The sequence below is a fragment of the Epinephelus fuscoguttatus genome, linkage group LG6, assembly GCF_011397635.1.
Source record: "Epinephelus fuscoguttatus linkage group LG6, E.fuscoguttatus.final_Chr_v1".
In the NCBI taxonomy this organism is placed as follows: Eukaryota; Metazoa; Chordata; class Actinopteri; order Perciformes; family Serranidae; genus Epinephelus; species Epinephelus fuscoguttatus.
Genome location: NC_064757.1, coordinates 34,950,886 through 35,011,833, shown reverse-complemented (window position 1 = coordinate 35,011,833; position 60,948 = coordinate 34,950,886). Strand labels below are relative to the sequence as shown.

General features: G+C 39.6%; 2 protein-coding genes across 2 annotated transcripts; both read right to left on the bottom strand.

Annotated features, from left to right (window-relative positions):
* Positions 1-5,126: 5,126 nt before the first annotated feature.
* zgc:114041 (uncharacterized protein LOC574425 homolog) lies at positions 5,127-19,957 on the bottom strand. The gene is made up of 5 exons (XM_049578426.1): positions 18,468-19,957; positions 13,754-13,986; positions 13,528-13,671; positions 10,426-11,208; positions 5,127-7,706 (listed from the first exon to the last, which is right to left on the bottom strand). Exons 2-5 carry the CDS (start codon positions 13,947-13,949, stop codon positions 7,546-7,548), a joined length of 1,284 nt encoding a protein of 427 aa, XP_049434383.1. The 5' UTR covers positions 13,950-13,986; positions 18,468-19,957; the 3' UTR covers positions 5,127-7,545.
* Positions 19,958-20,090: 133 nt separating this feature from the next.
* jak2b (Janus kinase 2b) lies at positions 20,091-43,914 on the bottom strand. Its single transcript, XM_049578415.1, has 24 exons — positions 43,356-43,914; positions 40,972-41,208; positions 40,195-40,318; positions 39,984-40,101; positions 37,248-37,393; positions 36,274-36,565; positions 35,861-35,980; positions 35,445-35,602; positions 34,911-35,022; positions 33,798-33,984; positions 32,572-32,696; positions 32,256-32,387; positions 30,495-30,582; positions 28,577-28,704; positions 28,275-28,413; positions 27,772-27,923; positions 26,808-26,958; positions 26,281-26,417; positions 25,288-25,477; positions 24,497-24,621; positions 24,241-24,413; positions 23,815-23,932; positions 21,635-21,748; positions 20,091-20,945 (listed from the first exon to the last, which is right to left on the bottom strand). The coding sequence occupies exons 2-24, from the start codon at positions 41,174-41,176 to the stop codon at positions 20,838-20,840; spliced, it is 3,342 nt and encodes a 1,113-aa protein (XP_049434372.1). The 5' UTR covers positions 41,177-41,208; positions 43,356-43,914; the 3' UTR covers positions 20,091-20,837.
* Positions 43,915-60,948: the final 17,034 nt, after the last annotated feature.

Below are 60,948 nucleotides of genomic sequence, written 5' to 3'. Positions count from 1 at the left end.
TGTTTTTCTCACTTTTTTCGACATGCTATACTATGACGTTTTTATTAGTTTTTTTCAACATGCTATACTATGACATTTTTATTAGTTTTTTTCAACATGCTATAGTGACTTTTTTAGACTTGCTATACTAGATGTTTTATATACGTCACTATACGTACTATACATAAAAAACTGATCAAAACGTCATAGTATACTGTGTCGAAAAAACTGATAAAAATGTCATAATATGGTATGTTGAAAAAAAGTCATAGTATAGCATGTTGAAAAAACTGATAAAAATGTAATAGTATAGCATGTCGAAAAAACTGATGAAAACGTCATAGTATAGAATGTCGAAAAAAGAAAGTATAGCAGGTCGAAAAAACTGATAAAAAGGTCATAGTATGGAATGTCGAAAAAGTCAAAGTATAACGTGGTAAAAACGAATAAAAACGTCATAGCATACTATGTCGAAAAAAGTCAATGTAGCATGTCGAAAAAACTGATAAAAACATCATAGATTAGCATGTCGAAAAAAATGATGAAAACGTCACAGCATAGTATGTCTAGAAAAGTCAAAGTATAGCAGGTCGAAAAAAACTGATGAAAAGGTCATAGTATAGCATGTTGAAAAAAGTTATAGTATAGCATGTCAAAAAAACTGATCAAAACGTCATAGGATAGCATGTTGAAAAAAGTTATAGTATAGCATGTCGAAAAAAACTGATAAAAACGTCACAGTATCCGAAGTTGAAAAAAGTCATAGTATAGCATATCGAAAAAACACAAAAACATCATAGTATGGCACGTCGAAAAAACTGATCAAAACATCATAGTATAGCATGTCAAAAAAAGTCATAGTATAGCATGTCGAAAAAACACAAAAACGTCATAGTATAGCATGTCGAAAAAAGTCAAAGTATAGCAGGTCGAAAAAAATTGACAAAAAGGTCATAGTATAGTGTGTCGATAAACCTGATAAAAACGTCATAGTATAGCATGTTGAAAAAACACAAAAACTTAATAGTATGGTATGTTGAAAAAACTGATAAAAACGTCACAGTATAGCATGTCGAAAAAACGGATTAAAACGTCAGAGTATAACATGTCGAAAAAACTGACAAAAACTTAATAGTAGAGCATGTCAAAAAACACAAAAACGTCATAGTATAGTATGTTGAAAAAATTGATAAAAACATCATAATGTAGTATGTCGAAAAAAGTCATAGTATAGCATGTTGAAAAAACTGACAAAAACGTCATAGTATAGCATGTCGAAAAAAAACACAAAAACTTAATAGTATGGTATGTTGAAAAAAACTGATAAAAACGTCATAGTATAGTATGTCAAAAAAACTGATAAAAACGTCACAGTATAGCATGTCGAAAAAACTGATTAAAACGTCATAGTATAACATGTCGAAAAACCTGACAAAAACGTCATAGTATAGCATGTTGAAAAAACACAAAAAGTTCATCGCATAGTATGTTGAAAAATTTGATAAAAACGTCATAATGTAGTATGTCGAAAAAACTGCTAAAAAGGTCATAATGTAGTATGTTGAAAAAAGTCATAGTATAGCATGTCGAAAAACCTGATAAAAATGTCCTAGTATAGTGTGTCGAAAAACCTGATAAAAAGGTCATATTATAGCATGTCGAAAAAACACAAAAATGTCATAGTATAGCATGTCGAAAAAACGGATAAAATCGTCATAGTATAGCATGTCGAAAAAAACTGATAAAAATGTCATAGTATAGCATGTCGAAAAACCTGATAAAAATGTCCTAGTATAGTGTGTCGAAAAACCTGATAAAAAGGTCATATTATAGCATGTCGAAAAAACACAAAAATGTCATAGTATAGCATGTCGAAAAAACTGATAAAATCGTCATAGTATAGCATGTCGAAAAAACCTGATAAAAATGTCCTAGTATAGTGTGTCGAAAAACCTGATAAAAAGGTCATATTATAGCATGTCGAAAAAACACAAAAATGTCATAGTATAGCATGTCGAAAAAACTGATAAAATCGTCATAGTATAGCATGTCGAAAAAAACTGATAAAAATGTCATAGTATAGCGTGTTAAAAAAAAACTGATAAAAATGTCATAGTACAGCATGTCGAAAAAAACTGATAAAAATGTCATAGTATAGCATGTTAAAAAAACAAAAACGTCATAGTATAGTATGTTGAAAAAACTGATAAAAACGTCATAGTGCAGCATGTCGAAAAAAACTGATAAAAATGTCAGTATAGCATGTTAAAAAAACAAAAACGTCATAGTATAGTATGTTGAAAAAACTGATAAAAACGTCACAGTATAGCATGTCAAAAAAAACACAAAAACGTCATAGTATAGTATGTTGAAAAAACTGATAAAAACGTCACAGTCTAGCATGTCGAAAAAAACTGATAAAAATGTCATAGTATAGTATGTTGAAAAAACTGACAAAAACGTCATAGTATAGCATGTCGAAAAAAACTGATAAAAATGTCATAGTATAGCATGTTAAAAAAAACAAAAACGTCATAGTATAGTATGTTGAAAAAACTGATAAAAACGTCACAGTATAGCATGTCAAAAAAACAAAAACGTCATAGTATAGCATGTTGAAAAAACTGATAAAAACGTCACAGTATAGCATGTCAAAAAAACACAAAAACGTCATAGTATAGCATGTTGAAAAAACTGATAAAAACGTCACAGTATAGCATGTCAAAAAAACACAAAAACGTCATAGTATAGTATGTTGAAAAACTGATAAAAACGTCACAGTCTAGCATGTCAAAAAACACAAAAACGTCATAGTATAGGATGTTGAAAAAACTGATAAAAACGTCACAGTATAGCATGTCAAAAAAACAAAAACGTCATAGTATAGTATGTTGAAAAAACTGATAAAAACGTCACAGTATAGCATGTCAAAAAAACACAAAAACGTCATAGTATAGCATGTTGAAAAAACTGATAAAAACGTCACAGTATAGCATGTCAAAAAAAACACAAAAACGTCATAGTATAGTATGTTGAAAAAACTGATAAAAACGTCACAGTCTAGCATGTCAAAAAACACAAAAATGTCATAGTATAGTATGTTGAAAAAACTGATAAAAACGTCACAGTATAGCATGTCAAAAAAACACAAAAACGTCATAGTATAGTATGTTGAAAAAACTGATAAAAACGTCACAGTCTAGCATGTCAAAAAACACAAAAACGTCATAGTATAGCATGTTGAAAAAACTGATAAAAACGTCATAGTATAGCATGTCGAAAAAATCTGATAAAAATGTCATAGTATAGCATGTCAAAAAAACACAAAAACGTCATAGTATAGTATGTTGAAAAAACTGATAAAAACGTCACAGTCTAGCATGTCAAAAAACACAAAAACGTCATAGTATAGGATGTTGAAAAAACTGATAAAAACGTCATAGTATAGCATGTTAAAAAAAACACAAAAATGTCATAGTATAGTATGTTGAAAAAACTGATAAAAACGTCACAGTATAGCATGTCAAAAAAACACAAAAACGTCATAGTATAGTATGTTGAAAAAACTGATAAAAACATCACAGTATAGCATGTCAAAAAAACACAAAAACGTCATAGTATAGTATGTTGAAAAAACTGATAAAAACGTCACAGTATAGCATGTCAAAAAAACACAAAAACGTCATAGTATAGTATGTTGAAAAAACTGATAAAAACGTCACAGTATAGCATGTCAAAAAAACACAAAAACGTCATAGTATAGCATGTTGAAAAAATGATTAAAACATCATAGTATAGCATGTCGAAAAAACTGACAAAAACATCATAGTCTAGCATGTCGGAAAAAAACACAAAAACTTCATCGTATAGTATGTTGAAAAAACTGATAAAAACGTCATAATGTAGTATGTCGAAAAAAGTCATAGTATAGCATGTCGAAAAAACACAAAAACGTCATAGTATAGCATGTCGAAAAAAACCACAAAAACGTCATAGTATAGCATGTCGAAAAAACCACAAAAACGTCATAGTATAGCATGTCGAGAAAAAAACTGATAAAAATTTCACCCTATAGCAAGTCTAGAAACTGAGGGAGGACCACCGCTCAACCCAGCCAAGTCTTGGTTAAGGTGCTGGAAAAACAACTAAAAAGACCACAATGAAAAAAAATTCAGTGAATTCACATGATGTTGTGTTGATGTGAATTTTAGTGCAAATTTAAGTGTGTGAGTCAAAAAAAGTCAATATAGTAATATATATATATATATATATATATATATATATATATATTTATATATATATATTTTTTTTTTTTTATCAGTTTTTTTCAACATGCTATACTATGACTTTTTTCAACATACTACATTATGATGTTTTTATTAGTTTTCTAACATACAGTTTTATAACATACTAAACTGATTTGTTTTTATCATAAAATACTATGATTTTTTTTAACACACTGTACTATGACTATGACTTTTTTTAACATACTATACTATGACTTTTTTCATCATACTCTATGATGACCCTTTTTAAATTATAAAACACAATATATCATAGTTTAGCACGAGATTTTTTTTTATCAATACTATGACTATTTTTATCATACTATATTATGATTTGTTTTATCATACTATACTATGACATTTTTTTTTAACATACTATACATGACGTTTTTTGAGAACAATAATTACAATAGTTGCAAAATTATTTTCTTTTGATCATTTAACATTAATGCTCCAACACAAAGTATTAAGCCATGTGGAACAAACTTAGTGTGAGGGCTTATACTGATTCGATAATTAGGGTGCAAAAGTGTTCTTCAACTCCTGAGGAATTTGTACAGCACATACCTCAGATTCCTAAAAGCCACTAATAATATTCTCATCCTGGTATCAGTGTCATGTTGTGTTGGGCAGCTCCTGAGAGTTTGAGCCAGCTGTAAGAGACTTGTATCTAGCTTTGGGAGTGCTCAAGGCAGATAAGATAAAAGATAGAGATGAAAATGAAGTAAAGACATGTGAGACGTGTTTAAAACCATCAGTGCATATAGCACAAATATAGCATTTTGAACTTAACAAGGACTAACAAGAGATTTCATATATTCAGACAAAACCTGAAAAGAGAAAGCAGAAAAAAGGGTGGAGCGGGCTGTACGTATGAAAACTAATATTACAGTACTAAAGGAACAACAAAAGTGATCTGGATCTCAAGTTATCTTTCAAATATCAATAAGAAAATTCACATTTGAAGTGGTTAAAAGTTACCAAACCTTATTTTATTTGAGTATTTCATCTCTTTAGTCTCTATTACATAAAAGGAACTAATTTGATTTGACAGGATTCATATTTTTAAAAAAGTAATAAAAGCTACACCAGGACTTGTGACAGCACAATATGCCCTCAAAGAGCCACTCATACTATCAACATACCAGTCACACAGAAAACCAACACTTAAGTTATCACACCAGTTATTTACAGCTGAAGAGTTACCATGGCTCCCCACTGCGGCTTGACCCACATACTGTTTACAGTGCTGATGATATGCGGGAGTCCCTGAGCTTGACAAAAAGTAACAGAACAATAACATTTCTGCTCCTTCTGAAAATGCATTACTCAGACGTCTCCTGTAGTGCTGACAACTTGTTAGAAAGTCAACAGGCTCCATTATGAGGACAAAAACAAACATTCATATGGCTGGTTCTTTCAAAACTTATCTGTTATGCATACTGTGAAAACACATACAGGATCGGTCTGGTGATATTCTGTGTCTCTTATTGCCAACAAATCACATGGAAAGACTAAAATCAACAATAATATAACAAGTATTACCTGATATATCTTATTTTTCGATGTCATAGAGCTCCATTGTTTTCTAAATAAAACTATTAAAAATAAACCAATGAGGAAAATTCTCACACTGTGTAAAATGTTCCTTCATTAAACACAGCTAATGAAGTCTATTTTGAGTTTGTCCCATAAACATCGTCCTGCTGCTGTAAAAACACAGACTGTGACGATCAGTGTTTAACATGAAAACTACTGCATGTGACATTTTAAAAGGACAGTTCACCTCAAAATAAATCAAATATATACATTTTTTCCCTCTTAACTGTGGTGCTATTTATCAGTCTAGATTGTTTTGGTGTTAGTTGCAGAGTGTTGGAGAAATCAGCTATAGAGATGTCTGCTTTCTCTCAAATATAATGGAACTAGTTGGCACTTGGCTTGTGGTGCTCAAAGTGCCAAAAAAAATTATTTGAAAAATCCATTATGACCCCAGTACTCACAATAATCCACAGACCTTGTTGTGAGCAGTTTCATGAAGGAAGAATTTTCTGTCTACCAAATTACACACGCCAACTGCATCAGAAGGAAGTGTACATCTACCTAGCAAAACTGAGCTAGCTAATGTTACAGCTCAGCCAAGGACACCATTAATGTTTCATTCTTGTGCTGTCACCAGTGCAAGCCTCTCGTCCATGAGTAGATGCACGCCTTTCTCTGAGTTTCGATAGGAAAAGACTCAGGAGGAAACAGTAACTACATGAAACGGCTAAGGTCTGTGGATTATCTTGAGTAACTGGTTCATGATTTCTGTAAAGAGACATTGCTGTTGAATGCTTTGTTTTTGTGTTGTACTTTGAGCACCACAAGCTGGGTGCAATCTAGTTCCATTATATTAGAGTGAAAGCAGACACGTCTATGGCCGATATCCCCAAACAATCTAGATTCTAGATTGATAAGTAGCACTACAGACAAGACAAAAAATATATATTGCTGATCTTGGGGTGAACTCTTCCTTTAAGGACACAGCTATAGTATGAGTCTGAGCCTGTCTGCTGCATTGTTACAGAGTTAACGCTCAGAAGTCTGGCTGTCAGCCAGTGAATTTGTTCAGATTCTGAGGTCCTTCAGGGCAAAAAGAAACGTTTGGATCCTGCAGACTGTCAACAGCTTGCAATGTAAACACTTATGGTCACAAACATTTACAGAACAAAATGTATAATTGCATGCTGTCAAAAACGTACAGGATCCCATTTCTGTTTGTCCTTGGAGTGTCTTTGTGATGCATGTGTTTAACATGTAAGACTTTATGGTTTAAAAAAAAAAAAAAAAAGAAAGAAGCAGGATTTGATTTAGTGTCTCCTTACAAAGCTTAAGTCAGAGGCATTTGAAAGATTTCCCCAGAAAAAAGGAAAATGTTTGGTGCTATATGTCACATGACAGACTTAAAACGTAATCAGCGCACACCAGAGTGTTTCGTGGTTACAACCTTTTCTTTTTTGCTATTGGCTGCAAACTTAAACACAGAGCAGTTTCAAAAATATCCAGAGGGTGTTTTGACCTGTGAAAAATACTGCCACGCAGAGATGGAAAACCTGTCTGTGCCCTTTCAGTCCCAGATCGGGTTCATGATCTAAAACCGCATCCCAACACAAACTCGGTTGAACCACTTAGCATTTTGCATGTGATCAAACACTAAACAAGTTTTTCTGGCACCTCGGGTTGATCATCTGATTAAAAAAATCCTTGTGTAACAGAGTCTCACTTGACTATTCCTGCCTCAGAGTCGTCCTGCATGATCACCTGATGAGCTTGCCTCCACTGATTTCCTCCTCTGAATGAGGCGGTCGACCACCACGACGAACACTGCAGATGAGATGAGGCAGAGGCCTGAGAGGTAGAAGGCGGCGCTGTAGTCATTTGTCTGGTCCACCAGCCAGCCTGTACAAGAGATACAGAAGAACAAGGAACACACGATCACAGTGTGCCAGAGCTGATGAATAAATGATGACACGCATCTATTTCCTCAGGAGAGTGCAGACCTGCAGTGACAAGTCTGCGCCATTTCACTGAGGAAAACATTATGGAGTGCTGCATTGGGTCAAGACACTGTGTGGGTGATCGTAAACAATCAGTCTGTCTCTACACTAAAACCACTGGATGTTGTGAGTCTATGAGCCCTAAGGTTCATAACAGGTGATCTTACAGCACCCATCACTGCCACTTTAACCGAAAGGTTGGCTGGCAAGCAGTTGGCTGTGAGGCGGGAACAGCATTAGTGTTTGTTCTTTTACAAAGCTTCGACGCAGATGCTTCCACCCTATATTTATCCCTTTTAACTCTGACCTCACATGATCATGGCACTCGTTCACAGAACAGGTTGTTACTTCACACTCCCTTAATCAGACATGAACCAGGAAGAATGACATTATCTTACAGAGCTCCTTATACATGGAATAATCTGCAAAAGACCTTAAACTTGGACACTCCGTCACCTTTATGGCTGTTTAAATGCCTTATTTCACATCTTGTTTTTATTGAGTGTAAATGCTTTTAACTATACATCTACACCTTAACACACCTTAACAAGTAACCTGAACCTGTTTATCACGCTGCGTTTCTACTTTCGTGATCATTTATGCTATTGTTGTTTTGTATAATTACTTTTGTTTTATTTAATACGCATGGTGGTTCATGTTTGCTTATTGGTTGTTTTTAATGTCTTTGTTCATGCTCAGCATCACTGAAACTGAGGGTCTCCATCAGTTGATTTCCTTAGTCTTAAATAAAGGTTTGAATGAATGAATGAATGAATAAATGAAGTTTGAGTCTGTTTAAGTAAACTAATTATTCCAGTACATGTTATTCCTTTTCCTTGTGCTGCAAGTCATTTTCTAAGGATAGGAGTCACTTTGATAAATGGTAACTTGTCTCTTTTTGGAACGAAATAAGCTTTGATCATACCATCAACGAAAAGAGATTCTGTTATTCACAAAAACAGAAAGTAATGATTATATGACATCAATGACATAAACCACACTTTTAGCACTTTCTGATGAACTGCAGAAATGGCTGTAATATTGCATTGACTCAAATATCAAAAAACAACCTGCACAAAAGAGACTAAGAGCAGGATTCTCAAAGTTTTGATGATGACTAAGCGCCACTTTGATTGCTAACTATCTATTAGCGTAATTCCTGTGATACTTCCCATGCAACCAGTGGCTTTTTCAGTTTGACAGACGCCATGTGCCTGCAGCCGCACTTTGAGAAGCTATGTTGTACAGCCACACCAGCAGCTCTGTGAGGCTGTGCTGAGGTGCAGCAGTGCTTTAAGCTTAACGGTAATGGCAGCATGCCAAAATGCTCTCAATGACAATACTCACATGCTGACGGCAGGTCGAAGTTCACTATTTCATCTTAGTTTAGTTTGTCAGTGTCACTACTTTTGCAGGAATTTGTTGACAAATTAAAGTGTTGGACAAAGTAAAATTTTGATGCAGGATAAAATATTAAAAGATCTCCTGAGTAATTAAAATTCATCCTGTGAGAGATATGAATGTGTTATCAAATTCAAAGACGGCCCATCCAATATTCCAGTCTAGGCCGACAGACCGACACTGCCCATCATAATTTCACACTGCTCGCACGGCTGAAACATGCAGGTGACAAACTAATATGTGTCAGGTCACAGTCAGTGAAGATTAATGTCTGTTTTTCTGAATTCACCTGGAGCTAAAAGATCCATTAACTATGCACACTGGCCGGTCAGTCTCGTACAACAATGATGACAATGTTCAGGGAAAGTTCAGTTGGTTCAGTTTCTTTATGTCAGCAAATCCTGCTGGAAATCTTTCCTCTCTAAACCTGAGTGTGTTACATCTGAGCACAAAGCATTAAATGTAGATGGTGTAGGAGCCAGAATCTGTATCTATCCTTCATTGTTTAATATTTGTTTAGGCTGCAAACATTCCTTACCTTAATTTGGTGTCCTTATGATTGGTAGGACTGTTTGGCTTTCTGTTAGACTGCCTTTTGAGTATCCTGTTTGATTCGCCGACCCTCTTCGCTCGCTATCAAATGCTCTCCCTCAACTGACATTTTTAAGACAAATCTTAAAATGCACGTTTTCAATGGCCTTGGGTTGTCTGAAGAGATTTTAATATTTTAGTATTTTATAATCTTTTTTTGCATATGTAACTGTTCGTACTGCTGTTATTCTGTTTTATCTTTGTGTACGTATTTTATTGCTACATATTTGTGTGTCATTCTTCAAATTTGTACAGCACTTTGGTCAACTGCAGTTGTTTTTAAATGTGCTATATGAATAAACTTAATTTGATTTGATTTAATTAGATTTGACGGAGACCTAGAGTCGTTGAGTTAGACTGCCTATGCTTAAAGAATACATATGGAGATTGTTTCACCTGAAGTCTGAGTGCCTTGGTTGTTTTTTCCATAGTTGTCTGCATTAATTTGAGACTTCTGGGATCTTCAACTTTGACCTACCTCACCAAAGAGCACCTGTTGGACCAGACATCACAGCCAAGTAGTGCTTCCTTCCTTCTATGTAGCCTATCCTGTTTCTACTTTTGCCCTGTCTGTCAAACACCTTTGTAAACTCTGTTTTTACCTGACAATCTAAACACGGACTGCTCACCTGCAGCAGGTGGACCGATGAAGCCACCGATGCTCCTGAAAAGCATAAAGAGCCCCAGTCCACTGTCGAATCCCTCCAGGGTTACAATGTCCACGATGGAGGTGACGTGAATGGCCACCACACAGCCGAACAGGAATCCGTAGAGCGAGGCAAAGACCAAGATGACCCAGAAGTTGTGGCTGACAGGCAGCAGCAGAAGAACCACCCCCAGCAGAGTTGCCACCATGGTGAGCAGCTGCAGGTTCCTCAGCAGCCTCATGTTGGCTATCCACCCACAGAGCAGCCTCCCCACCAGGTCCGCAGATGCCAGGACGGAGAGGATCAAGGCTGGCCAGTACTGATCCATCCCCAAACTGTTGGCAAAAGGCACTAGGAAGAGAGGTGGGATGAAAAACCCTGCCGCCGCAAAGATGGCAAACAGGATGTAGAAGAGTAGTTCAGGTTTTCTCATCAGGGAGAATTGGAAGATAATCTTCCTCTTTGGTGGGAGCACAGCGGCGTTGCCTTCTAGATTGTCTTTGGTTTCCTGTATCGGGCTCTGGACTGTTGGCAACGGTCTCATAAGAGCGCCACAGACACACAAGTTGAGCTGAAGGCCTCCGATGATGAGCAGAGAACCCTGCCAGCCGTATCTCTCAATCAGCCACTGGAAGAAGGGGCTGAACAAGACAGCGAAAACACACTCCCCTGAGCTGGCGATGGCGTAGGCGATGGGGCGCCACCGTACAAAGTAGTGGCTCACCATGCTGTTGGCAGGGATCCACGCGAAGCAAATGCCCGTCCCTGGAAACACAAGATGGAAACCTTTAACCATCTAATTTCTTTTAGGAAGACTGGGGTCCTTTAATAATCTATTAAAGGGACAGTTCACCTAAAAATCAAAAATACATATTTTCCCCCTCACCTCTGGTGCTATCTATCAATCTAGATTGTTTTGGTTTGAGTTGCAGAGTGTTTGAGATATCGGCCATAGAGATGTCTGCCTTGTCTGTGATATAATAGAACTAAATGGAACGTAGCTTGTGGTGCTAAAACCCCCAAAAATACATTTGATAAACTCAACATCAGTGTCTCTTTCCAGAAATCATGACCTGGTTACTCAAGATAATCCACAGACCTTGTTGTGAGCAGTTTAATGAAGGAACTATTTTCTTTCTACTGAACTACACCCGCCAACCATATTACAGGAAGCGTGCATCTACTGCTAGCTCACTTAGCACTGCTGATCTAGCTAACATTACAGCTCAGCCAAGGATGCCATTAATGTTCACCCCCTGTGCTGTTACAAGCACAAGCCTCTCATCCATTGAAGAGATGCATGCTTCCTTCTTAACAATGAAAGAAAATGATTCCTACTAGTGTTGTCAAAAATATTGTTTCATTGATGCATATTGATTCTGAACATTTGAAATGGTTTCAATACTCATTTCCCTGCTGTTGCCAGTGAAAGGTGGGTGTGCCCTTTTGTTCCTGTGAAAGTAGTAGTAGCAGATACTACTTTCCCACTCAAGAATTCCCTCCAACAGCGAGTTGACAAACACAGCCTTGTTATATTTATCTTTTAATATATATATTTTTTTATTCTAAGTCCTCAATATCAATTTATTTTCTGTGGTATTATGAATTCCCCCACCCTTTTGCACATGAGATGGGTGGAGCAGTTTCCATTTAAACTCAATGTTGTAAGAAATGGTCTTGAACACTCTTGACGAAGGTCCAGGAAGACCCAAACATTAGTGTTATTAATAAATTGTGAAGCTGAGCAAGAGCAGTTTGCAGGTTTTTTTGTTCAAAGATTTTCTTTGGTATCAAAAATGGTATTGAACATGAATATTTTTTAAGGTATTATATCGAAGTTAGAAATTCCAGCATTGTGACAGTTCCTACATGAAACTGCTCACAACAAGGTCTGTGGATTATGTTGAGAAACTGGGTCATGATTCCTGGAAAGAGACATTGCTGTTGAACCTCTCAAATATAATTTTTTTGCTGCTTGAGCACCACAAGCAAAGTGTCATCTAGTTCCATTATTTTCAAGAGACGGCAGACATCTCTATGGCAGATATCTCCAACAATCGGCAACTCACACCAAAACAATCTAGACTGATACACAGCACTACAGGTAAGAGGAAAGGTATGTTATTTTGATTTTGGTGTGAACCTTCCCTTCAACCAAACAAAGTGGTCACCTTTAAACCACCCAGCTACAAAAATATTTTGTGCCATATGGGTATAAAAATGCCACTAAAAGAATCTGATTTCTGTGGAAGAATTACTAGGTGAAAACAGGTGACATACGTATCAGAGCTGCAGCTAACTATTATTTTCATTACAGATTATCAGGTTGATTATTTTCCCAGTGAAATACTTAACTGTTTTGTCTAAGACTTGTCAGACTAAAAGTAAAAAATGCTGATTACAATTTCCCAGAGGCCAAGGTGTCATCAAAATGCTTACTGTAACCGTCCAAACCCTGAACATTTTCAGTATATTATCATTTAGTTCAAATCCTCACACAGCACTTGACCAGCTTTATGTACTATGTGCCCCATGATTTGTCCCAGTTAAAGCACAAGCTGCAGCATTCTGCACTAGTTGAAGCCGAGCTACTGAGGATTTACTGAGGCATGTAAACAGAGCTTTACAGTAGGCGAGTTGCCAGAATACAAAAGCATAAATAAGCTTTTCTAGGTCAGGAAAAGACACAGCTGATTAGATTTTGATAATATTTCTTAGGTGGAAGTAGCAGGATTTAATTAGATTATTGACATGTGGTTCAAAGTTCAACTGAGAATCAAAAGTGATGCCTAAATTTCTCGCTGTAGATTTTATATTATTTGCCAGAGGACCAATAAAAGGATTGAAATTCCGTTGCTAGGTGATCAGGGCCAAAGATGATCACTTCTGTCTTGATAATAAAGTGATATCAAATCAAATTCAAATGTCAGACAATCTAAAATTATTTTAAAAAAGCCTAAAAGTCAGAGAACAATGAATGCCATGACTAAATGGCCCAACAAGTGTCTCAGAACACCAAAATAAGTAAAAAGAAAAAATGTGGTAATGATTCCTGAGGTCCACAGTGCGTCCTGAGTGTGTTACCTTGCAGGATGCCCATGGTGAGGTAGAGGCACGGCAAACCGAGGTCCAAAGACGCCATCAACATCCCCGTGGCAGACAGCAGACCTCCGACTATGATGACCACCCTCTGAGAAAACCGTAAGGTCAGTGCACTGGCCAGTGGAGCTGAGGAGGAAATGAAAACACCACTATCAAAAAAATCTGGAGTACAAAAAAATAAAAAATAAAAATCCAACCGTGTCTTTACCTCCGAGATGAAACATGGCAATGGTAGTGGAGGTGACCCATGACGTGGTGCTGGTCAGGACTCCAAAGTGACTCTGGATGTCCAGAAAGAAGAGGCCGAAGTTCTTGAGGACGGCACCAGTGAGGCCCATGATGAAAAAGGCCGACATGACCACCACCCAGCCATAACCTCCGTCAGGGGGTCTCCTGGACCTCATCTCTGCTGCTGCTCTGCAGGCCGCTCTCCTGCCTGTGCTGAATGATTGTCGTGCAACAGTGATGGAGCTCAAAGGCTCAGTGGTAGGTGGAGCTTATGAAAATGAGCATGCTAAACACACACAGATTGCTAATACAGATCAAACCTCTGATCAGCTAAACATCATCTTCCTGTTTTCAGTTTAAAAAAAAAATAAAGTTCTGTTGGCTTTAATATATAGTCCTTTAAAAGTGCACCAAAAAGTGGACCAATAGAAAAGGGACTCAGTTCATTTTGTGTTCACATTGTCAGTTCATTTCAAAGAGGACTCGGTTCTCTTTCTGGTCAACTTCAGCTCTGATGTGGCCTCAGTCCTCTCTCTGTTCACACTATATCGATGTAGTTTTGTTTTTCCTTTGACGTGGCACTGCAGAGCGGTTATGAAGCCCCTCACTTTCAGATGAACTTAAAATTGGAGGAAAACCTCAGTGTTGCTGTGCTGTAGACTGTTGCCATTTGACGTATTCTACATTCCACATCTGACGACGTGCAGTATCTTTCATGGACCAAGACTCCACGACTGGCATCCTTGTAAGTGTCACAGGCTGACGTGGTTTTGTCTGTCTTTTCAGGTGTTCCAGTGCAATAACATGCGAACTACAGGGCTAAATACAATGGCAAATAGCAAAGTGATCCTTTGTTTTCACAGTGCACAGGTTGAGTGAACCACAGAGGGGTCTGAGCTGTCTTCAAGTGTTCACATGTGCGCAAAAAATGTCCCTGCTTTGAGTCCGTTTAGAGGGCTGAAAAGGACCCTAAAAGAGATTTAGGGTATTTTTACACTTGGTCCTTTTAGCTTCAAGTCCACAGTGTGGTTCACTTAACCTGTGCACTGTGAACACAAGGCGCTTCAGGTTCACTTTGCTCTTTGCAATTGTATTTAGCCCTCTAGATCACATGCTGTTGCCCTGGGACGCTTGAAAAAACAGGCGAAACTGTGTTGGACTGTAATGCTTGCAAGGACGCAGGATGGGGAGTAGTTTGGTCCACAGAAGGTACCACACGTCTCCCGATGTCGAATGTAGAATACATCAAACGGCAACAGTCTACAGCACAGAAACACTAAGGTTCTCCTCCAATTTTAAGTTCATCTGAAAGTGAGAGGCTTCATAACTGCACTGCAGTGCCACGTCAAAGGAAAAACAAAACTATGTAGACTCTAGCGTGAACAGAAAGAGGACTGAGGGCCCAATCAGAGCTGAGGTTGACCATAAGAGAAAGTCTTTTTCCAAATGGACTGACAATGTGAACACAAAAAGAACTGAGTCCCTTTTCTGTTGGTCCACTTTTTGGTGCACTTTAAGAGGACTGAGTTTGGTTTGTTTTAAAAGAACTCTATGTGAAAACACCATTAAAGGAATACTTCAGCCCCTAAACGACATTTGTAAATCAATTACTCAACTCATGTTACGCTGACTTTATAAGGAAAACTTTTTTTTCCCCATGCCTCCATGGTGAATGAAGAATCAAAAAAACTGAGAACATTTCCTAATGAATTGATGTCATAGGTGCTTTAAACAGCAAAATTAAATTAAATCACATGTTTACAAACTCTCACATGACTTGTACAGTATAATCCAAGTCTCATTTATCCATTTGTTTGCTCAGTTTTTCCCCCAACAAACAGCCCTTTCTGCTGGGGAACTGAGCTTAAACTTAAACTTATCTATGCCATCTTCAAAGCCAAACTTCAGTGACAAAAACCTTATCTTTCACACAGGAGCTGCTGGTCTATCATTGCCTCCATCAGTAAGTTTAAATACTAACTAACCCTTTAAAAACACCAAAGTTTTTAAGTGTTGTTAGAGTCTGTAAACAGATGTTTTGATAAAGTTTTGCTGTTGTTAAATGCGGCCATCCATGCCTTTCATCAAGACTTCCCTCTGTTTTTGGATTCTTTGTTGACCATGGAGGGGGGGCTGAGAGCAAAAAGTCTTCCTCACAGATTCAATGAAACAGGGAGTGGTTAATTGATTAACAAATGGTCCTTTGTGGGCTGAAGTATTCCTTTGATGTCTTAAGCATTTTGTAAGACTAAAAATACCACTGACAGGAAAAAGTACTCTAATTTTTGACTAAAAAGAACTAATAGTTTAATGTGGAAATACTCACTTACAAGTAAAAGTCCTGCATTTAAAATCCTACATCCTACTTATTATCACCTAAATAACTCAAGGTATTAAAACTAGAAGAGCTGGCTCTGCAGTAACATGTCTTCTGTGACTGATGATGACATCATTAGATTGTTAACAGTTATTTAAATGAAACCATCAAGGAAGTCCAGGTGCATCATTATTTGCTGATAAGTTAACACACATTTGAAAATGTTTTTTGAGGAGGGGTCTCAAGCCAAAATGGTGGGAACTTCTTATTCTCCACAATAGTGACTGCAGAAAAAGTTTACAACGAAAAGGCTCTAAAAATGTAGCGGAATGATGCATCAATGCATTTCCAGTACTTATTGACATAAAGGGTCTCAGTGAAGTATGTGCAGTGTCACACGTTTAGTGTTAATTGTCACGAGACCAGAGCTGTTTACTTCTTGGTTGCACCATGAGACGAGGATGGCTGCATCAAAGCTCCCAAACAAAAGTTTTTAGGTTCACATGTGGGAAATTATGCAAGCAGATCATGACAGAACAATACCATCAGTGATTAGAAGCTATGACCTCCCCCTCCGGCCTGTTCTTATTCAGAAGTCGACAAATCCCGCCGCTTTGTCAATGGTTTTGGCGTCAAACACATGATGCCTAAAGCCACCTGACGCGTCAGAGGAAGACCGATGTTGGTTGTCACATGGGTTGGTTGAGGGCGCTGTGACACTATGTTGATATCAAACAGTTGGCCTGACATCCTGCTCAAAGCCTGTAGGTTATTAGTAATTTAAAAATCAAGCACTTATTAAAAAGTTGAAGGTAATAGCTTTGATTTGGTCAACCTTTAGCTTAAACTGTTCGTCAAGAGGTCAGCTGGGGTCGGCTATCACGTCACGTGTGACAATTCAGAAAGACAATTGGTATGACAGACATGTTGTAAGTCCACACGTTCTCAAGTGTTTCTGATAAACACACACACAATGTTAGTTTAGTTCTTCATCTAAACAGTAACATACTTCAACTTTGGCTGTTTGACATTTTAACAGAAGTTCCTAGTCATATTGTGATGAAGATTAATCTGTTCCAGTCTAACTGTTTCATTTAATGTTATATTCATTATGAATTGTGAGGCTAGATTTTTTAAGCACTGTAAATTCCTTCATTTTACTCTTTAATTACAGAGGATATTTCAAACAAACAATCAGCTTGTTCAAATTCATGGTTCAAACACAAGGGGCACCGACGAGGACTATTGTGGAGGTGGTATTCTTTTCAAAACTTATTTGGTGTTTCTATCTTAAAAAACTAAAAAGTTATCCATTTTTTTAAATCTCTTTTTTTCTGAAACCCCATTGATATCAATAGGATACCAACCCCATCACAGGGTCAGTTGTCTTACTTCTTGTTACAATAAGATGTAAAAATGCCAAGAATGTAAGCTTTCATTTAATGTGGGAATCACTGCTGAAATTTTTTTTTGATGATGAGCAGTTCACACAAGAGTAAAAAGTGTGACAACCAACCCTGGTCTCCCCTATGTAAAGCAAATATCAGGGCAGTAAGAAACGCTGCTGTTACTGAAGTAATGTAAGAGGCAGGAAAGTCCATATAGGGTTGGTGGACGGGTTAACAAGCCTTGGACTTTCATCTCAGAGCCCAGTGTTTGTTCCCCGAATGCCAAAACAAGATGTTTTCTAAAGCTAACCATGTGCTTTTGTTGACATCCCAGTATTGGCAGCATGTCCTGGAGCATAAACAGCAGACGCACAAGGATTCCTAACATGTCAGGAACGTAAAAGGCCACTGACAAAGCGGTGATATATGTATGTATAAGGCTTTTTGATATGTAAAGTAGTCACTCTGGGCTGTGATGGAGCATTTGAGTGGAGAGTGCCAGTGACAGAGTTTTAATAACTGAGCTGGGATATAAGAATGTTAAAGAAAGCATAGGAGATTATGTTAGTTTGGTCAACAAATGGTAGATACAGCATATTATCCCACCGGTCACAATTGTAACCAACCATAAAACACACTTTCTAACATACGTTATGACAATTTGAAAAAATACTAATTGATTATTTCAAGGGGTTATCAATGATAGATGGATTGGATAGTTTTATGTACGGGAAAAAAGCATCTAGGAATAAAAGACTACAAACACAACTACAATACAACAGCATAAAGTACAGCCTCATAACTTAGGATACCAAACATTTAAGAAGTAGGAGATGAGGTAGGAGACTTAAGGCTGCATTACTGAGGTTCCTCTGCACAATCAAACGGTTTGATCAAATTAAAAACATACTTCACCAACAGATCTGTATAACAAAGACACTAACTCACCTAATGATAAACAACAAAGATAATTTAAATGTCAAGCTTACGTTTCTCCCCGCTACGATGCTTCTCCTGGCGTCCTCCGCATATGTGCTGCTACAATCATGTTTTCCTTCACGGTGAGGTCAAAAACGTCTGGCGCTAAAATGACAGCGCGCTCCTATTCACTGCATTAAAAACATCTGTCACTGTAGATGTTTGCGATCATAAAAGGCCCCATGTATCAGTCTGCTTTATCATTCCGTCTCCTCCGCATGTCCGTGCAGCAGGAGTCCAGCCAGCACACACAGCGGAGCTATATTACACAGTTGACGAAAGAGACGAGCACCGGAAAAGCGTTGCTGCTTCTGGTGAAGCTGCGGTAATGCGCAGCGTGCACACGATCCGGATTTCAAAGTAGAGTATCCACATGGATGTCATTTCTAAATAAAGCTTCCCACAAAGGAGAATGAAACTATCTGTAAAAATGAAAAGGAAATGTTCTTTGTGAAGAGATCGGGCTGTCCTTTTTTACTTTTTATTTTCTGGTCTTATACCTGGATTGTTTTTGGCTGCTTTGAGCTGCGGATGCCCATTTCACCAGGTAATGAAATAAATAAATATATAAAAGGAAAGGAAAGATAAAACACATAATTAAAGTCTTATGACTTACTATAAATAAAAAAATGTTAATGTCATAATTCTTTTTACTTGCTGTTCCTTCAATGTGACTAAAAATTTAACGTTTTGATTCATTATCTCACAGTTTTGATTTAAAAACACATCTTACACCTCATTTTTTTCTCGTAGTAAAAACAGAATATTATCCAATATTTATTTCCATATAACTTAGAAAGAAACCTCTGATTTTGTTATTTTCTTGGGCGGAAATATGTTTCCTATAAAACCAAAAAAGTATAAAAATACAACACACTGCATTTAAATTTGTTGGAGTAGAAGTATAAAGTAACATTAAATAAATTAAAAAATACCCACACTTTGTACTTAGTCCTCAAATACATGTAGGGCTGGGACTGACAACTGATTCAGATTAATCCATTAATTATTTCTTCCATTAATCGAGTCGGTTTTTGGTCTATAAAATATCAGACAATAGTAAAAAATGTCAGTGAGTGTTTCCTAAAGCCTGAGATGACCTAACCTAACAACCTAAAGATCTTCAGTTTACTGTCACAGATGAGTAAAGAAACCAGAAAATATTCACATTTAAGAAGCTGGAATCAGAGGATTTTGACTTCTCAAACTTATTTTTCAAGTATTCATTGTTCTCTTTTCTTTCTTTCTTTGTATTATTTATAAACTTGACCACTCTAGTGTCTGTAAACCAAAGTGCCTCTCAGTGACATTTAAGTCCAGCTGTAAAAGGCAGCTCCGCTCAGCTCGTGGTCTCTGTTACTGCAGTTACATAACATGCTCTGGGTTACTGCAAGGATTAATAATGTATGTGGACTGCAGCTTAAATATGTAATGCATACTTTTACAATTCCCTGAAGTCTTTCTGTTGCAGCATTTCAAACACCTGACTCAACTTAGTGGACAGCATTCTTAAAATGAGTAAAGACACTGACACACTGACGGAAATTTGAGCAGGGTGAATGTAAACCAACGAGTGTTGCCTTCGGAGCTGTCCAGTTGAATGTGGAAGAAGAATTTGCTTAACAGATACAGACTGAATTAAACTGTTCTTTAATATGCACGCCACCTCTCACAATGAAAACATAAAACAATAACAGATTTTTTAAATCACCTTTTGTATGTACTTCATTTATACTGACATCTTGCTTGCAGTTCAAATATAGTATTTACTATATTTTCATTTTAAAAAATTATAAAATTTTTCTGGACATATGTACACAAATATACTGTAGGTATATACACACATACATAGAAAACACTCAGCTCTTATTAGACCATTTCTCTTCAGGTGAGGGGTACAAGGGGGTGGCAAGAGCTAGCCCTGCTAGCTGTCTGTATGAACACACACGCGCTCTCTCACACACGCGCACACACACTTAAACACACAGAGCTTGTTTGACACAAGCATCTCTAGCTTTAGGCCTGGCAATACTCTACTCACAGTCTCCACAAACTCTCGAACTCCTCTTTTAAAACTTTATCCAAGACATCTGACCGAACCATCACCTTCAACAATTCTTTGCATCCAAGCCTCCGCTTCCATTCTGCTCCACTATTAAAATCAGGGTTGGGGTGCCTTGCTAAAGGCACCTTGGCAGTAGTTTCTGAGCTGGTCCTATTTACGAACCACCGCTCTTCCAGTCACAATCTGCCTCGCCACATGCTGGCACTCAACAGAGCAGGACCTCGTTTTGGCCTTTGTCCTTTTGCCACAAATAGGGCAACACTGTTAAGAGTGACTTGGCTGAACAGGAGCAGGGCACTTTGGGTGATTTCTCTGTCTAAAACTCCTTACTGTCCCTGAACAGGTCGATGCGCAGGGCGAGTTCCTTGAAAGACGGACGCAAACTGGGGTCGTTGTCCCAGCATTCCTCCATGATCTCATGTATCTGAGAGGAAGAGCAGGAAGGAATGAGTTACTGACATGAGCAAACAAAATCATTACAGGTCAGTCTCTCCTGATGGCAAACGTAACAGTGGGGTTTTTTTTTTTAATGTGGAAAAATGGGGAAGGCATGACGTGCAACAAAGGCCCCTTGGCTGGTTGTCAAACCACTGTTGTTGCAGTTAATTGATGTCTTAACCATTTGTCTACTGGGCCAATCCAACAACAGTTAATAGTTTAAATGGTTTGAATTTCTTGCAAAACTGGTGCCAAATACGTTGAGCTGCAGTGCGTATTTTTCATCAAAACTTTCGCATGCTTAAAAATAAATAAGACCTCAGGTTGTGTCAATCACACTTCTACACAGACTACTTTTTGGCATTTGTCAAAAGCCTTTAGAGAGCTGTCTGACCAAGAAGCAGTGAGGAAAATGTGGCACAACCTGGACCCTAAGACCGTAACTAATTTGCTCCTGTTCCTGTGAAGGCTTAGAGATTTGGGTTAAAACAACAAACCAAACAACTGAATACAACATAACAGATAAAACAGGCTAATACATGTGTATGTTCATGTTTTAGAAATGACCAGGTGTGCGTTTGCATGAGTCCCAGTATAAATCTAAACTGTATGTAAGTGTATATGTGTTTGACGAGTGGGTCCAGTCAGACAGGAAACAGCAGTGCATGTTCTTACCTCTGTGGGACACCCGAGAGGTTGAGGCAGCCTGCTGCCTGATTTGAGGAGCTCAATGAGGTGATAGACAATCAGCTGTCCCTGCTTGTCATTCCCCATCATGGACATAAAAACCTGAGGAGAGCGGTGACAGCCAAGACAAAAACTGATTTAAAATCTATTTGATTCACAGAAAAGAGGAAGATCCTTGCAGATAATCAAAATTACTCCAAATGTAAAAAAGGTAACTGTAACTTCATACACACGACGTAAAACGTGGAGCAACATAAGCTCCGGTTATTAGAGTCAACATGGCAAACTACAGTATGACCTCAGTAAAGAAGTCACAAGCTCTAGCTCAACTAGCTGAGACTGGATATATCCAGATTGTAAACAGATACTGAAAGCTGTTACATACAGTATTCAGCAAAGAGCAGCCCTCATTTGAATCCATGTATGTACAAAGCACGCCTTAAGGGTAAGCTCAGGCAGAGGAGAGACAAAACCCTTTAGTGCTTTGAAAGTATTCCTTTAAAATGCTGGGATTGTTTTGCATTTCATTTACAGTAAAAGTTGAGAGGCAGGGCTGTATTCAAACTAGAGATGGTTTCTATGGTGTGCATCTTCAGGCCCGTTTTAAAGTACACCTATTGTTTAAAATGGCCAAACATGCACCAAAAGCTTTGTGAGGCACATCAAACTTCTCCGACAGGCCTTCTCCAAACTTGTTTTGATTCTGAACCGTCAAAGACAGACACAGTAACAAAACACTTTTTTCTGCAGCGGCAGTACCTGTTCGGAGAGAGCTTAAAGGAATAAAAAGGGTTTTTTTTCCCCCCAGAGGGCAATATTTATTGATGACAGTCAATTAATTGATGTCTGTTGGTGAGTCTGTGCCTGATGGGAATTACCGGCTCTGACTGTTAATGACGTCTGAAGGCCTTAAAGGTGACACAAGACGAAATACTATAAAGATTTCAATTAGTTCGGTCTCAAATCACCACCACTTTTAAATGAAAACTGTTGAATCAGTTAATCCTTGTTATAAACTGTTTTTAAATGTCCCCTTACATTGAATTGCCTTGTCTGTTTTATGTTCATTATGTGTATCTTCATGTGAAGCATTCAGTGCTTATACTGCCATAACTGTCATATTAATAGACATGATATATCCATATTGAGCCTGATTTTACAGTAGTTCTTATTTTGGAAGCTGGGCATAAGATTTCCTCACAGGCAGCTGCCATCAGCATCTGTAGCGTCCTAAAGGAGTCTGAAAAATGACGTGTGACCACTGCTAGTTCTGTGGTGTTGGCGTTGGTGTGTCAGAGCCATTTAATGGGTGTCGAATGAGGTGCATCAGTCGTCACTTTCAGTGCATTAAAGGCCAATTCATAGTTTCTAGGTCTGCGAGAGTCTGACAGGGTCTGACAGGGTTTGACAGGGTCCTCTCTTTAGTCAGCGTGAAGTATCGTCATCAGTCCATGTCTGCATGGACCCCATGCAAATGCCTGCGTGCACTCTATTTTTGTGACCGTGCAGACTATTTGTAGCAAGCAGCTGTGCTTGCTCCAATATCTTTTTCTACGCTCCAGTCTAGTCCAAAACACTGCGGTCGAGCCAGCCGGCTCCAGACCCAGCTGTGTCTTCTTAGTTTCATTTTCATTTTCGGCAGCAGGAAGGTAAGCTGACCTCCCAGCCCGCCTGTTCACTACCAGGGGCTGACACAGACTGTCAGCTGTCCTTTGAAAAGAACCGTGTGCACATCCACAAGACTGCAGCTGTCTGCGGAGGTTGAATTCATAAAGTATGTCCGGGCCTTTAGTCTCTAGACCACTGTGTAGCACACCTCCTACATATTTTCCTAAATTAAAAATGGAATGTTATAGAGAGAAAACAATGTACAGTTTGCTGGAAAAACACAATAACAATGTGCCTAAATCTTAAGTTTTCTGTTTTGTGTATACAACAGAGATAACCCTGGTATCATTAGGTCGATGTGAAGGAAGCTGCTGCAATGTTTGTCAATAACCCTTTCTGTTTACCATTAAAACAAAACTGCACAATAAATTAATGGGAATTTATTTTTAATGTGCTCAGCACTTTCCAAGTAATCCTATTACTGATGTCTACACTGAGTCGAGCAAAGACTGAAGATAAATGAAGCTGGGTGGTGAAAGAGTATTTGTGTTATCACTTACTGCAGGGGGGCTGGAGTTCTTGTCGCTGTGCGTGAAGAGCTCATAAAGCACCACTCCAAAACTCCAGACATCTGACGCCACAGAGAACTTGCTCTCAGTCAGCGACTCAGGAGCATACCTACAAAATAACACGCTGTGTGACTGTCTGTCCTGTCACTGAGGGGCATAAGTTTACAAGTCAATTTCAAAGCTAGGACAGGTATTGCAGTTTTGATTCCAAAACGATACCACAGCAAATACAAATCAAAAATAAAATAATTATAGGAGTATTCCTAACTTGAATTAACACTGCAACAGGAAACACTGTGTCAAACCTGCATCAAAAAGCTGATTTTGATTTCTAAAATAAAATCCCACTTCTTCAGAGCGTGAAGCTTTGCAGAGATCTACCAAAAAGAATAAAATGACAGAAGTTTGGAGTCTGACCAGAATATGGGACTCTCTCCTGGCTCTTTGACCATGTAGTACTCTTTGTCCTGAGGCAGAACTTTGGTGAGGCCAAAATCTCCAATCTTCACCCTCAGCTCACTCTCCACAAGGATATTCCGAGTAGCCAGGTCTCTGTGGATATACCTCTTACTTGACAGGTACTCCATACCCTGTGAACACACAGAGAAAAACATTTTTGCATCTGCAGCACAGGTGATCAGCAGTAAACAAAAAACTGGACAAAGGAAAGTACCTTGCAGATCTGAGAAGTGTAATGCACAAGCTTCTTGTGGTCGATCCTCTCCTTGTTTTTCATGAGGTAATCTCGCAGACTTCCAAAGGGCAGATATTCCATGACGAGACGGAGATTTCGACGCCCTGAGAGACGTCAACAAAGAAACTGTGTTATTCACAGAACAGAGGAGCTACAAAAGTTTCACTGACTGACATTTTAAAGTGTACTGTACTCATTTACCCACAAGGTGGATTACTGAGACCAGGGTTCAAACATTTTAAGGCAAGTCAGATTTAAGACTCTTTAGTAAACTGCAGGAACCCTGACTGAGATTAGGGAGTAGCAAAATAGTAATTTTTCAATGTAGCTTGTTTATTATTATGTAGGGAGGGACAGAATGAGGCTATATTTTTTGGATATCCATCAACAACCAAAGTCATGTAATGCAAATTGTCAAAATATTATTATTATTATTATTATTATTACAGCCATAATTCAAATAAAACACAAGAAGATTGAGCACAAGCTTCTTGTGTTTTATTTGAATTATGGCTGGTTAAAAGAAAGTATGGTTACAGTAAAGACACAGAACAAAGTTTGGTGCGAACTGGTCGACCAAGTCGTTTTGCTTGTCCATGATACTGGTTAAAAAATACAACAAACACATATGGTGTATAGACAGGATAATTTAGTTTAAGTGGCAAATTTGTAGAGGATGATAAATTTTCAACGTATCCTTCCAAATCAAAAAATCTTTTCAGTTCTGGATCATTAGGAGCATGAAGGTATTAACTGCAGGTCAGCTGTACCTGCACTGTAGCAAACGCCTTTGTACTTGACGATGTTTTCATGCTGCAGAGATTTCAGGATCTCAATCTCTCGCTCAAAGTCTCGTATGTGCTCTGCGGTGCTGTGCTGGAGTTTCTTCACAGCCACGACCTCTCCAGTGTTGTCCTGAAGCGGGTCATATCGACACATCTCCACGCTGCCAAAATTTCCCTGAAAGAGAAGAGCAGCTTAAATGAGCCATCGTTTTTTACTCACAGTTTGATTTTTTATTTAACTTTAGTTATTTTTATATTTTGTATTTAAATTATAGCGCATTCTTAAACTTATTGATTTTTTTTTTTAGGAGGCTAAAATACATTATGTTACTGCCCCTGTCTACACCAGTACATTGCTTGGCTTCAGTGGTGATACTCCTGCCTGGTTCTCCAAACTGGGAGTGTGCCGACTGACATCTACTGTATGTAACACACTGACTAAGGATAACTAACTCATACCACCCCACTTCAAAAGATCTGAACTAACCCTTTAACCTCTAGAATTTCAGATACAACAAATCCAGCAATAACTGCACCATCTTGAAAATGGTGCATTTAAAAATAATTTCGACGGGGCGTCGGTGGCTTAGTGGATAGAGCAGGTGCCCCATGTACAAGGCTGTTGCTGCAGCGGCCCGGGTTCGAATCCAGCCTGTGGCCCTTTGCTGCATGTCATCCCCTCTCTCTCCCCCCTTCACACTTGTCTATCCTGTCCATTAAAGGCAAAATGCCCCAAAAAAATCTAAAAAATAAATAAATAAAAATAATTTTGAGGCAGGTCATTTATTAAAATGTTTCTGTTTCCGTCAGAAAATCTCAGAGTGACAAATCCAAATTATTCTCAGTTCTTCCAGAATCATGTGGCTCTAAGTCAAAAGTAAAGAAAAACTTGCTGTGACAGGAATATAGGACACAAGTATTAGCTCATTAACATGTGCTGATTTGCTCTTATAAAGCAGTTTCCACAGTTCTTCATACCTTGCCCAGCTGCTGCAAGAATATGAGGTGTCTTTCTTCAAACTGAGCCGGCTCCTGACTCTCAAAACCTCCAGTGGCCCAGCCGGAGCCCGTTGTCCTGTTTGGCAGGATGTCACTATCCACAATCAACTCATAGTCTGGGGACACAAAGACAAAAATCATGTACAGTGGAGAGATGAATGGACAGAACTCATGTAAATCAACAGCTCCAAACTGGGCTAATGGTGTATTGGACCAATCTCTGCACTAATCATACAGAAAGGAAACTGATATTTCTATCTCATCTGAATTTTAGTTGGACAACATTAAATGCTGAAGAACTTTAACAGTATCCCTTATTTGAAATAGCAGGGAATGACTTGATAAAGACAGAACCCAGGACTCCCTGTTCACTGTCATGTTTCTGAGGACAGCAAGATAAATATGTCTTACGTAAGGAGGGTGTGTGCGTCTGAGGACATTTGAGATTCAACACTGGTGTGACCTAGATTCCCTGTCGGGATGCCATTAGGGCTGTATACACCAACCTGGTGTGAAGAGGCTGTGGAGGTCACGGATAACGGCACGAAATGTGGGCCTGAATGTGGGCTCATAGTCCATGCAGCTGGTTATCAGATTCGCCAGTTCAGTCCACTTTGGTGCAGGAAGCTGGTGGTGGTCCTCATAGAACAGGGTTTTCTGTGAGACAGCATTAAGGGTTAGTCTAGTGACAATGTGTGACGATTTGTGTATTCCTGCTGAACTGATTTTTGTAGAGGGGTCACAGTCTAGTGCACGCAGCTGCATGCAGAATACATGGTATGTAGATTGATGCACATAATGTGAAAGCAAAGTTTACAACTGTGTGATCCCCCAGAAACCTTTGGTCGTATGCTTGTAACAACATATGCTGAAGTTACTCAAGCATATTGTCGTGCGAGTCAGTCACACTATGGCAAGTGCAAATGAAACAACATTGCTGATGACGCCTGCAGGTTCCCAGACAGCAAAAATAACAGAGAGAGAGTTGTATGTAAGACAAGGACGGTGTGTCAGTATTACTCCACCACCGTAGAGGATGTGAATGGAAAGACATCCAACAAATAAACGCACATCTGACTGCATCACTGGGATAATATATGTTTAAATACAGCCAAGCTGGAACTAACTAACAGATGCTTTTCAGTTTTATAGCCTGTTGTGATCTGTTGCCTTTTGGCAAAGCGTTTGTTTAGTGTAATACAGAAGTGTTTGAAATATTCCTTATTTTTATAATGAAAATGGTTGACTAAAGTTGCCAGTGGCTAAAATGCTCTCAACCCCAGCAAGACTTTGCAAGAAAGTTGATAAAATGTTTGTCGTAGTTTAGACCTCACAAATTCAAATGTAAGACTATCTAATGATTTTTAAGGCCTTTTACTTGCAACATTGAATTTAAGACATTTTAAGACTTTTTAAGGACCCTTAGACCCTCTGAATATATATATATCAGGTCATACCACCCATCCCTACCTTAGAGTTGTCAAGTGTTGCTAAAGGTTTCTCCCCACCACTGCAGATCTCCCACAGTGTGGTGCCAAAGCTCCACTTGTCTGCAGCCAGGCTCAGGTTGGCAGTGTCCTCGACACACTCAGGGGGCACCCAAGGGATCCTCTCAATCAGGACTGAGCACACAAAAAAACATTTAACCCACCAATGTTAGCATAATCTTCATTTTCAGTTAAAGCGCTGGCATTTTTAGGGAAAACTTCAGTTTATTCAGTTAAAGCTGCCAGTTTGATTACATGCACAAAAGAATCCCTTGTTGTATAACAAAACTCTTCTTCTTCTTTATACTAGTAGCCTACTACCTAATTTTACCCATGTTTTCTGGAACTAAGCAAGCACCAAAATGAAGCAATGTCATGTGGATTTAAGCAGGTACCATCTCATTGCATTCACAACCTTGTCAACAGCTGCCCCCTGCTGATTAAAGAGAAGCATTACAGTTCAGCTAAGGACAGACATGAACTCACTTTCTTTGGGTAGGACAGTGATGCTGATGCCAGGGTCACTCAGTTTGATGAACGGGGGGTTCCCAGCCCGTCGGTCGTCCTCTCTGATCAGAAGAACGTTTTTAGCACAGACATTCCCGTGGACGAGATGTTTTTCTTCCTGCAGGTTCAGAGAGGGAGAGATAAATCAGTCAGTTTGCAACACAGAGAAAGGAGTCGTTCTTCTTACAGTCCCTTTTTTTGTACCAAATTAAATGCCAACAATCAGCATCAATCCATTGAATGAGCTGGCATCAAATGTGGCACCACACACAGATTCCTACCAGGAAGTTCATGGCCCAGGCCAGCTGCTTAGCCACCTCCAGCTTCCACAGGATGTTTATTGAGTTCTTGTTCTTCTTCAGGTAGGTGTCCAGAGAACCAAACTTCACATACTCCTGCACCATGATATCTGAAAGAAAACAGTTTTTCAGTCAAGATTAAAAATCAGTGAAAGTTTGCAATTACAACCCCAGGTCTTAAACATATCCATCATAATGTTAGTACCCTCATGATCCACTTTGCAACCAAAGCCACAGAAAAGGAATAAAGTGTCTTTATAAAGGACAGCCGAGAATCTGACTAGGATATTTACATTATCTCTTTGTGTTTTGTGTTGTCATTGAAAAATGCATCAGAATGCAAAAGATATATATATCAAAATAAAGTAACGATCATTTTAATGCCTGTGTTTAATTTTTCAATATCAACTGTTATTTTCGACGTGCCCTTATGACACCAAAACACAATAGAGACTCTCAGCATAGTTTTTTATAACGCGCAGATATCCTTCCAAAATTTACTCCCCAAATGGAAAATTTACCTGCATTTGGCACTTGGCGGGTCTAAATTTCTGACTCTGCTTGGTTGATTTACAGTTAGTCAAGGGCGGCTCATCTAAATCCTCCACAATGGTTTTCTAATTTTAAAAGCAACACTGGAGTATTCAATATTTAGTTGTTAAACAGCTGTAAAATGTTATATTGTAATTAAGCTGGAAAATTATCACATCTTTATGGGTCTAGTACAGATAATTACCCCAGAATTTACATTTCAGGGTGCTTTCAGATCTAGAGTTGTCTTACTTTGGTCTGAATCAGGGATTCATTTTGTTACAAAGGTGCATAATTGCCTAGAGTTGGTTCGTGTTCTCACGGCAGCATTTACAAACGGACCAGATAAAATGTCTTGTGTGAGAAAGCTGCTCTTGATTGGTCAGAATTTCCATGTGGGAAAAATCCAGGAAGTAAACAAAGCATTGAAGAAGAGTACACTTGCAAGATAAATGGGACACTTTCTAATGTCACAATGGAGGGACAACTACGCAGGTTGATTTTAGCGCTGCTCATCGTGGACTATATTGCTGTCATTGTTCATTTTAGTCAAACCATACAGTTTGAAAACGAGGCGCGGCTCCAACTAGAAAACAATGTTTTGACTGTTTAACCCAAACAATGCATAATGCGACTGTAGTTGGTTCGGATCACGTTCTCACCACAAATGAACCGCACCAGAGTTCGTTTGTAACCGGACCGAGACCACCTCTTCAAGAAGGTCTCGGTCCGGCTGTTTTGGTGCGCACCTGAGTGCGATTGCTGTGTTCACACCTGCCCAAACAAGCCACATTAGGGGGCAAACAAACTAGAGTTCGACTGAGTCAAACTAAACAGGGCAGGTGTGAAAGCACATGTAGTTACCAAATACGCAGAGAGAAACTCAAAAAACAATAACAAAAATACTAATACAGTAAATAACAAGAATTTTTCTTTACAAGTCATATTGAAATTCCAATAAACTAATGCCAATTCTGATAATATCATAATATAAATAGTAATATAAACAGAGAGCAAAGCAGGCACATGCGCCTAAACAAAAGCCTACAGTTGCTGCAGAAGTCCTCTGAGGTGAATAGCGGGGCAGGTCAAAGTTTCTGGGCAGGGTATTGTAATCCTCCTAAGAATAGCCCACCATGCCCATGGTTTTAATCACTGCTCTGAGCCTCAAGCTTATGGACTCTGGTCAAGACTATAGTGGAGCATGGTAGACTCTTGACATCATTAGATCGTAATGACATAAGCTCATAACCTTCGTCAGAGGAATGGGTATCAGGTCTCCTGTTTCTTCTGGCTGTGAGGACAAATGAGGACAGGATCTATAATATTGCTCACATAGCATGAGAAGTTGAGAGCGTGTCTGACTTACTTTCCTCTCCGCAGACACACACACCATAGTTAAGGATCAGGTGCTTGTGGGACAACTGGCTCATCATGCTGGCAGCTTCAAAGAAAGACTGTAGGATGAGAGAAGATAGAAAGAGAATTATTTATGTGTTCCTGATAGACAACAAGGTACACCAAAAACAGCTAATGATCATACTGGTCGTTAAAAAAATCCCTTTCTGATGCACATTCAATGTAAGTGATGGGAGACAAAATCGACAGTCAAAAGTCTCAGTTAGAGCCCTAACACACCAAGCTGTTGGTCAACTGTGAGTCAATGTTGGGCCAACGGAAAGCCATTGAGCTTTTTAGCAGAAACAGTTCGAAAATGTTTTAGTTACAAGTCATTTGTTCTTTTAACACTGGGTTGTGTTGTTAATGTGCTGACTGGCTGACGAGGGTCTTGAATACCTCATGTTGGTCTTCAGGTTTCCCTTTTTCAACGTTGAATACAAACTACTGCCGTCTGCTGTTACGGAGAGTTACTTCCTTTCCATTTCCAGAAATAACATACTGTTAGCTGTAGTCTCTGTAGTGTATATTCACATGCAGCTTTTAGGATGTGGTGTGAGACGACACAACTGTTGGCCTCTGTCGCCACTGGTTCTTTGATGTCAGTTTGGTTTGTCTGGGCATTTAGACACATTGTGTGGATGTCCTCCTACATTCAAGTTTTTTTCTTCTTCTATTTAGTATACGATTCCCTCTTAATGTTTTTACCAGACGTGTTTCCCTGTTGAGCTGCAGTGAAGGGATAGTAACAAAAAGAGGTTACTTGTACTTAAAACACTGCAACTTTGGAAGATATCTGCATGATTTGTATAAGCTTCATGTTAACTGTGGATTTTGTGCCCCATCACTCACATTAGAAGTTAATGAAGAATTTCTTAATGGTTCTAATTAAGTGGCAGCCTCTAAAAAATGGAGCCAACACAGGTGCCAAAAACTCAAACGGCCACTTGAGACTGGCTCCAGAAGCCAGTCAATCCACATAGAACCCTATGTTAAAATACCCTATTTCACAGCAGAAATAAACATGTTTACAGCCTGGTACAAAAACAGTGTTGATCTCTATAGTTAATTTCGTCCTTCCTGACAACTGTGTAGGGGGTATTTTCTTATAACTCACTCATTTATATTTTATTAAGGCTTAAAGTTATGTATAATTAAGTCAGGCAGCTTCAAACAACAGGCTGTCTGCTGATAGTGTCCTCCGCTCAGTCAGATCCACCCCTCAGTCCTTCACAGCTCTAGCCTCTCACCTGAATATGGTCACTTTTGGCTTAAAAAAACAACATGTAGACAGCTGACATGATAAACTTGAGGCTTAAAAAATTGTGAACCTAACCTTTAATCTATTGAGTATTTTCGTGATTAATGGTTTTGTCTATAAATGGTGGAAAATCTAGAAAAATGGCTCAAAGCAGTGAATGTTTGACAAAATGACCGCAACATTTTCTTGTTTATGGATAAAAAAAAATCTGGTAAAGAAAATGATTGGATAAATAATTTCAGCTCTACACTGATGTGATTCTAATAAAAGGAACATTGAGAAAAGGGCTACAAACCCACCAAAATGAAATACATGATCAGTCACTGCCTGAATAAAGCAGCAGTTTTCAGCCTAAATGTTCTGTAGGTAAATCTCCTTTAACTTTCAATATGTTTTACTCTTTGTGTTTTTACCAATAACCACATTTCCCCTGCAAATAAAACAATGTGCACAGCTCTTAAAGCCACAAACCTCAGAGTAGTTCCTGTGGGCCTTGTCCAGGACTTTCATGACAACTTCAGTTTGGTGGAGTCCATAATCTCCCAGCTCTTTGCGCACCCCTTTGAAGATCTTGGTAAATGTCCCTTGGCCAAGACTCTCCATCTGAAAGGAAGACCATTATGACAGTTTTAATTAAACAATCATGAAAATTCAATTTTAACCCTTAACAGGTGATTATTTTTTATTTAATTCAGAGCATGACTTCATGGTAAGATGCACATGTACAGAATTATTGGACACATGAGGGAACACGGACTTCAGTCCTGAAAATGCAAACTAAGCTTACAAATTCCAGATCTTCTTTCCTGATCTTGTGAAAAACCATCTGACTGATGTTGTGTCGATGTAGAGACGGAGACAGAGGCACTTCAGAGCCCTTATTGTTCCTGCACACGAGTAGGCAGGACTTTTCTGTTGGTAAAAAGACAAGAATCTTATGTTAAATTTTGACGAAAACATTTATGGTTTCCTAAACTGAATCTCATCAATGTCACAGTCCAGCTGACGGAGAAACTTGAGAAACGATAATGTGAGTCAGACATGGAGTGTGTGACATGTTGAAACTCTGCATTTCTTCATCAATTTCTGTGGAAATGAAGACACATTATCAAATTCCCAGCACAGACCAGTTCTGGTTTAATTACGTCATTTGATTTTTTTTTTTTTTTGCTTATATGCGACTCAGATCTGTTTTGTCATGACAGTGTGAACAGCACAAATGGAGTATGATCTTTTCAATTCTAATTTGTGCCACTTATATATGTGTACATCGCTTTAGATTGACATTTATTAAAATTCAGCACTAGCGGGAGTCTTGTGAGGAGGTGCTGACAGGTGTAGTAAAAAGTAGCCTTTGACATCAGTTTCAGTGAAGCCACTAAATTAAAAATCTCTCTCTTCTTCCTCATCCTTATAATCTGCTAGTGAATTTGCTGACTTCTGCTGCACATCAACTTATAAATGAAACCAGACAGCATGCTGCATGTGACATCTTTGTTATTCTTTTGCCTGTGTGAGTCAGTTCTGGACTGCGACCAGTCCACACTGATATTTGATGTTTACCACATTTGAAAATATTGTGAACAGCCAAACAAAAAAATTGGATCTGAGCAGTAAATTCAAATTGAGCACTAAGGCTTGCAGTGTGAACATAGCCTTTGAGTCATCAAGGCTATAAATTTGTACCCCATGTATCACATTTTGGAAAATGAACACGTCATCTCACTATTGATGGATGGTCAGAGTTCTGCCTTTACTTAAAATTCATATCATATTAGGGTGTGCCACATGAACGTTATCATCTGCAGGACAGTTGATTACTTCTTTGGGTGAGAGAGAGTCCAAACTGCTGTCTCTGTATTAAGCAGCAAATAACATCATAATACTTTAATTATACTATCATTAATCTTGCAGAAAATAATGGTTTTTATATGACACACATTTGCAGACACAGCCTTTGCGAAAGTTTACTGATCTTTCACATTCAATAAATGCAGACTCTGCTAGTCTCACCTTTGGATTTAGGTGGACAGCACTTGCTGAACTGGAAAATGACGCTGTCAGAGCGCACAGTTTCTTTTTGGTAGCAGCTGAGAAGCTCCTGCAAGCTGCTGAAGTTTCTTTTGGTTCCACTGAGGTTAAATTCCCCGCTGGCAGACCTGGTTATCTGGCAGTGCTTGTATTCTACCGCATTATACACCTGAAGGAGCAGACACAGAGAGGATGCATTTAATTTCAGTTTCAGTCATGGAATAAACAATAATGTGACAACACCAAGTCTGACTTTGCGTGAGATGCTAGTCAGAGTGGACTGAGTTCTGCAATGAAAAGAATAAAACAAGCAGCTCTTGAATTATGCATTACTTTATATGAGGCGTTACATGGTACAGCTTGGAAGTGAACCTCTCAAGCCGGCGCAAAACAGTGGTCAGATGCTTCAGCCTTGTTTAATACCACAAAAGCATCAGATCAAAAAAGCCACTGTGTTGCTGTGGCATGCTGTTACGTTACAGGTACCACAATGAAATAAAAAACATGGAGTTCAGTTCAGTAATGCTCATCAAACACAAAGATGCTGCACTGCAGTTTATACTCTAATTTGAGGCAGGATTGCACAACTATACACCAATGTAATGCTACAAGGTAGTCTGCCTTGTTTGTCTCGCAGACATTGAGCCACAATCAACTTTTTTTTTTGCCGGGGCCCTCTGTGTTGGCGTCATTAAAATGAGGAGGCTGTGATTTTGGACACAGAGTTACTGTCGGTCTGAGTGTGGCCATGATCTTGTTTACTTATCCTTAGATCAGATACTTCCTGATTTAAATTTTAAAATCAGCAACGACAGCTAAGTAACATACTAATAGACGTTTTGGTGTTGCTACTGAAAGAAAAAAAAAAGAAACTGTACAGCTGTACAGTGTAAACATACTTTCGAAGGTACCCAGCCTGAGTCCCATATACCAAGACCACAACAACAGAGGCACAAACACAGCTGATAACACAAAAAAGTCCATAGCAAGAACCTCTATCATAGATTTGTGCAACACAAAACAGGGGAACTTTTTACTGTATTTCAATCATTACTCTGCTCCAAGTCATTGATACACTGCAACAGTGTTACCTACCTCAACAGGGAAAGTGAGAAAATACTTGTTGAAGTCTTTCGGGCTGCATCTCAAAATGTACAATCCTCGCTTGTTTCCACACCTCTGAAGCCGGCTGATGGCAAACTCCATTCTGCAAAAACAAAATGCAGAACAGCCATCGCTGGTTATTGACCCACATCTCTGCCGAGAAATACACTTTTACCTGCAAGGAAATGTCACGAATACCAACTACCTGAGGAATACTTGTAAAGTTTGGCAGCAATTTTGAAACAGAGATGATGAACAATATTCTACCTATGTAAGAATTTTGTATTAAAAGTGACAATTTTCACTGCTGCCAGCACAGAGATGTCTGGTGCTGAAACATGGAAAGTGGAAGAAGAAGGAGTGTCAGTAAAATATTAATATAATTCAAAGCTGTGCAAATTTAAACTTGATTTTGTGCCAATCACTGTGAAATGTTGGTTCAGTTTTTCAGTTATTTTAGAAAGTGACCACTCTCATTAATGCCATTGGTAAAACAGAAATTAAACTTTGTTACTGTTCACTTACGAGATGGGGCCATGGCAATGTGAAGTGATGGCTTCCACCAGCCTCGGGGGAGCCACTTCTTTACAAAGGTAGTGATGTGCGTCTGTAGTCAGCCGATAGTATCCATCAATGAGGGACACAAAAGACAGCGCTTCAGAGAGGCTGGGAAACTCCAGCTCCTGAAACACACAAAAAAACACTTTAGACATGATGTGTAAACTTCATTCATTCTCCAACTGTTATATTCCTTGTTCCACTGAGAGCTCATTAGGAAACTAAACACTTCTAAATCTTTGGCTAAAGTTTTTCGACTTTTACAGCCGGATCTGAGATGGCAAACCCATGTCACTGAAACTGGCCGCACACGGTGGTCAAAATCTAGTCTTCCATGCCTGGTTACAACAGAGTAGAAACAGACGTTCAGCAAGTGACATTACCAGATTCTTGCCATCTTGTTTGTTGATGGTGACCACCCGACTCTCTGCAGCACCCTCCTTGCTGGCCTGTTTGATGCTGATGTCAGTGACGTCAGGGAAGTCACACAAGGTCTGCAGCTCCTGGACGAACAGCAGAAGAAACAAACGTTTGTGATGAATGAAATCAACAAAGAACTCATCCAACTGACAAATGTCTGTATAGCTCCCTTATTTCCTTTTGTAACATGTTTTTATTTGGATAGTTTGTGGGTTACATTTTAGGGTATTAGGGACTGATGATCCAAGCAATGATGTTCATGTGTGGCCTTTTATGTTGGTGATCCAGGAACTAAAGGCCTTCTTTAAAAATGTGCTCAAAACACATCACTTGGCAAAACAGAACAACTCTTACTGACAGCACTCGTGACACCGACCTGGTCAGAATCTTTCAACTTCTCTCGACACCACTGGATGCCACTGTCTGCTGCCACAAGGATGACGAGCTGTCCAATGGACTGGTCCCTGACCTGGAAGGTCTCTGTGTAGAAGGCCTTCTCCAGAGACTCCATGCTGATGAGATACTTGAGCTTGAGGTCGCGCGCTGTGGTCCGACACTGACTGAACTGCTGGATGAAGTGCTTGAAGCGGAAACGGATCCGCTTGCGCGTCAAGAAATTGCAGTCCTGGATCTGAGCTCTCATGTCCTTTGGCAGGAAGGACTTGTAGCTAGAAGTAAGCAAGAGGGATTTTTTTTAACTATAAGCATAAATCCTTTTGTTTAAAATGTTGTATTACTTATGCATTTAAAAAAACCAACTATTTTTATCAGAGAAAGTGATCTTAAATTGAAATATGCAATGCTTATCATTTCAAAGGTACAGTGTGCAGGAATTGTTGGTCATAATTTGTAGCTGTAAATTCACCACTTCTCAGCATATGGCTGAAGATAACGTTATCTCTGAACCTGACGGGGCAAGGCCTCTCCTCCTGCATGCAGCTGCTGCTCTCATTCACACTCAACCATGGTCCACGGCCGTCTGTAGCGGAGAGCAGCATCAAAGCGAGGAACGCTAACCATGCAGCTTAACATGGAAAGCAAAACGTCCTCTAAAGTGTGCACATTGACTGACAAAACAAAAAAAAAGAAAGACTGCTCGACTTGAAGAATCTAAGTCGACTGAGGGGTCTGCGACTGATGACTGGAATCTTCAGTGATCAGGTAGAAGTCCTAATATTCCAAGTATTCAAAGTAATGTATCAAAAAAGCATTTTTTTGTGTCACTGCAAAACATCAGTTAATGTTTTGGCACCAAATACACCATTAGATTAATTGGTGCTTAGCAGGTGATCATTTCACATAATTCCCCAAGAATCAGACCAAAAGCAGCTTTTGTTTTTTCACCCGTACCTTATCGTGTGGTAGATGTCCAGCGGTGACGTCTGTCTCTCTTTGGCTGTTCTTGTCATATCGAGCACAGCCATACCGAGGCACTCTTCTTGAGTCTCGTGAGAGTTGGGGATCTTCACCAAGCCGTTGACAAAGTCATTCCTCCACTGCACACAGAGAGTAGTTTGTTTTTGTTGTTGTACTAGCTAACCTCCAACTGGTGAATGTAGAGACAAGCTTCCCCTCTAAAGTCACAATAGCCTCACTTAATCACAAACACAGCGGCTCAGATGTAGATTAGACTCTGAGGAATTTAACATATCCTTCAAACAGCAAAACACAACATCTGTCCAGTGTGAATGTGAGCATGTGTAATGGCTTAATGGCTACATACACACAGTGTGCCTCACCCTCAAATGACCTGCTGCAGCAGTGCTTCCCTTCTCCCTTTCAGGTTTGTCCCGTGCCACCAGGGCAGATTTCCACAAGCATAATTCCACATAATCCTTCAGTTCACTCAGGGTTCAGCTCCACTCATAATACTGGCTCCAGTTACCTGGATTTACCTACAGTATACTATACACCTTGTTCCTATTGCAGTGTGGTTCGTACAAATCCTGTCTTGACTGAGGGCATGCAGGGCTCTTATGATACATCTGAAGAAGTCTTTACTGTCCTTTTCTTGTCCTGTCCTGCACAGATATTGTATAAGTGGTACTTCTACAATATCCGCAACACACAAACAGACAGACAGACAGACAGACAGATCTCTGCTTTCCTTTGACCAAAAACGCAAAACAAATACTGAAGCAGCCAACAGAGACGTGTACTCCATTCAAACACATAAAACCAGAGGGATTGTCTAAGGCTTTATGGCCAATGGGCCAATGGGCACATTCACGCCAAGATAGATATTGCCTGAAACAACCACTGACCAGGAAGAAAAAAGCACGAGGAAGAAGAAAACCTGACTCATCGATTGGTCAGGACCGAAAACAGAAATCCATTGTGGGTAGCCACAAGCAACTATGATATATAGTCCTCTGACCATACATCAATAAGCGCTTGCACATCCTCACTACTCCACGTCTGCCCACGAGACATTTTCCAACTTCTTCTACCAGCTCATGCTGTTGGCTTTGTTTTTTCTACCCAAAGTGCACTGTGCTCTACATCACTTCCTCTCTTTGGTTCGCTGGATAGTCCATTTGCATTTCCCACTGTAAGCGAACTGCACCAGGATTCACTTTCAAGTGAACCGAGACCCCCAGTGTTCAAGCTGACCAGGGTTTGCTCGTTTGGTCCGCACCGGAGTTCGAATGAGCGTTCACACCACTCAAAACAAACCAAACTATCCGTGCAAGCTGACCAGGGTTCGTTTAAAGCGGACCAAATAGCGGCAGTGTGAATGTGTCCAATATGTCCCCAAAACATGCAGTTTTTGGTCCTGTTTGCTAATGACCACAGTTAGGGCTGCACGATACAAGTACAAAATGGGATAACATTGTTGAATATCGCAATAAGGACATCACTTACAACACATAAACAGATATTAAGTGTACTCAGTTCTGCCTTTCTTTCTGGTGCTTTAGTAAACTGCTAAAATACAACACATTAATTGTTGAATTTAAAAACAAAACTGACAGAAAATTATTCCCGATATTCTTTAATTGAACAAATTAAACATTGAACTGAACACAAAAGGCATCAATTAAAAAAGAGTGACAGTTACATTTTACAGTGCAGTTTTCTATTGATACTCTCAACTAACTCAAAAAATCCACGAGTGCAATATTGCAGTCTTTTCTGACGTGTTTACAATAAAAACAATGATATATTGTGCAGCCCTAACTACAGTGCCCAGCTTTTTTAAGTAAATCCTTTCTTTAAGGGCAGTTTATATTGTAACGCATTTTTGAAAATATACGTCTTAAGAAATACCTGATGGGCTTGAGGAAGACAAAGTAAGACAAACCTGAAAATGTTCAAAGTTTGGAAGGTGCAGGGCGGCTTTCTGTTAGTGACATCCTGATTGTAACCTTTTTAATCAGTGCTGCTTTTTCCTGGTTTTAAAAGATGCATTACAGTAAAGTTATGTAGTTTTCTGAACATATCAGACTGTTACAGCTGTTATATTATTTGTCTTTACCCACTTTATCATCATATCAACATCACTAATGATCATTAAAAATCTCATTGTGTCAATATTTTGTGAAAGCATCACAACATCAATATCGAGGTATGTGGTCAAAAAATTATCATTTAATATTCTCCTTGTTGCCCAGTCCTACTTTTAATTTTTAGAAACTTCCCTTCATGTGGTTCTGCATGCTAGCTGCAACCCTGCTCCCAAAGAGTTGCCTTTCACATGAGATCTATAACTGCACGCACTGAAAGCGTCAGTTCTCTTGTTGGTGCCATCTGTTTGGATGTGTGGCTGTCATTTTAAAGCACGGACTACAGTGTGTTGCCTGACTGAAATGCTTCTCACCAAAGACATCCATTGACAATACATAAAATAATAAATAAAATAATAGTACCTTTTCATGGTTTATTACTTGTCTATCTTTAACAGTGTCAGTGCATTAAAATAACTGAAATTTGAAGATGTGCAGCCCCTAATTTGCAATCTAACAAAGTGACGTAACTGCATTTGTTAAGGATATGACCTGTTATGTCTAATCTACAACACTGGGTAATTACAACATGCTCTTGAATAGTTTTGTTTAACTGACCAACATATACAAAAGGTCTCACCTGAGCGAAGAGGTATGACATTACGTAATCATCAAGGACAGGGCTTTCTGACCCCTTGGTGACCCCATATCGATACGCCCGAGACGCTCCACCACTGTACCAGCCAGGGAAGTAGTACCTGTGGTTAACAGAAATTAAGAAAATGCAGTGAGTCATGAGAGATTTTAAATTTCAATCTGGGAAAATCCTTCAGAGGCAATGCAGAAGCCACCTTAATTTGAAAAACACATCTTCGGAAGCCAGTTCATCAAGCTGAAAGATGTGGTTGGGTGAAAACCACAAGCGGTCGCACTCTCGGAAGAGACCAAAGAGGTTGCAGTACAGAGGTGATATACCTAAAGCAGACAGAGAATGCAAAACCACATTATGTTCTGTAAATTTGCACTCCATTCATTATGAAACAAGTACAGTGCAGGTTAGCTGGCTTGATCTAAATCAATATTCTTTGTTTATTCATACAATAACATCAATAAAGTGGACAAACAAATGACTACAGAAACTGTCAACATAGGGGTACATTAGGATTATTCTTAAGGACACACATGAGAAAACTCTGTTTCTAGTACAAACACAGGTGACCGAAAGGTCTATAAAGATTGTCTAAAATGTCAGTTGTGTTTGGTTTATCATCAAACACACAACATGCGATTCCAACAACATGCAGGTTAGTCTAATCTCCCCTGAACGGCCTTGCTGTGTGTATTAGTTGCATCATACTTTTATTGACTCAAAATTGTACCTCAGCGCAAAAAAAAAAAGAAGCCAAGCAAAGCAAAGCTACACCATTTTTGTTTATCCTTTAACAGAGTAAATAAGCTAAACAAATTGTGAATAAGGCACTGAGAACACTGAGCAAGTCAACGATTTTTCTGCTGATAGGTTTCACTGTGGCCTCTTGATAACCTTATCTCAGGACCTATGCCCCAAGTTACAGCACAACAAGTGAATGGGGGTGCATTGTGTAGGCCTGCACGGCTGGAGTACTCACTGCACGCCTTGGCTGCATCTATACACAGCTCCTCAGCCACATATTCTCCAGGCGGGTAGCTGAGGAAGCTGCAGTCGGCCCCTCCTTGGCTGCTGTGATAAAAATGAAGCTTCAGAACAGCAGCGGCTGGCCTTGTGTCTGAAGATTCCCGATGGGCGGTCCCATTTTGGTGCACCGCGGGGCATGTGTCAGTCACAGTGTCCATGGCTGGCAGGGAGGCCACCAACAACACGCAACCTTCAAAGAGATACGTGCTAAAAGTCAGTGGAAAGAATAGTAGCCCCCCTCTTTTTTTTTTTTAGGCAAAGTGTTACGAATTTAACATCGTGATCAGCAAGGTTACATGGGCTCCACTGTTGTATAAACTGTTATCAAAATTCCATCATTACATAAAGCTGCACTGCAAAGAAACCATTGTCTGGAAAAGGGTTATAAAATCTGTAAATTTAATTCAAAAATAGGGCAACTCACAGTGAGCATTATAAAATACAATCAGACATGTTTCACTGTAAATGGAGGATTGAGATTTTTAACCAGGCTGCATCACATTTTGTAATGTAGCTGATCAAATTTCAAATATATCATTAGTAACTTTGGTTTAAATGGACAGAAATCCATACACAACTCTTATTGGGAGATGCACACATTTTGAACTCAGCTCAGGCAAAGTAGAGTAATCAAATTCCCTCATCCAAACAGCTACTAATAAGCTCACCCTGCTACCCTTTCCTTACAGATAGTTTTATATCAGACTGAGGGCTGGTGTTGTATTCCTTACACGACCATAATCTAATATACATCAGCTACACCACTGCTAGGGTCGTGTCCTCGTATTTATGTGCAACCATAATTTATTTTTACTATCAAAAATGTTTGGCATGGGTATATTATAACAAGCAGGAGACCGCAATGACTGAACAAGTCATAAACTGCCATAATCATACATATTATACCAACTATTTGTTTTCCTTTTTTTATGTTACATCACTGATGTGGATGTAATTAGGATGTTTTCCCGACAGAAAAACAGAACGATTGTGAGACAAGGTGACTTAAAAGTACAAATCCAGACTTCAATCTCTATGGAGCAGACTGTCCTCAAAAACTGACTATTTGTTTAAGAGGAACACCTCGGGGGGAAGCCACCAACAGGTCTATGCACCTGTGAGGAAGCACAGGTTTCTATGGCCGACATAGGAGACACTGTGCAAACAAAAATTGTTGTCAAAGTACTTCACCAGTTGCACCAAGAGAATATAACATCCCGATTTGCAAAGCTAAGGCTATAATCACTGCCAAAGCCGCCCCCCTGCATATATGGAGTTGAGGGGGCGGTGAGTACTAATGCCATTCATTTAGCTGCATTTCATATTCACGCTACATTTGGATCAATTTGTGGATTCGTTTTCCTTTTCCTTGGTTTAAAGTTGTGAAACATCTGAACACAAACGTCAGGGGTGAATATGATTATTGTCATTATTTATCAGCTCAATCCACTCATGGTGTCGCCTATAAAATGTCAGGAATATGGTGGCAAACACCCATCACAATCTTAAAAGAGATTCAAAAAGAGAGTGTTAATTCACAGCAAATTAAAACAAAGAAAAGCTGCAAATTCATTTGAGGAACTGAAAATACTTAAAGGTCTGCATTGTGACAGATGCGTGACTTAAACTACACCAGTCATCCTAACTGTAAGCAATTTCTTGTCATCTCACTACCTCTTTAATGGACTAGTTAGTTTGGATCCTATCTAGGAGCAGGGAAACAATACACCTAAATATCAAGCATGCTGTTTGGATCAACGACATTTCCCACAGAAAGTGAGAAAGAGGATATGGCACCTAAAACATTTGTGGAATTGGTATATTCTGCCAACCTCTGCAAAACAACACAAAGGATGCCTGGCAGTATGTCTCTTGTCATTTACACTAAGTGTCTCCCATGAAGCTCCAGGAGCACAAAATAGGTGCATAGCTGTATCTTAAATTGGGACAATTACAAAACTGAATAGTGTCAGGAGTAAAGGAAAGCATGCAACAGTTTCTGGACACTGTTCAGCGCTCACTTATAGGCTGTTATGTAAAGTCACAAATTATAAACTGGTAGTAAAGTGGACATATTCACTCAGATATCAGAAACTTGGCTGCAGAACAAACTCATCAAGGCCGTTGCGTGCTCCCGTTAGCTAGCATTATAGCTTCAATAGATTAACTTAACTCTACGAGGCTCACAGACCCACCTCCGTGCCAGTTAGCTACCATACAAACAGCACGCACATCCATGTCAGCAACTTGCCCAACAGCCGTTTCAGTATTACATTTGCGCACTTACGTAAATCAGATAAAGCTGTCAATGACTTATTAATGAGTGTAAACACTTACTTTTGTAGAAGAGCCAGCCGTGCGGCTAGCTAGCTAGCTAGCTGCTAGCTTCCTAGGCCAGCGCTGCAGCCAGGACGAGCGACAGTTGACAGCTACGGCCAGACACCGCTGCTTCACTCCTTTAAAAACCACCACTCAGACTACAGCCCAAATTACACAACTTATTTTACGGTAGAAATCCATCTGGTGATATTCTTATTTCCATGTCGCACTTAACTGGCTAACCTGCTACATGAACCACCTCCGGTCAGCCCAGCGTTACCCATCTCACTCCAGAGGAACTTTAGCCGTCTAACGTTATCTTGTCAATCTTATAACTTAAGCTAATGCTAGCTAAAACCACGTCGTGCTCGGTTACAAATTGGTCCGACAGCACGGGATTCGTCTGCAGGCGACCATCTTCTTGTGGCAGAAACTGTTGCTTTGGTCGTACAGCGACATGTACATTGTTGACATCTTGTCAACTGAATGGCTTCAACTCTGACAAGGTGGCCAGTTTGTCAGTGGCAGCTCGAGTCGATCAACAAACCAGCCTCTCCCACCATACTAATGCTGCGTTCAGGAGCTGTCGGAGATGTCACAATTTCCGACAGCAGGAATGCCAACTGCATAAGTGTTCCAAATTTCACCAGTAAAATACTTGAGCAGTGTTGGAATATACTTACATTATGAAGTAAAACAATCAGTGTACTTGTACTTTACTATTTCAATTTTATGTATCTTTATATTTCTACCCCACTACATCTCAGAGGCAAATATTGCACTTTTTACACCTCTACATTTGCCTTACAGCTTTAGTTACTTTTCAGATACCCTTACTGTCCATTGAAAACTATGTATCTCCAAATTTGATGATTTTGGATGTTAATGTTTATGATAAAATGAAGGACCGAGTGTTGACTAAATTCTCCCACTTCTGGAGCTAAATAAACCATTTAAAAACAGCTGTTTTCCAAAAAAGCTGATATTTCCTCACCACAAACATAATGATCTTACATATGATGCACTGCTGGATAGTTTAATCTACAGCAGTGCATATAAAGTAGTTAAAAGGCATAACCTCAAACATCCACAGCAGTACAATGCAAAATACACATTAATACAGCAGTAAAAATATTTCAAAAACATCATATACAATAATAAAACACTGACAGGGACCGTTTTACTGCACAATACTATTACTTCTAATGCTTTAAGTACACTTTGCAGATAATACTTACTTTTTACTTGTGTACAGTTTATCTTCTATCTTGGTTCTGCCTTCTTTATACTCCTTCCTACTTCTCCATCTATGTAACCCCAGACAGCACTGTTACTCCCACTCACATTCTCATGTATGTGTATCAGGGACTGTAACATCTAGTCCTAAACTGAACTTCTTTTTTTTTACTTGTTTACAGTTTGACTTGTACATTGAAACTGTGTGTACGTAATGTTTGTGCTTGTTGTGTTTATGTTAGCTCTGTTGTCCTTGTTTATAGCTATATGTTCCTGTTTATGTTTCCTGTTCTTGATTTGTGTGCACTTGTATGTGTGTTTGGCGAATAAAGCTGATTTTGATTCTGATTTCTGTAAAAGCACAGCATGTAAAAAATGTCTGAATACCTATAAACTGCTGCCAATACAGAAAGGCAGAGTGAAGATCATCTTTTTGCGTCTTATGGTATTTAATCAAATATGCACACAAAAAATATGCAATTGTGCAAAATTATGTAACTATGCACAGAAATTCAGGCCAAGTTAGGTTTAATATGTTGGTTTTAAAAGCCAGTGGTTAAAAAGTAAGTGTCTCCATTGGCAAAACTACACATTGGGTAATGATTTTATAACCTGTCACTGGGAAGAAATTTCTCTCGGCCTACTATACACTAAACTTGTGCACATAAATCGCCTAGTTTGAGGTTATCTGGAATAATCAGAGATTGTTTTCCCCTCTCAGAGCACATCTCCCTTTCATCCCACATACATTTGCACCTACAGTTGGATTTATTGAATATATGCCTTGTTATACAACAGCAACATCTTCACACTAAATCAGTCCCTTGGCTTGAGAGCCAAGCAGCACCCACACCCACGCTCCGAAAGTACAATTAAACACCATTTGCACAGAGTACTGTGCAGTTATACAAGGGAACAGGCTGAACACAATATAATAAAGACTTTTTACATAAAATGAAATACAGTGTAACAGATCTGAAACAATTTTACTTTAGTGGAGCTGATAAAATTTGTCAGATGGGGTATTGATTTAATTCTATAATAATATTTTGGAGCTGACATTGCTTGTTTTACCTTTAATTTGTCCCCTTTTCTCACCATTTTAACATTTGATTCCTTTGTCGCCGTTGTTGTTTGCCATATTAATCACGGTTAGGACTGGTTTACCTCACAGACATATACCTGCAAAACTGGTGCTCTCAAAGCGTAACTTTCACATCTATTAGGCCAACAGTGATGAAAACATTGAACAAGGATCCAAATAATAATTTAGTTATGTGGAAAAAGGAACAACTTGGTATACAGGTGACTTAGTGGTTGGGGGAACCCGCAGTGAAGACAAGAGTTGAGCCTTTGGGAGGAAGTATGCTGAGTGAGTGATAGGGCATCTTCACGGTGCTTACCCAGGCATTGCTGTTACCTCTCCCCCCAAAAAATGGTCCGCCTATTACAGCCCACTGATTATAGATTGCTGCTCTCATTCATCTCCCCATGAAACACCTGGAGGGAATAATGAGAGATCATTAGGGACACCAAGCATCCTTTGAGCCCAGAGCAGTTTGCATTTAAATATGTATTTAGCTACACTGTCAAAAGTCAATGTTGTGTTTCCTATAGCACTCCTAGTATGATTGTCATCCACTGACTGCACCTGAACATTAGCAGAGCTTTGCTCACATTCGGCAAAAGAGCATTATTGAGGTTGATCCCTGATGTTGTGTGATAAAGTCTGGCCAGCCCATTCTAACAGTGCAGGAAAAAGTTGATATCAAGGCTCTGTGCTAGACAGTCAGGTTCATCACACCCAGCTGGGAGAACTTTTCATTTACTGACCTCATTTTCTACATGAGGGCATTGTTTTGTTGAAACAGGAAGTGGCCCTCCTCCCCTGACCGTTGGCACAGAGTTGGAAGCTTGTTTTTGTCCACAACAGTGGTTGCCACTCAGGGGGTCGAACCCTTACAAGGTTTGTTTTCAAGAATCTCTCTTTATATATAAATTTATATATAGAGAGAGATATAGATTTTATAGATAGAATATATAGATTTTGGTCCATATTGACATGATAACATCACACAGTTGCTGCAGATTTGTCAACTGCACATCCCAAAGGTGCTCTATTGGACTGAGATCTGGTGACTGTGGAGGCCATTGAGATGATTTGAGCTTTGTGACATGGTGCGTTATCCTGCTGGAAGTAGCCATCAGAAGATGGGTACACTGTGGTCATAAAGGGATGGGCACGGATAGCAACAATACTCAGGGAGGCTGTGGTGTTTAAACCATGCTCAGTTGGTACTAAGGGGCCCAAAGTGTGCCAAGAAAATACCCCCCACACCATTACACCACCACCACCACCAGCCTGAATGTTGTTTACACTTAATTCTGACCCTACCATCTGAATGTGCCATTCATTTTTCCAGTATTCTTTTGCCCAATTTTGGTGAGCTGATGTTAATTGTAGCCTCAGTTTCCTGTTCTCAGCTGACAGGAGTGGCAGTATATATACAGTATGATATATCTCCAGTCAGACGATAACTGCATGTGATCCTTTTGCCACCCAGACCTAGAAAAAAAATTAACTATTTGTATGGTTTTGCTTGCAGAGAATCACCACAGGCGTTCTTCGACATAGTGCAACATGTGATTGGCCCGATACTGAAACAGCTACAACCCATACAGCCTGTGGTGTGAAGCTGACTGCAGTGAATTTGACGAAGTTGGCAGTTTAGCTTGTCGAAATGCTACCAAAACATTCGAGAGTATAGCTACACGACATACCACTCCGTTCAAACGATGGGTATCGAATGAAGAAGGGAGAAAAAAGTACATGAAGTACCTCAAGGGTACTGGTATAACCTTTAAAACAATATGCTGCCCTTATATACTGTAATTTCTCCATGCCTTTGTACAGTATAAGAGCGACTGTAACGTGCCCCAGTGTTCCCTGGGGGATCAATTAAATCTTCTGATTTTATCTGATCTGATCTGAAAAGAAGAGTCACAGTCTGCAGCCACACTGGCAGCTCTGTGAGGCTGTACTTAGGTTCAACAGTTCAACTAAATGCTCACGTCAGCATGTTAATGTTCTCTCAGTGCCAGTGCTAATATGCACAGATTTAAAACTGTGACCACATAATGGTGCTAGATTGAAAGTCAGGGGATCACTGAAGTACGTTACAGTCATCCTGAGAAGGACATGAATGTCGGTATCAATTTTAATGACAACCTGTCAATAGTTGTGCAGATATTTAACATAAAATAATGAATGCCAGCCTCATGGTGGCACAAGAGGAAAAAGTCAGGGGTTCACCAAACTCAGTGGGCCTCATCCTCTTAAAACCACGAATGTCTGTTGAGAATTTCATGGCCACATATCCATTAGTTGTTGAGATATTTTAGTGTGGGACCGACCGACATTGCTGACCTAGAGCCTAAACTACAGGAATAACTTATTCTGAGATGAAACAACCAATATACATACATGTTACAGCTTTGTTTGTAGCATTAAGATTTTCCTTCACGGCTAGCTAGATAGCTCAACAGATAGATCAGAAGCTGCTGCAAGGCAAACATTTGTATCCCCTGGTGAAACCCATGGCCAAGCACCTGATACACACACACTTTGATGAATAAAGGCATGAGGAGAGTCCTGGGGCATTCAGGTGACACTTGTCTTTGCTGCTGCTACACACACACACACACACACACCCACACACACACTGACAAAATGTGGATGTCCTCAGGTGACAGCACTCATGCATGCCCACACACACACACACACACTCATACAGGAACAGGAGAGTCTGTTCTGCTCCAACACTTTATCCCTCTAGTGGATCTAAAACAGCATCACAGCCGGGTTGCCCACGGCAGACAGAGGAGATGGAGGGAGAGAAATGAGACAATAAGAGAGCGGGAGGCAGGCAGGGGAGGGAGGAAACGAAAGCACGGGAGGGACATAGAGGAAGAAGAACAAGTGGAGGAACCGAAAGAGCCGAAGACAAAACAAGGGTGGGGAAGAAAGGGAAGTTATGGGAAGGGATGCAGGGGAGAAGGGCTTGAAGAGAGAGCAGAGGAAAAAGTTGTCATTCATCGAAATTATTATTATTCTATTCAGTTTGGTCTTAACTTTTTAATTAATATTTACTGGTGATGGTGTTTTTTTGCATTTTTATCTGATCCAGACAATCTAATAGTTGCTCTGCTATAACTTATCCTATTTTAATAACAAGATATATTTCACTGATCAATAACTCAGAACAACATGGCTTGCTTTTTAAGCTTCAGATTTCCTCCCCTAGTTACAGCACTGATTATGATCTACACAAAAAGTAGCTTTAAAGATATAAATTAGTATATCTTTTTTGGCATTTTCACCGCTATTAAATAAGATTATTTGTAAGTTAATTATCAACCATGACTTACATTGATCTCATGAATAAGAATGTTTTTCTCGCATGCCTCCACGATAAATGCAGAATCCAAAAACTGAGAAAATGCTTGATGCATTAAAGTCATAGGGGTCCGTGTTTAAGAGCAAAACTGCATGACAACATATATTAACAAACTCTCACATAACTTGTGCAGTATAAATATTATTCATCCAGTTGTATGCTCATCACATATCGACGTCTGGTTGATTCCACGTCCACATGCAATGTGCAATATACCCTGGGTGCTTTGGTTGTTAGGCAACAAAAGCATGTGGTTGGGTTTAGGAAAAAAGAGCAGGGTTTGGCTTTATAATCTTATGGGACACAAACACCGCTCTCCTTGGTGAAAGTTTTTTTTTCTTGTCCCGTTGTGTTTCCCTGACGCTGCCGGCCATTGTTTAACTAAAACGGCAACCGTCTGCCTATCACGCTGACTTTAAAAGATGTTTTTTTTCTTTGATGTCTGATGTCAGAAGTCGCTGCCCAAGCACTGGATTTTGACGACTTCAGAGTGAGACCTGGTTGGCTCAGTACTTCCCAAACAGAAAGCCCATTCCAAGGGGGAACTGAGCTAAAAGTGAAACTTATCTATGCTCTCTTCAAAACCAGACTCCATTGACAAAAACAGTAATTTTACCTTGCTGAACACAGACTGCTGATCTACCGCTGCCTGGATCTGTTAGTTAGTTAGGGGGCGATCACACAGAAATGAGACGCTAGAGACGCGGACGCTTCAAAGACGCTTGAAATGCTGGAAGTGCTTATTCAATGCGTGCTAGCTACTGGTGTCTGACGCTGAAAAAGTTGAAAAAAAAAAGTAACTTTTCAGCATCTACATGCGTCTAAAAACATGCATCTAAAAAGAAGCGTCTACAAAAACGTGCGTCTAAAAAGATGCTGGAAAAATGCCCGTCTAAAAAGACGCTTGACGCGCCGTATCATAGGAAAACAATGGTTTTACTGGTGTCGCGTTTCTGGCTTTTCATCTCGGTGTGATCGCTCCCTTAGTGTTATTGCGTGACTTTGGTGTTTTAAAGGTTTAGTTCAGGTTCAGCAAAGTTAAACAATTACACAAACAAACCACCAATTGGGTAGACCAGAAGACCAGCAGCTCCCGTGTTCAGTGTTGTCTGGCTTTGAAGGCAGCATCGGTAAGTTCTGCTTTCAGTTCAGTTTTGAATACTAAGGTTTTCTTGGAAATGCATGTGTTTGGGAAGTATTGAGTATAGGACTGGATAAATGAGACATGGGTAACTCATGATGAGTTGTGTTTAGTTTAGCTGTTGTGAGACCCTTTTACTTCAATTCATCAAGAATTTTTGCATTCTTCATTCACTGCAGGCCTGCAAAACGGATTTTTTTTTTGACAAGAATTCAATGTAAAAGGGGGTAAGTAATTGATACACAAGTGGCCATTTGGGGGTGAAGTATTCCTTTAATATCTCATTGTATGAGCTATATTATCAGAGGTTTATTAGACATTTGGTGCAAATGTGTTTTCTAACAAATTTGATAGAGTTTTCCCAAACTAAAAAGAGTCTGACTTTCATAATGTAACAAAACTATACCTTTACAGACACCACAGCCTGAAAAATCACCATCTACAGAATTCACCACTAGATGGAGCTATGTGTACACAACTTGCATAAAGGAGAAACTTGTCAAGAAAGGAGGACGTAAAGAAAATTTCAAAAAAGAAAAGAACATGGAGTGAAGAGGAGTACAATGAGAAAAAAGAGAGTGCGGAAATGAAATGAAAAATAAAAAGAACAGTGGTGGAAATGTTTTTCTTCTGGTCCCTGGTGGTTTGAACAGAGTCTCCAAAGGCTTTCCATGCCTGAAACTCACCACCTGCGCCTCCCTCTCTCCCAGCCAAACACACACACACACACACACATACACACACACACACACACACACACACGGCACCGTATCTACCACAGAAAAAGTCATTACCTGCAGTTCATCATTCTGTGTAGCAAGTAGCAAGCAAGGCAAAGGAGAACAACTGCTCTTCAAGGATGAACTAATTTCTTTCTCTTTTTAAAAAAAGCAATCACTGCGAAGAGAACGTGGCAGCGGGGCATCTGGATCTTCATTGTCGAAACCTGAGTTGTTGGATAAAAGCTTTACGGAGTGATGACAAATGAAGCTGCAAAGTTTTTACTGATTCCAGACGTGTTTCAAATGTGTATAACGACAACAATATGAATCAGTTCATCATAAATCAAACTGTTGTTCCTCTTCAGGAAATTACAATCGCTTCTGAAGAATAACGAAGTTAGGGAAACTGTTGCCTGACCTTATTTTTCTCAGTAACACTTTACATGACAGTGACTTTCATCCTGCATATGGATGTGAATATTAACAGACGAAAAGAGGCTCTTGGTTGTGCACAGTGACACACAGAGTGACATATTGTCAATACAGGAAGAAAGCAGCAGGATGTATTTCTCTCGACCTTTCGGACTGACTTTACTGGGCTTCTTATGAAAAGTTTTTTTATCTTTTTGAACCACCCTGTTGAATTTTGTATTTTAAGTATCAAAACTTTGCATTAATTTTTCATTAATGCTCTTTCCTACCTACAAATCTTTTTTTGTGCTGGAACTGTTGCTAATGTGGGCCTGTAAAGTTCACTGAGGTAAATTTCATTGACTCAAATGGGCAAGAAATTATCTGTTTGTAGCACTGCTGACAGCATTTACTAGGAATGTCTGTTTTACCTCTGTTAGTTGATACATCCTTTCATTAATAGTGAAATGTTTGTGAAATATACACCGAGAAAATGTTTTTATCATTCTGTTTTGATTTGAAAAAAAAAAGTGACTTTGAAGTGAAAGTTGTGACAACATGATCCCCTGCAATTACTTATCATCCTCATCAGGTGAACCCATGAACTTTATAAAAGAGGTGGACCTCGATGTCATCCATTGGTTTGTTTACTTTAGTTTAGTCAGGACCAATTTAGTAAAAAAAAACTTTATTTCCATTTGCAGTATCATATTTGGCGGTGTGGCTCTGTTCTGAGCCTGCTCTGCCTCTCCTTGGGCCTACGCAGGAAGCCTCTCCCACGCGCCTAAGTAGAAAGCATAAGGTGGAGAGAGCACACCTCTCTGCCCTTCCATGCGCCTGCCTGGAAAGCCATAAGACAGAGAGAGCACACCTGTCTGCCCTTCCATGTGCAAATGAGGAAGGCCTGATGTAGAGAGACCAAACCTCCCTGCCTTAAGCTTTCCATGTAGGCGCATGGAGGGGCAGGGAGGTTTGGTCTCTCTACGTCAGGTGCAAAGACCCCTCAGGAACAGAACAGAGCAGCATCAATGACAAACAGAAATGTCATTGATAAATCAGACACAACATGAAAAGGAGGAGCTGGGGTGAGTGATGTCACAGTGGCTACGTCTATCATTTTTATACAGTCTGTGCTTGAAACTAGCTGTTGATACCATAAACTCTTTGGGGAAATGTTGACTGAGGCAGCAAATCAAGTGAGAATTTGGGGCATTTTTCATAGACTTGTACACAGTCTGACTTCTTTTTGCAACCAGTGGTGTCACCTCCTGCTGACCAAAGAATACAGGTTTAAGGCACTTCCACACTGGCTTCACTTTTCAGGCCCACGGACAATCCCTTGGGTGAACCAAGAGATGACTCTGCTATAAGCCCCCAGGAGCAGCGCTGGGCTGTGTGATCATTTTTCCCTCATAGTCAAAAGATGCCGATCGGATGACGCTGACTGGCCCAGAAAACGTCTAAAAGACAGAAACACCACTCTTAAAGGATAAAGTGTAAGCAAATGGCCGGGTTTCACTGACTCCAAAGATCACACAGAAAAGTAGTTGTGTTACAGAAATGTATAATTGATGAGAGAAAACATTGTTCCAAAAAAGATATACTTTATTTTATCCATGATCATGTCAACCACAGCTTAGTGTGGACTGGGACATAATCTCATCTATCTTTACCTGTCTCTCTGCACATCTCTCTTTCACACACACATTTGTAGTCCTATCCTTACCTAACTTTAACCTAATTTGCACCTTAACCCACCCAAACACCCAAAACGTCCTCACTCTCTAAAAAAAATGTCCTCACTCTCAAGGTCTACAATTCAGATCGGTCCTCACAGAGGTGTAAGCACACGAACACACAAACACACATATAGATGCACACGATACCCAATACCTGAAACGACTCGCTCGGGCCGAGCTGGGAGGCACAATTATGAGTAGCTGCCTTCTTGACCTTCTATCTGCCAACTGATCAAATTGAATGATGATTATCATATGAGCGATAAGCTCCTTAAAGCACTTTTATATAACTTTGTCTTTTTCCCTCTGACTGTTTGTCTTTTTCTTTTCTGTACACTGATATCTTTCTCTCTGTGCTCTGCTCTCTCTCTGTCTACATATATATATATATACGTATATATATATTTTTATATCTCTCTCTGTCTCACTTGCTCTTTCCTTCCTTCCGGTAAAACGGCTCCCAAACTTTTACTTGGAAATGTCATATCACAGTTGATCTTATCCATCACGGTCATGCAAGAACTGCATTTCAACACTAACTTTCTCAGCTGATTTGTGACAAAAAAAACCTGAACAGAGCAGGTGTTATGTGATGCAGTACATTGCTGAGTCATGCTGAAAATACATTATGCCTCCCACTGAGGACACTGAGGTCACGCCCTTTGTATTTTTGTAACGTGGGAGCTTTAGCCAACTGGATAATTAGATTCAGTGCATTTAAAGTTGTATTACTCAAGATTTTAGTGAAATCAAACCAATATATAGAACATACTTACATACTTTTATTGGTAGTCTGCCACTCCCACACTGGATTCAGATGTCTATCTAAGTATGAGGGATTTGCAGGAAATAATGCATGCATGTAATCTGGTAATTAAATTAACTTTTTGTGTGTGTAATGGGCCATAAAAGTAAAAGTAATGACTTCTTTTTTAAAAAAATTTACCTTTGCTTCTCAGCTGTCATTGAACCCCCTTTCACCACGATTAGTCAGAAGTATTGATTATTGCTATTTATCAACAAATGATTAGAGAAGTTGCTGCATGCTCTTTTTTTTTTAGAATTACCTGGAAAACTGAGTGATCCTGCTTGGTGCAACCCCCCCATCTGGACTCTAGTTTCTGAAGGCAAGCCATCTGACTGATGGACGTTGTATACAAAACCAAAGCTGACACTCCTTGCACTTCTCCGTGAATCTGTTTTCTGTGTATGTTTTTGCTAACATATCCGTTAACTTATTGTGACTTGAGGGGTGGCTTTGGTATTTTTTCGGCCTTGACCCTGTTTGTCATGTTTGTGTGTCTAGGTGACCGGTACAACAGCTTTTGAACATGGTCCAGTGTTGAGTGAGACGGCTGCACCTGTCTTTGCGGGGCGGGCTGCGATGGAGCTACTCGGGGCATTTGTGCACCATCAGTTTGCATCCACTGGGGGTGCTTGTTTTTGCCACTGACATGCTTTTTGTTGGAGAGTGGGATTCTTTGTTTAATTTTGTTTTGGTTTCTGTACGACCTGTAACCAAGTGGACACTCTGCATTAGACTCAACTTCTCTTTCAGCATTTCCTGCTAGTATATGACATTTAATGATTATTAATATGATGATTATATATATTTATAATTTCGCATCAGATGTGCTGTGTCGATTTGATCTCACTTTTTGTAGTAGTAGTAGTAGTTTGAACTACTTTGTCCAGGTAGCTTTAGTTAACCAGACTTGATTTCTCTGGGATAGCTTTGCTTTAAATCAAGGTCCAGTGTAATGTAAGTGGTGTGTCCAACTAACGTGGCTTTTAATGTAAAGCAGCCATGGGAAACATGATGTATTTGTCATCACAATTGGCACTCGCATATGCTGTAAACGCAGCTGCTACGGGCATGTGCATCATACGCTGTGCACAGGGCACTAGTGCCGGAGGGGGGCACTACAACAGCTCAATGTGACCATCATCAATTCTAATCATACATATTGCATTAACTCTCTCAGTTAAGGCCTTCTCAGACACAATGTGGCTTGAACTGTACTGCTGGTTCAGTGAATGCAGCGCAGCAGCAGCGCAAGCTCGCTTTTAGGTTATTATTAGAGTTATTAATGCCAGTCAGTTGCCTCTGCTGAGGGAAGTTTTTCAAAACTTAAGCTTATTAAAACACACCTATGTTCAAAAATGGGTCAGGAATTTCTCAATGGTCTTGCTGTCATCATTGTCAATGCAGAACTCAAAAGCTGTCACATAATGACCTAACAACATTGCAGCCAGTTATTGCAGATGTGTGACTTTGTGGAGCCTCCAGCAGCTGCTGAGAACTGCCTGTTCTATAGATCTTCTTTTATACATGTAGAGTTTATAAAATTTTGTGACTTTTCCTCTGTTATGTGTGAGCATTACAACACAACAATTAAGCTCCTCTTGATGTCACGTGAACCACAGGTGTAACCAAATCAACCTTGTCCGTCATCTTTGCAACTTTGAAGCCAATAGAAAATATAAATAAAAAGCATTTAAAAAATCTTCCACTGTTGATTAAACCCTTCAAAATGTTTCAAGCTTTCTAGCTTTAATTACAGCACTTGTCAGGCATGAACATGTTTTGCAAACATGATGAACATATTATAAAGCTTCACGAGTGAATCATAATTGTATTTATTTAGTTTTTTCCACAGTTGGTAAGAAGCATTTCTCACTGCTGAGGCCTCATTTTCAAAGCTCATAATGCCGCTCTCAAAACTGAAATGCTGTTTGACCAGACTGTTAAATTCAGACACTAAATGCAATAAAACTCCACCAAAGCGGCGGCTTCTGCCATCTGTTGAGCGGAGTGTGACAAAGAAAGTTCCGCAGTAAGCATTTATCTTATTGTATCTATATATGTGGATGAAATATATACATATGCTAATTTGATGTTGGTACAATAGCATGGCAACTCGGGGTTTCCAATATATAATTAAATAAAAATGAAAGAGTCACAGTAGAAATACAATAGCAAAAACTTGAGGAAATATTCAGTTTTTATAGGCTGTAATAATGTGGATTGGTCTTTTTTATGCTTTCGAAATAGTAAAAAAATAGAAGCAGAAACAAATAATAATTGTCTAAATTTTATTTTGTTATAATAAAACAAAAGTGGCACTGTATGTCTGAATATCTGGTTGTAAAAATGCTTTTCACTCCACCCTTTAGTTTGTATTTTAGATGTAAGAGAAGACTTTAGTTTGACTCTGCTTTGGAGCTGTGTACATCTTAATCGTGCTTGATTACAAGTGAGAAGTGTAATATTGAAGTCTGAAAACTGTTCCCACCACATATAATTAGAAACAACACCTGCGATCTCTGCATGAAGGAAACCCCTCCCTCTTCACATGCGCCATTTTTGTCCTCGAGGACACGAAACACCAGACTGATAAAACCCTCACAAAAGAAGTGACATGCGTGTGTTCCTTGAAAGCATGATGAATACAATAAAAGGTATTCGTCATGTGGAATGATTTTTCATATTTTCTACGGCTTGTGAAGAAGCACCTTAGCATGAAAGATCATGTTTACACCACTTCATTAGCTTTCAATGAAGCAAAATGCAACAGTGGTTTGGGAGAGACAGCACACGACAGAGCAGTCTGTGAGAAAGATGTGACTTCTGGCAGGAGGATGAAGTGTGTGTGTGTGTGTGCTACGAATTCATCACGTGTTACAGACTGAAGTCAGTTTCTACATGTACTGACACAGATTTAGTCTCTAAATTATAATTATTCTAATTATTTATTCATTTCAAATTATTATAATTATTCTAAATCTAATTATAATAAGCTTAAATTTATTTGTGTACCTCTGTTAATCATGAGGGACAAAAAAACGGTTACACACACTCAACGGCCACTTTATTAGGTACACTTGTTCAACTGCTTGTTAACGCAAATAGCTAATCAGCCAATCACGTGGCAGCAACTCAATGCATTGAGGCATGTAGACATGGTCAAGACGAGCTGCTGAAGTTCAAACCGAGCATCAGAATGGGGGAGAAAGGTGATTTAAGTGACTTTGAACATGGCATGGTTGTTGGTGCCAGACGGGCTGATCTACTGGGATTTTCACACACAACCATCTCTAGGGTTTACAGAGGATGGTCCCAGAAAGAGAAAATATCCAGTGAGCAGCACTTCTCTGGGTGAAAATGCCTTGTTGAGGCCAGAGGTCAGAGGAGAATGGCCAGACTGGTTCAAGATGATAGAAAGGCAACAGGAACTCAAATAACCACTGGTTACAACCAAGGTCTGCAGAAGACCATCTCTGAACCAACAACACGTCCAACCTTGAAGCAGATGGGCTACTGTGAGTGTAGTTATGAGGACTCACCCATGTGGGGACAAAAAACACGACTTTAGGTTCTAGTTAGAGGTTGCCATTAAAGGCATACTATGCAGAATGTCGGTTACTCTTTGTAAACATGCCTGTCAGTGAAAGTGGAAGTAAAAGTCAACCCCAGATACACTTTTGTTGGGCGTTTTGCATCACTACATTTGTGTTTTTTGGTGCTGTGTCTTTTAGATGCCTGCTGCGTACAGTCTGACACCTGGTTGCTACCTTTTTATAAAGCCTCAACCTAACCTTAGTGCTGTGGGTGTACGCGCCAAGAAACATCCTGAATTGTTGGCTCACAGCAAGAGGGTTACAGGTTTGAATCCAGGGTGGGGGAGCCCTTCACTGTGGAGTTTGCATGTTCTCTCTGTGTCAGCGTGGGTTTTTTCCAGGTACTCCGGCTTCCTCCCACAGTCCAAAGACATGCAGATTAATTGCTGACTCTAAATTGGCCAAAGGTGTGAATATGAGTGTGAATGGTTGTCTGTCTCTATGTGTCAGCCCTGCGATAGTCTGGTGAGCTGTCCAGGGTGTAACCTGCCTCTCGTCTCTCGTCAGCTGGGATAGGCTCCAGCAACCCTGTGACTCTCAAGAGGATAAGCGGTTACAGAAAAATGAAAGGCAGAGTCAAGACTGAAAGACACGCAGCAAAGGGCCGCGAGGCAATGCCTCTGTACATGGGGCGCCGGCACTATCCACTACGCTACTGTCACCCAGTGTAGAATATATTTAAGCTCATACTAATTACAGCTAAATAAATCAAGGAGGAATTAATTTAAGTCAACTCAGTGTCCTCCTATGTGTCAAAAACAAGTTTGTGTACACTGATGTTGCTGGCCCTCTTTACAGTTGTGTCCGAAATCATTCACAAATTCACTACTCCCTACTCACTTTATGGGGAGTTCTATAGAGGACTGAGCTCATCTGGAACATGCATCTGTGAAATCCTCTGCAGAAGGACTTAAATTTGCACTCTGGTTCCTCTCAGCTGTTTCAAAGCACTGTCAGTGCGCCTGTTTCCACCGCAGGAACTTCGGGGTAATTTTACGGGGCTGGGACCATTGGTGCGTGTCTCCACCACAGGAACCATCCCCGAAGGACAGAGTACCGGAACTTTTACAGGGGCTAAACAAGTCCCTGCCTTGGAGTAGGTACTCAGAACGGCCCCGAGAAACTCCTGGCTGGGGCTTGGGGATTACTTGGTGCTGACTGGATATACTCAAGATGGGATGTGACGTCAACAGAAAGCGACAAAATAGCCGGCATTTTTAAAACTCAGCGGACGAGGGTTAGCTCGTTCATAGCTTCCACCGCCATGAAAACGAAGAAACACGTCAAAAACCCAGCAACCACCTCAGCTCCTTCCATGTTGATTATCGTCTTTCTTATGTCTGCTTTCTTCTTCTTACTTCTGCTTCGTACCTGTGCTTCTTTTTCTTTGTTGTTGTTGTTCTTTGTTTGTTTCTTTGCTGCGTCGCCCCGGTTAAAATGGTCACGCAACTATTACGTCACATCCAGAGCCCGGTAACTTTACAGGAACCTTCCTCCTACTCCACCACACAGTGGAGACCTGTAAAGTTCCTGCCCCCCCAAATAGCACCAGGAACTTCTTCAGTGGAAACGGGCCTAGTGTCAGCTGGTCTTTGTAATTTGCACGTTTTTTGTTTTATCACAAGTGTTTGCTCTCTTTGTTGCAGCAACAACAGTTGAGTTTGAGCAGTCAGAGTTTACACTTTTACAGCTAACTGTGTGGACGTCCACGTGCAGCCCATAATTTGTGAAGAATGCTGACTACGCAATGCACTTGTAAAGTAAAGTGGGTGCTTTCTGCACAGTATGTATGCACTGCATCATTGGTCCCACTCTTGTTCAGCAGGAGCACACTGTTTATTTTCCTATTAACTTTTCATGTTATTCAGTCAAATATAGCAAACAAAGGCTCTCTTGTTGTTGCCACCAGGCAGTTGCTAGCATGTTTTCTAATGTGCATGTGTAAACAACACATTCTCACTCTGACCTCATCACATATCGCATTTCCATGTCCAGATACGACGTCAAAGGTACCCTGTGTGCATTGGATGTTGATGTTCTGGGACGCTGTGTCAAGTTATGCCCGTTATATGCATCATCACGGAAATTTACCGTTTACGTACAGTCTCTTTCAAAATAATCGCATGACATCAGTACAGCAACGCAAATTGACTTTTTTCCCCCTCCCACAAAAAACACACATGGTTGGGTTCAGGCAAAAAGAGAACAGGGTGTGGCTTAATGATCTTATGGGACATGAACACCACTCTCCTGGTTGAAGGTTGGTGTTTGTTCGTGACATATGTAGGAATTTGGGTGCATTACTTTTCTTAGGAAAATGTACAAACGCTTTATGAGAATGGCTTGCTTTAGTCTATTCACTCCAACAGGAGAAGTAAATGTTAGCACAGACAGTGACCAGTTCTTTCATCTCATAGGCTTTGCCTTAATAAAATTTTGGACACTAAAATGTTATCTTTCAGACAGACAAATAAGGAGAAAATTAACTTTGCTTGAGACCTGTCTCTGTCTCTGCAGCACACTTTGGCAAGATCTGGCAACAGCTGATATGATCTTGTACTGGGTTGATATCAGATATTAAGGTGGCAGATAAAACAAGTGGCAAAATAAGGAACAAACATTAAATTGGTTTTGTATTGTTAAATTAAATCTGCTTTCATCCACACAATGCTCACAACTTGCAGGGGAGAGGCAACCACAGGAAGACTTAAGACAGGAAGTGTGTACCATTCATACCATTGCTGCAACTTCTAATGCTTCATCCTTTGTTATAGAGTGTCTTTGTATAGACTCGTGTGTGCATCAGTTGTCTTCATGTGAGTCTGCAGCTGCCCACATCTGCCCTGGAGTATGACCAAGGCTTAGGTTCTGATCTGAATATGTGTGTGTGTTTGTTCAGGGGGGTTAATGTGATCCTGGTGGTTGCTTAGCTTTTACCGTAATACTACGCAGTGTGTGATGCATCTGTCAGCGCCCGGGCACGTCTCCCAGGCTGTGTGTTCACAGAGACTGCTTGAAGAGGAGGAGGACCAATGGCAGGTACATTTCTAAGTCATATCATCAAATATTTCCCTTAGGGGCTCATATGAAAGATAAGACGCAGTTAACCTTTCGCAGCGATGTTTACTTTGCAGGCTACAGCTCATTTCTTCCGTAGTGTCATTTTGCTTGTCTTTTACTTCATGTCAGAAAGTATACAAGCATATCCATTACTTTGACATCTCTCTGGGTACTAGTAACAATCATAATCATATTTTGACAATGTATGTACTAAATGAATAATCAATTAATCAAAAATAACAAATGGAAAGTTAGTGAATAACCAAAATAAATGTCAGTTGCAGTCTTAAAGATGTCCCTGGTTTAATTTAAAGGAAGAGTGTTTGTCAGTTTGTTTGATTTGATGAACATCACCAACAACACACCAAAGAGCATAAAACGTGTAATAGATACAGACATATTCGTTGGGTGTCCATCCAAATGTAGCACTGTTTTTTTTTTTTT

What these genes read in the sequence shown, in the direction of transcription:
- zgc:114041 (XM_049578426.1), bottom strand. Translation starts at nt 13,949, where the DNA reads ATGAGGTCCAGGAGACCCCCTGACGGAGGTTATGGCTGGGTGGTGGTC. An exon ending in CACCATGGGCATCCTGCAAG is followed by an intron (nt 11,209 to 13,527) that starts GTAACACACTCA and finishes TTGTGTTTCCAG; the next exon opens with GGACGGGCATTTGCTTCGCG. An exon ending in CATCGGTCCACCTGCTGCAG is followed by an intron (nt 7,707 to 10,425) that starts GTGAGCAGTCCG and finishes TCTCTTGTACAG; the next exon opens with GCTGGCTGGTGGACCAGACA.
- jak2b (XM_049578415.1), bottom strand. Translation starts at nt 41,176, where the DNA reads ATGGACACTGTGACTGACACATGCCCCGCGGTGCACCAAAATGGGACC. An exon ending in AACAAGATGGCAAGAATCTG is followed by an intron (nt 35,603 to 35,860) that starts GTAATGTCACTT and finishes TGTGTGTTTCAG; the next exon opens with GAGCTGGAGTTTCCCAGCCT. An exon ending in CCACAGCCTCTTCACACCAG is followed by an intron (nt 26,418 to 26,807) that starts GTTGGTGTATAC and finishes TTGTGTCCCCAG; the next exon opens with ACTATGAGTTGATTGTGGAT.